This window comes from Hordeum vulgare, chromosome 5H, assembly GCF_904849725.1.
Source record: "Hordeum vulgare subsp. vulgare chromosome 5H, MorexV3_pseudomolecules_assembly, whole genome shotgun sequence".
NCBI lineage: Eukaryota > Viridiplantae > Streptophyta > Magnoliopsida > Poales > Poaceae > Hordeum > Hordeum vulgare.
Genome location: NC_058522.1, coordinates 335,703,397 through 335,775,191, shown reverse-complemented (window position 1 = coordinate 335,775,191; position 71,795 = coordinate 335,703,397). Strand labels below are relative to the sequence as shown.

The window sequence follows — 71,795 nt, the reverse complement described above, 5'->3', positions numbered from 1 at the left end:
TGGCCAATATTTTTTGTGTTGGATATGTCATTATCACGATGAGTGTTTATTCACTTGTCATTGCATGAGAGTGTGGCGGTAAAAGGGATGCCCACTCCCAAATATAAATGGAATGTGATGGTATGGAAGGCACCCGTGAATTATGTTAGCCATGGATTGTGAAAAGTAATAGTGGAAACAAAAAAAATTATTCTCTTGGATGTGACCGTAGAAAGACCAAAGTCTTGATGACACTCAAACGATGATGAGGGAATAGAGATACCAAAAATATTTACTTTCTATTTGGGAACCGCCTATTATGTATCCAATGTGAGAAGTGTTGGGAACCTTAAGTCGATATCGTAGATGAGAAAAGCATGCCACCCAAAATAAAATTTTCATCTCTTTTAAAACTTGAGCTCTAGCACCTCTCTAAATCAATGCTTCCCTCTGCGAAGGACCTTTCTATTTAATTTTTTTATGTTAAGTCTCATCCTTCTCTTTAAAAGCACCAACTAGGGGGTCATGTGGTCATGTGTGTGCATGGAGTAGATTGGTATTCGAGTGTGCATCATGAATAGGTCAATGATTGATCATAATGGGCTAGGGATAATTTACTTTAGCATTGTTATTTTAAAAGGCGTGGTTGCTTGTTAGCATCACTTGAGTATCTATGTCTTCATGTCAAATATAGACTATTGCTTTGAATCATCTAAGTCCTCATGTCCATGCTATGAAAATAACTTGAAGTATGTTGGGTAGCATTCCACAATCAAAAATATGTTTTATCACTTTCCTACTCGAGGACGAGCATGAGTTAAGCTTGGGGATGCTTGATACGTCTCCATCGTATCTATTATTTTTGCTTGTTCCATGCTATGATATTATTATTCTTGGATGTATTTATTATCATTTTATACCTTTTTATATCATTTTTGGGGACTAGCCTATTAGCTTAGTGCCAAGTGCAAGTTCCTGCTTTCTGCCCTATTTTTGTTTCGCGGGAAATCAATATCGGATAAGATCAAATCATCCCGAAACTTTTTGAGGATTTTTATTGAAGATAAGGATCACTTGGAACTTGGAGGCCAAGGAAGATCTTGCTGGAGGGCCCCACACAACACGAGGGCACGCCCTAGGGGGGCGCCGTGATGTTGTGTGGGCCCCTCCACGCTCCATTTGCCCTACCTCCTCCACTATAAATTCAGCAATATTCCAAAACCCTCAAAGGAGTCCACGAAATACTTATTCCACCACCGCAAGCCTCTGTTCTCGCTAGATCCCATATGGATGCCTTTTTCGGTACTCCGCTGGAGAGGTAACTCATCACGGAGGGGCTCTACATAAACCTTGTCGCCTCTCCGATGATGCATGAGTAGTTCACCACATACCTACGGGTCTGTAGCTAGTAGCTAAATGGCTCTCTATCTCTCTTTGTATCTCAATACAACGGTCTCCATGATCTTCATGGATATCCATTTGATGTAATGACTTTGTGTGGTGTGTTTGTTGGGATCCGATGAATTGTGAGTTTATTATCAGATCTATCCTTGTTTTATTTGAGTTCTTTGCCGATCTCTTTTTTGCATGATTTAGTATAGCCTTGTATTTCCTCTCCGAAGTTTTGGTTTGGTTTGGCCAACTAGATTAGATCTTCTTGCAATGGGAAGAGGTGCTCGGTAATGGGTTCAATCTTGAGGTGTTCATTCCTAGTGACAGAAGGGGAGTTGATATGCATGTGTTGTTGCCATTAAGGATAACAAGTTGGTATGAATTCTTATATGCTTTTGTCCTGACTACATCATGTCATCGTTCTTAATGCATTACTTTGTTCTTATGAACTTAATACACTAGATGCATGTTGGATAGCGGTCGATGTGTGAAGTAATAGTAGTAGATGCACGTAGGAGTCGGTCTACTTGATTTGGATGTGATGGATATATCATGATCATTGCCTGGGATAGTGTCATAATTATTTGCGTTTCTATCAATTTCCCAACAGTAATTTGTTTACCCACCGTATGCTATTTTGTTAAGAGAGATGCTACTAGTGATTCCTACGACCCTGGGATCTACTTTTATTATAAGATCAATCTTGTTTACTTATACAAAAATACCAAAAATACTTGGTGCACTTTTTTATCTTTTATTTATTTATCAATCTATGATATATCATTTAATCTTGCTTCTTGACCGCCGAGAGATTGACAACCTCTTGTTTGCGTTGGGTGCGAAGGTTTGCGTTGTGTGTGCAGGTGTCGGTGTTGCTTGGTTCTCCTACTGGATTGATAACCTTGGTTTCTTAACTAGGGAAATACTTACTCTACTGTGTTGGATCAAAATATAATGTAGTTTACAAGTTGCATCCACCAGATAGCCATGAATCTCATCTTAATTCCCAACTTTGGGCAGAAGCACATTATGGAAGACCTAGTGCATGATATCATAAATTTGAAGTGTATCCTTGGACTCACCAATGATACCCCGCCCCGGAATGTACATAGGGGAGAGATCCTCCTTCTCCATGGCACAGGCATGGTCGGGGGACAGATTCCACCATTGTCGGAGCAACCGGTATCATCATAACCCAAAGCATTGTAGAACGCCCTCCAAGGAACACTGAAGAACTCATCACGATAAATGGATGATAAGGTGCGGGCATCGTCAGTGCCAAAATGAATAATGGCATATAATTGACGAACTAGCTGTATATGAAAGTCATAGTTGATGGGCATGAGCTTAATCAAGCCAAACTCCTCGCACATTCTTAAGGCCTCACCAAAGTAATTTGTGTTCGCCCTCCAGTGATCAAGGTCAATCGTCCATTGCTTGGCGAACTTGTTCTTGTTCTTCTCAAACAGCTCGTGCATAATCCTAATCTACATCTCATTTCTAAACTCAGTAGAGGACCAACGGGGAGCAGAAGAGACCACATATGGATTCTGGATACGAAACCTCTCCCAGTCTAGTAGCTTCCATATCATCAAGGGAATAGCAGTCTTTTGCTTCACAGCCATAGAATTCTCACGACGAGTTAGCTGGGTGGGAATGACAACTTCCTCTTCTGAGTGATCCTCAGTGTGCTTGGTCCGACGGGCTCGCTTCTTGGTCTTCCATTGAGAAGCAGAGCAAGAACATGAACCTCCTACACACACACGAGCAGCAAACAAGAAACACATAAAAAAGAGGATTGCATGCAAACAGAGGAATATATTATGTGTGCAGTGGAGAAGATAAAACAGTGGTGAGTGATTCAGAGAAGTCGGTTGGACCGGTCAACCAAGCGGAGGTACTGCTGCGGTGGTTGTACCGCTATAGTAAGAGGTTGTACCGCTTGTACAAACAGCACCACATCAATGGGGAACCGACACATTTGGATTTGAACCACGCACCAATATTTGGAATTCTAAGCAGCACAAATAATAGGAGGTATAGTAGTGATCTCTTCCTTCCAATAGTTTGATTAAAAACATGGGAGGAATTACCAACAATGTCCTAATGATAGAGGGTCCAAGGAGAGGACCCAAATGTGGAGAGGAACGAGGCATTACGGGCATCCATTGGAAGAGACCGCAGAGGAGGAGGTCTCCATGGAGCAGATCCGAGAGAACTCCGCAGACCTGGAGTGCGGGAGGGCACACCGGAATGATGGTGATGGCAGCCGGCGGCTAGGGCAACAGAAGAGGTAGGGCACGAAGGGGGGGCTGAATACCCCTTCGGACCGACTCCTTTAAATACCCGTACCATCACGGGCGGTTGTACCGCCCGACCGAGCGGTTGTAGCACGCCAGGCAGATAGCGGTACAACCGCCTGGGCACGCCGGTTGTACTGCTGGGATGGTACAACCGGTGGTCTTAGCGATTGAAATGCCAGAGCCACACTGATTGTATCGTTGGGATGGTACAACTGGTGGACTTAGTGGTTGAACCGCTAGAGCACCTAGCCACAGTCACCAATGACATGATCAATATGCGTACAATTGGAGAAGAGGTTTTCTGGGAGGAGGATGGCTTGGGATGGAATAGTGGCACTAATATATGGTGAGGTATACCCCAAGTGTGTAAAAGAATCAACAAAGAAAGGACCCACCCTTGAGGGATATACACACCTAGGATCTCAAAAATAAGAATAAGATCCAGGAAACATGCAAACAGATCATGAATGCAAGGGTCGGTGGCCGCAGCCACCTATGTTTGAGTCAATTGGTATAGCACCGCGAATATTTTAATCTTTGGCCCATGACCAAAACTCGTGTTTGAAGCACAAGTGTCATCAAGGATGACTAATGTGAAAGACTTGATCAATTTATGCATAATAGGGGGAGGGAGAGTTCATTGAGAGAACAACACTCCCCCTAAATCCATGCCTACACCTAAACAAGATAGTATGATGAGAGTGGAGGGGTGTGCCTATTTTCAATCCACATTGCTCGAATCAGTGATATTTAGCTCATGCCTTAACTCACGAAATCTTGCTTCATCCAATGGCTTCATGAAAATATCTGCAAGTTGTTCATTAGTGTTGAGGTGAATAAGATCAATCTCCCCACGCTTGATATGATCCCAGATGAAATGGTGACGAATATCAATGTGCTTCGTCTTGCAGTGTTGAACCGGGTTGTTGGAGATCGAGATTGCACTTTCATTATCACAATAAAGAGGCATTTTTTCACAAGTGACACGGTAATCCTTTAAAGATTCTCTCATCCAAAGCAACTGAGCGCAGCAACTTGCAGCAACTATATACTCGGCCTCGATGGACGAGACAGAAACATTGTTTTGTTTCTTTGAAGACCAACTTACCAGAGAGCAACCAAGGAATTGGCAACCTCCGAAAGTTGACTTCCTCTCCACACTGTCTCCCGCCCAATCCGAGTTGGAATATCCTATGAGATAAATGAAGTACCTTAGGGATACCATAAGCCAAAGTTTAGGGAATGAGCCAAATATTGAAAGATTCGCTTGACAACCACCAGGTGACTTTCCTTAGGCGCAGATTGAAATCCTGCACAAATTCCCACACTCAACAAAATATCCGGTCTAGATGCACAAAGGTAAAGCAAGGAGACAATCATAGAGCGATATACCTTTTGATTCACAGCTTTACCATTGGGATCTAAGTCAAGTTGGCATTTGAGAGGCATGGGAGTGTTTGCCTTGGCCGATTTGAGATCATCCATCTTGAACCTCTTGAGCATGTCTTGAGTATATTTTGCTTGATCGATGAAGTTTCCTTGACTTCGTTGCTTGACTTCGAATCCAAGGAAGAAATTCAACTCTCCCATCATAGACATCTCAAACTCTTTGGTCATTAGTGTGGCAAACTCTTCATCCAAAGCTTTGTTAGGAGAACCAAAGATAATATCATCAATATATAGTTGGAATATGAACACGCTCCCTTTGACTTTCTTTGTGAAAAGAGTGGGGTCAATTTTCCCAAATTCTAACCCACGATCTCGTAACATCTCGGTAAGGTGCTCATACCATGCACGTGGGGCTTGTTTAAGGCCATAGAGTGCCTTATTGAGAATGTACACATGATTGGGGAACTTGGGATCCTTGAACCCTGGGGGTGGCTTGACATATACCAACTCCTTAAGGGGGCCATTAAGAAATGCACTCTTCGCATCCATTTGATATAATTTGAAGTTATGATGAGAAGCAAATGCAAGAACATGCAAATATATTCAAGGCGAGCAACGAGATCAAAGGTTTCACCGTAGTCGATACCCTCGACTTGGGAGTAGCCTTGTGCTACCAATGTTACCTTGTTGAGAATGACGACACCGTTTGCATCTTGCTTGTTCTTAGAGATCCATTTAGTTCCAATGATATTGTGGTTCTCCTTTGGTATTGGCACCAACCGACACACTTTGTTGCGCTCGAAGTTGTTGAGCTCATCATGCATGGATTCAAACCACTCCATGTCCTCGAGCGCTTCTTGTACCTTTAGGGGTTCAATGCAAGAAACAAACACATGATGCGCACTAAAGTTTGCTAATTGTCTATGAGTGGTTACCCCTCTCTGGAAGCTGCCGTAGACATTCTCCAACACATGTTGTCTTTTTTGAAGCTTGACAGCACTCTTGTCGGCACGTCTTTCTCCAATCTCCTCCATGGAAAGTTGAGGAGGAACCTTTTTGTGACCTTGACCGCCATCGTGAGCTTGCTTTTTATATTGAGCTTGCTCTTGAACTTGAGCTTTCTCGAAGGTGTGAGCTTGATCAAAGACATCACTTGGTGAACTACCATCATGAGGTTGATCTTGTCCTTGATCTTGATCACAAGGTTGAGGACCTTCACTTTGTTCTTCGGAGGCGTGTGGGTCTTGTGTTGGTGATGGTTCCACTTGTGTGGAACATTGTCCTTCTCCTTCAGCCACAAGGGGTTCCTCAACGGGTAGGAAGTGTCTCACACCCATTCTTCTTATGGCTTGGGGAGGAATTTCATCACCTACATCACAAAGACCACTTTGTTCCACTTGGGAGCCATTATTTTCATCAAAATCCACATTACACGTCTCCCCAATGAGTCCATTAGACTTGTTGAGGACACGATAAGCACGAGAGTTTGTAGCATAACCAACAAATATGCCCTCTTGATCTCTAGGTTCAAATTTATATAAACGAGCACCTTTATGAGAATGAAACACTTACAACCGAACACCCGGAAGTACTTGAGGTTGGGCTTGTTACCGGTAAGAATTTCATAAGTAATCATGTTCAAGCCTCTGCGGAGGTAGAGCCGATTAGATGCATGACATGTGGTGTTGATGGCTTCGGTCCAAAATTTATACGGAGATTTGAATTCCGCCATCATGGTCCTTGTTGCACCCATCAACGTCAGGTTCTTCCTTTCCGCTACACCATTTTGTTGAGGGTTATATGGTGCGGAGTATTAGTGCTTGATACCCTCATCACTAAGAAACTCATTCAAGGTGTAGAATTCGGTGCCATTGTCACTTCTAATCATCAATATCTTTTCCTCGTGTTGACGTTGAGCTTCATTGGCAAACTCGATGATGGTTTGTTGGGTCCCGCACTTCCTATTTAAGAAGTATACCCAAGTGTACCTTGAGTACTCATACACTATCACCAAGCAATACTTTCTTCCCCCAATACTATCGAAAGATGGAGGACCAAAGAGATCCATGTGAAGGAGCTCCAAGGTCCTTTTTGAGTAGATGGCAGTTGTGGGTTGGTGGGCCGTCTCATGTAGCTTTCCTTCCAATCCAAGAATGTGATCCCCTTTGAGGAGGCTTTGCAAAGATCTCATATTGACATGGGCTAGCCCGTGATGGCAAAGCCATCCCACGTCAACTTTAGCCATTAGGCAAGTAGCGGTCTTAGTGGGTCGCTCCGAGAAGTTAACCACATAGAGACCGTTCTCGACTTGCCCAATAAAGGCTACTTTAAGAGTCTTTCTCCACAAAAGGTCCACGGAGTCAACACTAAAGAACGTATTAAAACCCACGAGTGCAAGTTGATGAACGGAAAGTAAATTGTAGGCAAGGGTCTCAACAAGCATGACATTCTCAATGGTAAGTTCCAAAGAGATTACCACCTTGCCAAGACCCAATACCTTTGGAATCACATCATCACCAAAGGAGACTTGGGTGGTCACGGATGGGACGATATGAATGTCCACCACCAAGTCCTTGCTTACAGTCATATGATTTGTTGCTCCACTATGAAGCAACCATGACACTCCTCCGGAAGCAAAATCCTACATAAGATCAATGCTTGGATTTAGGCACCCATTCTTTAATGGACCCTTTCAACTTAGTAACAAGGATCTTATGAACCCAAATAGACCATTCAATGTACTCATAAGGATAACCAACAAATTTAGCAAAGAAATTTCCATCACTAGCACGACATAAAACATAATAGGGGTTAAAGTCGTCGACGTTGTTGGAAGGGAGGGTTTTGCCCTTCTTGGCATTATCACCCTTAGCTTTGTCCTTCTTCTTCTCATGAGTACCCTACCTGGCTTTAACAAAGGTTTCCTTAACCGGGGAGGTTGCTTGGTCTTGGTCTTCTTGTTCTTCTTGGACTTGGGGGTGTAAACCCAAAATCTTCCTTTGCAACTACTTCCTTTTGATTGCTCAAAATGTCATTAAGATTCTTTTCGCCTTGGATGCATGTCACAAGGCCTTTATCAAGTTTCTCTTTTAACTTGGCATTATCTTCCACAAGATGCATATGCTCACAACACGGGTTAGTAGCATGGGAATTATCAATTAATACAAAAGGAGAACATGTGGTTATTTACTTAGTAAGTTTTACTTGGAGTTGAGCATGAGACTCTTTAAGAGAAGCATGAACACTCTTCAAAGCCTTGTCAGCCTTGTCAAGTGTGACAAACTCTTCCTTGACTCCACCAAGGTCAACTCCAAGTGCAGCCTTTTCGGATTTGAGCACACGAGTAAGAACAAGAGCATGAATGTGATCTTTTTGTAATTTGGCAAGGTCATTGTTGTGTGACTCCTCAAGAGCCAAACGAAGACATCGCTCTTCCTCAAGAGAAATGAAAAGATCTGCTATCTTGTCGGCATAGTCACGACTATGTCCCTGTAAAGTAGAGATAATCTCTTCATGAGATTCGATGAGGTCACTAGACTCACCTAGTTGTTCCAAGAGAGCAAAAAAATGCTTCTTGGTGTTACCCTTGAACTATCTTATGAAACTATCAAAGGAATTTTCCTCAACCTTTACCTCCTCTTTTTCATCTCCAATATCCATAGGAGAAGGGGTAGTGGAAATGGTAGTTTTGATGTTGGGGGTTACCTTGTTGCATGCCTTGGCGATAAGGCACTTGGCAATGTGGTTCTCATTGGGGGCGTCGAAGAGGGAAACCTTGCTTGGAGAAGAGGATGCAATGGCCACCGTGGCCATTCCCATTACTTCACCGCTTGTATCATCGTCCTCATCCTCATCGGAGAGGTACTCTTCTTGAGCCACCAACACCTTTTAGGGCATCTTCTTGGAGAAGTTGTTCTTGTTGGGGAAGGGCTCGGCCTTGTCTTTGTGAATAAGCTTGCCACCATTGTCTTCCCTCTCCTCATAAGGACAATCTGCCACAAAGTGACTCACATTGCCACAATTGTAGCAAGCCCTCACGCGTTGCTTGCCATTGGACCCACTTGAGTTGTTCTTGGAGAAGTTGGGGCTTGAGTTTCTCTTGTTCCCCCAAAATTTCCTTGACGCAAGAGCCATGTGCTCGCGATAAGCATATTTGGTGTCTTCGGGATAACTTTCTTCTTATTCTTCTTCATCTTCCTCCAAAACAACATTAGCCTTCAAAGTAAGGTTGGAGGAGTCTTTTCTTGACCGTTGGACATGAGCTAGAGCATTGTCGATGGTCTTGTTCAGTATGTTCATGGCTATGAACTCATCCAACACATTGCTTGAGGACAATGAGTGAAAGTCTGGCCTTTGACGAATGATGGAGTATGTGGCCTTGTTGAAAGGCATGATAACCTTGATAAACTTCCGCTTGATCCAAATGTCATCCACATCCTTGATTCCATGATCTTGAAGAGCAACGAAAACAGTTTTCACTCTCTGGTAGAGCTCACGAGGGTCCTCGTCATCAAGCATCACAAATTCATCGGCCGCATCAAGAATCACTTCACAGTTGGACCATTGAATACTTGAGCTTCCCTTGTACATGGAAATAATGTGTTCCCAACAATCTTTCGCATGAGTGAAGGGGCGCAAGTGATCAAGATCTTCACTGGGAATAACTGCTTGAAGGATGAATAAGGCGGAATGATTGAGTTGATTGTCAACCTCTTCTCTTGGAGTGAGGTTGCTTGGATCATGTGGGTAGTACCCTTGCTCAATGATTCTCCAAAGTTGTGTTGATCTGTGATTCAAATGAGCCTTGATACGAAAAACCCAATTAGTAAAATTATTCTTAGCAAGTTTAGGAGGGGGGAAAGGTTAATAATATGTGGTGGGTGAACCGGTCCTCCATAGACCGAGGGAGGAGGAACCGAGGCATAGGTATCCGCCCCGCTCATTCCTTGAGGCAACTTATTCTTATCACTATTGTCCTTCTCCTTCTCGGAGTTGGCATCCGACTCCGAAGCAGTAGGATTAACCACATGCATTAGACCAATAGGAAGTTTTACGCCTTAAAGAAAATCTTTAAGCATGGGTTTGACCTCTGTAGCCACTGAGGATCTAAGAGAGGAAATAGCCTCATTTAGATCCTATCTGGAGACCGAGTTCACATCCACGGCCTCGGGTGACCCCACAACCTGAACCCCTTCGTCAACCATACTATTTGGGTGGGGAAAGTCTTAACAAATAGATATAGCTCTGATACCAATTGAAAGGATCGATATGGTTGACTAGAGGGGGTGAATAGGCAACTACTGATTTTAAGCTTTTCTTTAACAAATTAAGTTTAGCAACAAATAGGTTGTCTAGATATGAAACTATGTGAGCAACCTATATGATGCTAACAACAACAATAACAAGCAAGTAACAAATGCAAGTAAAGGTAAGAATTTACCACAAGTGGAACCTATGAAGACGAGGATGTGTCTCCGAAGTCCCTTCCTTTTGAGGGGAAGTACATCTCTGTTAGAGCGGTGTGGGGTCACAATGCTCCCCAAGATGCCACTAAGGTCACCGTATTCTCCTCATGCCCTCACATAATGCGAGATGTCGTGATTCCACTAGTGGTATCCTTGAAGGTGGCAACCGAACCTTTATGAACAAGGTTGGGGCAATCTCCACAACTGAATTGGAGGCTCCCAACAAAACCACAAAGCTTCACCTCAATGGACTATGGCTTCGAGGTGACATCTTCCGTCTAGGGTGCTCAAACACTCAAGAGTAACAAAATACACACAAGAAAGTATGGGGGATCAAGTTTCCTTTGGTGGAAGTGTAGATCTAGATCTCCTCCTTCAATCCCTAGCAAAACAACAAGTTTGAGTGGCTATAGAGAGAGATCGGGCAAGAAAGCTTGGAGGGCATTAATGATGGAGAGAGAGAGGTAAGAGGTAGGTTGGAGGTGGAAGAAGCACCTCTTTATATAGTTTGCCTTATTTCCAACCGTTACAGATAGTTTCTCACACGGGCGGTACAACCGTTGTGTGCAACGGTACAACCGGTGCACACAGATAATTCGCACCACCCCTAACCCCCGGTACAACCGGTGGCATGGGAGGTAGTAGCAGTCATTGAAGGGGGCACGAACAACCGCCCCACCACTGCCCATGAACCGCTTGGAAACAAAGAAGAATCACCCTCGAGCGGTGTTGGGCGGTGGTTTCCACCGTGCAACCACAATGAGGGATACGACGATGCGGCTAAGTTCTGGGCGCTACAACCGCCCTGGACACCGGTAGTACCGGTTAGGAGGTATGACTGGAACTACTGGCCCGCAACCGCCCAAATACAACACAAAACCAGAAACAAGTCCGGTGGTGGAGTGGTACTGGGCTGGTACAACCGCCAGAGGCGCTTCGACGGTACAACCGTTGGGCAACACCCTGAGAGCCCTTGAGTGGGAGTTTTACTTGATGTACTCATCCGAGTGGTACAACCACTGGAACTAATGGTACAACCACTAGGAGAGAAACTTGCTCATAGGAGAAGAAATGAGGACCTCTCTCAGGATCGAAAGGAATCTGGGTGGGAGATAAAAGATGTGTATGTGCATTGATTTACCCACTACCTTCCGATGTGAATTCCCTCTTAATAGTACGGGTTCCCTACAACCAAAAGGAATAAACACATAGAGCACACCGTCTTCGTTCGTTTCCATTTGGAGTGAAACCCCAATCATCTTGTGTCCAAAGTGGGGTACCTGAAGAACTTGACACACAATTATATCAGATAATGAGTTGTCGTCATCACCAAAATACTAAGGCGGGAAAATGCCCTAACAAATATACATACACGTAATTTTTATTTGCAATTATGAGAACATCATTAATCCTACCTAAGGGTTTCTTAGTGGTAGAATCCGCAAGATGCAAGTTTAGGGAACACTCTTGGATATTAGTGAGACCAAGCACATCACATAGAGATTTAGGTATTGTTGAAACAGTAGCACCATGGTGACATAAAGCATTGCATTCATAATTATTTATATTTATTTTTATAGTAGGTTCCCACTCTTCATGCAATTTTCTAGGAATAGAAACTTCAAGTTCAAGTTTCTCATCATATGCTTTTATCATTGCTTCCACTATATGATTAGTGGAAGCCTTATTTTGTTCATAAGCATTGGGTGAGCTAAGCGACAAGGAAATACATTCTACTATATAGCAGCTTTCATAATTAAAGTCCTTGTAATCCAAAATAGTGGGCACATCACTAGTTAAAGTTTTGACCTCTCCAAACCCATTTTTTTAGTTTTATCATTAGAATCATCACCCTCCAAGAAGATGATACGCTCACTAGCTAAAGTTGACTCATCTGCAGTCCCTTTATCATTAACATTCACAGAAGTAAATAAAGATTCAATAGGATAAGTGCCAATCATTTTAAGATCTTCATCATTGTTTTGGTAAAAACCGAGGGGGAGCTTTTTCGAGGAATTCCCACTTAGATTTCAACTTAGTGGTCCTCTCCCTACTTTAATTCATAGATATTTGGATATATTTAATAGTCTCGTTGAAACTATGCTTGGGTGGCAAAGCTTTACTTTTAAGAGTTCCTACATCAAGAGCAATTATATCCATGTTCTTAGCCAAAGTATCAAGCGTATGCATCTTTTCCTCTACCATAGTATTGAAAACCTTTTGAGAATAAATAAATTCTTTCATAGTATTTTCAAGATCGTAGGAGAATTTGTTATTGTTGGTAGAAGGGTTTCCATTACCATAAGAATTGCCATAACCACTAGAAACATTACCGAGATATGGTCTAACATTAAAATTACCCCTATAGGCATTGTTATTGAAATTATTTCGCGAGATAAAATTCACATCAATGGCATTATCTTTTTGCTCAATAAAAGTGGACAAGGGAATGTCATTAGGATCAACATGAGTATTTTTATTACCAACCAAATTCATGAGAGAATCCACTTTTTCACTCAAGGTAGCGATTTCCTCAACAGAATTTACCTTCTTACCACTTGGAGCTCTTTCGATATGCCATTGAGAATAGTTTTCCATGATGTTGTCCAGAAGTTTTGTGGCCTCTCATAAGGTCACCTCCATGAAGGTACCACCTACGGCAGAATCTAGAAGATTTCTGGATACAAAGTTTAGTCTCATATATAAATTTTGGATGATCATCCACAAGTTTAAACCATGCAGGGGGCAATTTCTAATCATTAATTTCATACTATGCCAAGCTTGTGCAACATGTTTATGATCTTTCTGTTCAAAATTCATTATTTGATTTCTAAGGGATATGATCTTAGCAGGAGGAAAATACTTGGCAATAAAAGCATCTTTCACTTATCCCATGTTCCAATACTATTACGTGGTAAAGATGAAAACAAAGCCTTAGATTTATCTCTCAGCGAAAAAGGAAATAATTTTAATTTTACAATATCGTTATCCAAATACTTTTTGTTTTGCATATCATAAAGTTCAACAATGGTATTAAGATGAGAAGCGAGATCCTCAATACGACTTCCCGAAAATTGTCCTTTCATGATAAGATTTAGCAATGCAACATTAACATCAAAGGCATTTGCACTAGTGGTGGGCGGTATAGGAGTACTAATAAAATCATTACTATTAGTAATTGTGAAGTCACACAACTTAGTAGTATATTGAGACATGGTGACCGAGAAAGCAAAGTAAGAAGTAGGACAAGTAAATTAGAGAGCGAAGATGCAAACTAGTGACTAGGTAAGCAAGCAAACGCAAACTTTGTATTTTTGATTTTTTTTTAAACAAGCAAGATATAACAACAAATAATAATAAGAACAAGTGAATGATAATTTATGTGAAGTTACTTGATAGTTGGTGTTGATATTCCTCGGCAACGGTGCCAGAAATCCTTCCTCATGCTTGTGATCTGCATTATGTTTTCCGTGAAGAGGAACTGGTTATCGCAGCACAATGCGGGTAAGTATTTTCCTTGATTAAGAAAGCAATAATTATCGAACAAATAGGAATATCAATCCCCATCCGTCTTCAGCAGCTGCACGCAAAAGAGCAAACAACTTGCACCCAACGCGTGCAAGATGGTTGTCAATTCCCTTGGTCTCGTTATTTCCAATCGGATAAGGTGTATAGATAATAGTAGATAGTTGTGACTTGCAAAATAAAATGAAAGAAAAATAATAACAATGAGTAAATTATAAGTTTTCTGAATATATAAGTGAATAAAATCGGGGGGCCATAGTGTTCTCTAGTGGCATCTCTCATGAAAGCAACCTACGGTGGGTAAACAAATTACTGTTGAGCAATTGATAGAACATCGGATAGTTATGTGTTTTTCACGGCAATTGTCATGTGTATATAGGCATCACGTCCATAAGAAAATACGTCGACTCCTACCTGCGCCTACTATTACTCTACCCATCGATCGCTATCCAACATGCATCTAGAGTAGTAAGTAAAACAGAGTAATGCTTGGAAAACGATGACATGATGTGGACAAAGTAAACTCAATCAATACGAATAAAACCCCATTTTTTATCCTTAGCGGCAGAAACACAAAGACGCATCGTGTCCCCTTTTTGCCACTCGGATATAGAAACTCGCCAGGTTGAACCCACTACAACGCACATCTATCGCTGGAGAAAGATCAAACTACTTCGCCAAAGCAATTCAATAGATTAGACGGATTTACGAAGCTATGATGGTCATGCAAATAAGAATCACAAAACTGAGATAAGATTCAAATACTTTTCATGAATAATCTGAACATAAACCCATAATTCATTGGATTCCAACAAACGCACCGCACAAAGAATTACATCGGATATATCAAAGTGAAGATGCGATGATCATTGTATTGAAGATCAAGATCGAGAGAGAGAGATAGATAGAGAAATTCATCTAGATACTAACTACGGACCCGTAGGTTTGTGGTGAATTACTCACACATCATCACGAGGGCACCAAGGTTGATGAAGAGGCCCTTCGTGATCGATCCCCCTCCGACAGAGTGCCGAAACGGAGCTCCAAATGGGGTCGCCGTGAAACAGAGACTTGCGATAGCATAAAAAGTGTTTCATCAATATATTTAGGGTTTCTGAAATATATGGGAATTTATAGGCCGGTGAACGAGGCAAGAGGAACCAGAGGGAGGCGACAAGGTATTAGGGCATGACCACCCCCTGGCCGCACCATGTTGCCTTGTGGGCATCTCATGCGGCTTCAGGTCTCCTCCGAAGCTTCAAGGTCTTCTTTTGGTCTAGAAAAAATCCTCAAAAAATTTCGTGGCAATTGGACTTCATTTGGTACAAAACCTGAAAACAAAAAACACGCAGAAAACAACAACTAACACTAGGCACTGGGTTAACATATTAGTACTAAAAAATAATATAATTTGTGCATGATGACCCAAAAAGTATCTTAAGATGATAATATAACAACATGGAACAATTAAAAATTATAGATACGTCAAGCATCCCCAAGCTTAATTCATGCTCGTCCTCGAGTAGGTAAATGATAAAAACAGAATTTTTGATGTGACATGCTATCCATATGTAATCTTTTGCATGTATGCTCATTAAGAAACGTTGAATTAACAAACATCAACATAGTAATAATTATAAGCACAAGCAGCAAAATCATCAATCTTCAAAAGTATACGATCTCAAAAGAATGTTTACCCCCCCCCCCCAATTAATCTTTCATATTAGCAAAGCATGGCTCCATATTCACCACATTAATACAAATGTTAAGCACCAAGGTATCCAAGCCAGGCAATTGGATCATACTTTTTCAAAGTGAATCAACTTTTTATTCTTCACGCAATGCATGAGCGTGAGCCATGGACATAGCATATGGTGGAATAGAATATGGTGGTAGATATCAACGTTGTAAAAGTGGAGAAGATAGTCTCACATCAACTAGGCGTACCAACGGGCTATGGAGATGCCCATTGGTAGATGTCAATGCAAGGAGTGGGGATTGCCATGCAAATGATGCACTAGAGCTATAAGTGTATGAAAGCTCGAATGAAGCTAAGTTGTGTGTGCATCCTACTTGCTTGCTCATGAAGACCTTAGGAATTTAAGGAAGCCCGTCATCGGAATATACAAGCCAAGTTTATAGTAATGATAATATGATTCCCACTAGCATATGAAAACAACATACCGTGAAACTTTCTACATGAGGAACATGTTGCCACTTTGAGGCACAAGTGTGGTAAAGGATAGTAGCAAAGTCCCTTCTCTCTTTTCTCTCATTCATTTTCTTAAGGTGGGCTCATTTGGCCTCCCCCATTTTTTATTTTTCGTCTGGAGCCTCTTCCCGACTTGTGGGGGAATCATAGTCTCCATCATCCTTTCCTCACTCGGACAATGCTCAAATAGTGATGATCATCACACTTTTTTTACTTGCAACTCATGAAAGCTCGATATGACTCAATATGAATGCCTCTGACAGTGTACCAGGATGTGCAATGATCTAGCGTGACATTAATACAACAATGTAATGAATGGTGGCTTTGCTACAAATGCTATGTCACCTCTATATGATCATGCAAAGCAATATGATGATAAATGAACTAGTCATATGATGTAACGGTGAAATTTGCATGGCAATATATCTCAGGAAATAAACTCGAAAATATTATGACAATTTCTAGGGTGCAAACATGAAAAACTTGTCTTGGAATGATCGTCACTCTTGATTTTGAGCTCCTCTTTTTTTCTAAGGACGACGACAAAAGAAATGTAATAGAAGCACCGTTTATCAACTCCCAAGGTTGCATTTCAATGGTGTGATGCCACATAGTGGTACTATTCACATCATGAAAGCCTGAAATAGATTCAAGTCATTGGTGCTTTACCAACATGGTTAAATTTATTTCCATAATATACTTGATCTTCTTCCTGGGCAAAGGAAAGTCTCGAGGAGAAGTAGAATTGATGGAGCTACACAACGAGGATCAGAAGGGTGACCATGATGGGGGAACAAAAGATGGTTTTCACCACGGGACAAGATGACCATGACAAACCCATGTGATGTGCATGAGGATCCTAAGGTATATGTTAGACGTGATAAATGTTGAAGTACTAGAATATGTATGCCCCCGTTGCAATGTAAATGATTATCACATTTTAGTTTTCATCTTCCAAAACCAGTATGTTTTTGCTATGCTTGGTTTGACCCACGAATGGAATTATGTCCAGCTCAAAAAAATCATAAGAAGCATTTATTTGAATGGTCTGATAGTCCAAAATCCAATAGTTGATAAACACACACCTACATATGGGTGTTTCCAATCCATAAAAATAACAATTGACAAGCATAGTAAGCGCTAGCTTATCATGCCACAGTAAAACTCCAGAGCAAGTATAGAGTGATGTCACGAAAGCTAGAGCAAGTAGTAGACGAGATAAAAGAGGGTGAAGGAACATCAGGTTATTTCTTGTTGGTGGGGTGATAGAAATAAGATGTATGTATTGAAAAACTTTAAAACCAATGGACGAAGAGATAAAGCAGTCGAGATAAATATAACATGTCAATATTGTTATGTTATTCCGCGGCTATCTTTTCTATACATGTGAAATTTTACATGCATTTTGTTTATACTCCCTCCGTCCTAAATATAAGTTTTTAAAAGATTTCACTAGGTGACTACATACGAAGCAAAATGAATGAATCTACACTCTAAAATATGTCTATATACATCTATATGTAGTCCTCTAGTAGAATTCCTAAAAAGACTTATATTTAGGAACGGAGGGAGTATATGTGATCATATTTTTTTTTTGAAAGTGGCAACTTACGGGTATTTTACTAGTGTTTCGTCACAGATTTAACGATACTAATTTTATATTGGACTGGTTTCTTTTTGTTGACAGAAAATCATTTGTATATATCTTGGTCTCATTCAAAATTCAATGCTCCACACGCCAGGGGTGAGAGCAGGTGTTTTCCGGCGGAAGACATCGAGAATATCGGCGTAAAATACTCCCGTTCTGTTTCCGAACTCTTGTCTCTGTCGCACAGCCGCCGACCGGGTGCCTGCCGATCATGGCCGGCCGCGACGACCTCGCCGCGCTCCGCGAGCAGACCGCCCTCGCCTCCTCCGCCGCCGTCTCCGTCTCCGATCTCGACCTCGCGTACCAGCTCCAGCTCGCCGAGGCCATCCAGGCATCTCTCAGCCTCGATGCCCTCTCCAGTAATCCCTCCTCTTCCAAAGGCAAAGCCCCCATCGCCGCCGCCGCTGCCTCATCCTCCTCGTCCCGGTCCCAGCCCGCGCCGCCGGAGCCCTCGGACGCCTCATACGCCCTGGCGGTCCACGCCACCGACCTCGCGCGCGCCGAGGAGGACCACCGCTACGCCGAGGCCTGCCGCGCCTACCACGCCAGGGCCGCCGCCTCCGCCTCCGTTGCCGCGCACGACGCCATTTTCGCGCGCGAGCTCGCCGCCGTCCCGGAGGACCAGTGGGCCCACGACGGAGACAACATCGAGCGCCCCCTGGACTCGACCAAGCCCCTCTTCCGCGTCATGTTCAAGGGCATGGCCAGCAAGGAGGTCGTGGGGTCGCGGGACTGGGACCCCCGCGTCGCCGTCCTCGCCGTGGCGCTGTGCGACTCCCAGGGAAAGGTGGTGCTCAGTATACAGAAGCCGGTGGAAGGGTTTGTGGGCGGACGCATGATGCTCGAGGCAATGGCGCTCACCGAAGGCCTCCAGGCGGCGCTCGGGTTAGGGATCCAGAGCATCGGGATTGTCAATGATTACAAGGCACTCCACAACCATGTATGCCATGATGCAACCTCTAAATCTCTCTGCATTTATCATCTGTTTTACTACTGCTTAGTTAGTGGTTAGTGGCTACTCGAAGTCCTCAGATTTGTGTATGCAGGTTAATATAGAATCTTCTTGTCACAACGTAGAATCGATCTCCGGCTGTTGACCAGGCGATCTTCTTCCTGCGCAGCCACGCCGTCACCCTGACCGCGGCAGACGGGGTGAACGCCACCTCTCCTATGGCTGTGGGCAGAGCACTGGAGGGGCTGTTGTCGGTGCCGGTGCACTCGCTGCGAGTCACCGCACATCACCCAGAGCATTTCCTAGTGCTCTTCACGCAGCCCGCGCATCAAGTCAACGCACTGCGGAGAGGCTCTATCCGTGTCGAGGGTGCCTCCTTCAACATTGCATCCTGGCACGAGCATGACCATGCCATCTTCGGCTCCCTGCACCTACATGTTCGCATCGTCATTGAGATGGTTCCAATGCAGTTCTGGTCCGTGGAGGGGGCGGAGGAGATACTGGGGAAGCGGGTACGGGTGGATCGTCTCGACAGTCGGACGATCGAGCGAGGTCACACTAAGACCTTTGCTTGCTGGATTTGGACGAGCGACATCGCCAACATCCCCACCTCGCATACCATTGCGGTCCTGCCGCGGGGTGCGGGTCGGGTGGACGAGATGGAGGGTTTCTCCCCTCCCGACAGACGCGTCGCGCCGCCACCAGCAACGGCGGACTACACCATGCTGATACACGTGGATCGCATCGAAGATTGGACGACGCCCTCCCCTCGTTCCTCTCACTCCGGCCAGAGTGGCCTACCCTCGTCTGGATCCGACGACGACTCTGCCCCTTTCCCGTTGGTGGCTCCAGCCACCTGGTCGATGGGGGTCGAGGACGGACGGGGCCCAGGGCGAAACCAGCGCCAGGCTCGCGCACCGGTGGCTGATCTGGGCTGCCGTGGCAGGCCGTCGGGTGGACACGCGCGGGACCAAGACGGCGACGGACGCTCGGGGGGTGGCAACCAGAGGTCCTGGAGAGATGTCCTCCTTCGCCGGGGACGCTCTCAGGCTCCTCCCAAGGCTGCCCCGGCTTCTCGCCACCGAAGCCGCTCCCCGCAGCCCCGCCGTAGGTCTGGGGACTCTTCTGGGCATCGTCAGGGAGCCGGGAGGGCCTCTTCGAGGGCGAGGCCCCAGCCCCATCAGCCACGGGCGCGCCCTTCCCCTCTGCCTCCCTCTGCCGGGAGGTATGCCCCCTTGGCCAGCGATAGTCCAGAGGCAGCAGGCCCTGACGCCGGGCGCACGGGAAAAGACCCAGTGGAAGTTTTTTTCAAGACCGCGCCGAAGCCCTACAGCACCTCCGCCGCCGTCGACAGTTCGGCGGCGGACGTCCACGCCGCCGCAGAAGCATTAGTCAACTCCCCGCTCGAGTTCGACGCATCGAGGCTGCTAACCGACCCATCCGAGACAGTACAACTCGACGCCTTCAGCCCAACTCTGTCCGCCGCGGCGTCGGACATGGGTCAGTACAATAGAACTACTCCGACTACGGCATGCACGATGGAACTGCAGCTAGGTGCAGTCACCGGGCGTGTGAGCAAGATGCAGCTGGGAGCTGCCACTGATCGGCCGGAGGCCCGGGGTCTCTTCCGCGCCAGCAAGCAGGCCCTCATCTCGGCTGCTCCAGCCCCGGCCGCTGCTCGCCGCCAAGCTGCACCTCCCAAGAGCAGGGCTTCCTCGATCCCGACCAGGCACAGCGCCAGACAGGCGGCTAGCGGCTCGACGGTGCCAGTAGCTCAGCGCGCCTCGCTGCGCCTCGTGAAGGAGCTGGGGCTGCTGGGCCCTCGAGATAAGATGACCGAAGAGGTGGCGAGAGCACTGCTGCGGCGTTTCGAGGAACCGTTGTCTGACGGTGACTTAGCAGTGATCGCCAAGCTGACTCGCCTGGATAGCGAGGCTCTGCGTGTGATGGCCGGCATGATCGGCCCTGAAGGAGTTGCCGAGGAGGCAATGGTGTAACCTATGTTAGTTGACTCATGTATCCCGCTTCGTCGGCAACTGAGGATAGCTCGGTTTAGGTTTGATTTAGGTTCGTCGAAAATTAGTTCGGGCAGAGAGGAGGCAACTCGTCGCCGGCGCATCTTGGGGGCTGTTGGTGGGCTCCGGCGCGCCATAGTTAAGTTGGCTGTGTGTGTCATGGGCCTGAGGCCGTTTAGTTATTTCCTTCGGAGCTTTGCTACGTTTCCAAATGAGTGAAAAATTCCCCCCAATTATGTGTTGGAACGTACGCGGTCTTAACAGCCCAGCTAAGAGGGCGGCCGTTGCAGAGATGGCAAACACACTACGGGCGGCCATCCTATGTCTCGAGGAGACTAAGATTTCTGCTTGGTCGCCAGAACTAGTTAGGGATATCGGAGGAGCAAATCTAACCGGATGTATCGCGCTGCCGGCCATAGGCACTTGTGGAGGAGCAGCTATCCTTTGGGATAAAAACCTTGCCACCGTCACCTCCCATGCAATAGGAGTCTTTGCCATCACGGCGAAGGTTACTCTGCTGGGGCACCAGCATAGCTTCTGGCTGTCCTCGGTTTACGGCCCGGCGGACGATGTTAGAAAGGAAAATTTCCTAAGGGAAATCTCCTCCGCCGCACCGCCGGCGACTGAGCCATGGCTCATCAATGGAGATTTTAATCTCATATACGAAGCGCGCGACAAGAATAACCTTATCCTCAACCGTAGGTTAATGGGTAGGTTTAGATCGGCAATCGACTCGGCGGGACTAAAAGAGATTAGATGCACTAACCGCAAATACACATGGAACAATGAGCGTCGGGATCCCACCCTCGTCAGCATCGACAAGTTTTTCTGCAACATCCCCTGGGACAGCTGCTTCCCCTCGGTGTCCCTGCATGCGGCATCAACTGCAACATCGGGCCATTGTCCGTTACTACTTCTGGACACCACGGCCACCCCTAGGCAGGCACAATTCAGATTTGAGAATTTTTGGCCTAGCTTCCCACGCTTCCACGCCACGGTCGAAAAAGCATGGAATAGACCAGTGCAATCTTCTTGTCCTTTCACAAGACTTGGCATTAAGTTGACTAGGACGGCGCGTGATTTGAAGACTTGGAGCAAGGGTTTCTTCAGCCAGGCAAAGCTACAATTTCATCTTGCAGCGGAAGTGCGGAAGTAGTGCTTCTGCTGGACGTAGCGCAGGAGAGGCGTCAACTCTCAGACGCAGAATTCCATCTCCGTAAACTGCTAAAGCTGCGGCTACTAGGGCTAGCGGCACTAGAACGAGCTCGACGACGGCAAGCATCACGCCTAACCTGGATGAGACTAGGTGATGCGGGAACAAAATTCTTTCACGCCAAGGCCACGGCACGTAAGCGAAAAAATTACATCCACTGCTTACAAATAGGCTCCACCGTAGCATCCTCGCACGAGCATAAGGAAGAGGCCATCTTCAGTCATTTCCAGCAAAATTGGGGTACTAGGGCTGATAGACCTTTATCGATCGACTGGTCGATTCTAGACCTTCCGTCAGTGCAAAACAGGGGGTTAGATAACCCTTTCTCTCAGGAAGAGGTTTGGGAGGCGATAAAAGTGTCACCGGCAGAAAAGGCACCAGGCCCGGATGGCTTCACAGGGACATTCCTCAGGTCCTGCTGGTCTATTATTAAGGACGACGTAATGAGTGTGTTTAGCAGCTTCTACAATTTAGCGAGGGGAGATTTCAGCAGGCTAAACAGAGCTACTGTAATTCTGATACCTAAGAAAGAGGGAGCCGAAAGGGTGGAGGACTTTCGACCAATTAGCCTAATCCACTCGGTGGCGAAACTAATCACCAAAGTTCTATCCCGAAGGCTAGCGGCACAGATTAACACCATCATCTCCCCGGCGCAATCAGCTTTCTTGCGCTCCAAGTCTACTCAGGACAGTTTCCTCTATGTGCAAAACGTAGTGAGATCACTACAAAAGAGGAAAGTTCCGGCCCTGCTACTTAAACTAGATATAGCAAAGGCCTTCGACAACGTCTCATGGGAGTATCTGCTAGAGGTACTGCAGCAACTGGGATTCCCAGCTCGTTGGCGTGACTGGATGGCGCTTCTTTTTAGCACTGCATCGTCGTCGGTCATGTTAAACGGCTCGGCCGGCCACTCTTTTTGCCACCAAAGGGGACTTAGACAAGGAGACTCCTTATCGCCGCTTCTTTTCATCATAGCAATAGATTCACTTCATCGCCTGTTGGAAAAAGCAACGGAGCTGCACCTGCTAGACCCATTGCCGGGGAGGGACTTCTCTCACCGGGTCAGCCTATGCGCCGACGATGCGGTCATTTTTGCCAACCCAACCAAAACTGAGATACACACTGATGGTGATTCTCCGTAACTTCGGGCACGCATCGGGTCTCCGCATTAATCCGGCTAAGTCTTCCGCCTCGGCCATCCGTTGCGACGGGATCAACGTCCATGAGATCCTGGCTAGTTTTGGGGGCGAAATAAAGGGCTTCCCGCTGAAATATTTAGGGCTGCCGGTCACCCTGGCACGACTACGGTTAGTCCACATACAATTCATCCTGGATAGGATTAGGGCTAGACTAGCAGGATGGAAGGGTAGACTTCTAAACATCGCGGGAAGGAGAGTCCTAGTTCGCAGCGTTCTGACCGCCCTACCAACCTTCGCATTGTCGGTTCTTAGGACGCCCAAGAAATTCCTTGCCGAGGTAGACAAGGTTAGGCGTCGCTTCCTTTGGGCACAGGACGATGAACCTACCGGTGGAAAATGCAAAGTTAACTGGCCGACAGTATGCTCCCCTGTGGAAAACGGAGGCTTAGGAATCTTGGAACTGAATCGCTTCAGTAGAGCGCTTAGACTGCGATGGCTATGGCTATCATGGACAAGCAATGAGAGGCCGTGGCATGGCATGGCTCTGCCATGCGACGAGGCCGACAGGGCCCTTTTTCATGCGTCCACAACGGTAACCCTAGGAAATGGAGGAACGGCAACATTCTGGCACTGCTCCTGGACGGGATCGGGAAGCCTAAAGACGTCCTTCCCAAATATTTTTAGACACTCCAGGCGGAAAAACAGATCGGTCCGAGATGCACTTGCAAACAACACTTGGCTATCGGACCTCGCCCATGGGAACACGGAGCAACTCTGGGAGGAGGCAATCAGGCTGCACAGATGGGTCCAAGACAGAGACATCCAATTACAAGAAGGAATTCAGGACACAATCTCGTGGAATCTGGAACCTTCAGGAGTATACTCAGCCAGATCGGCATACAAGGCCCAGTTCCAAGGTCACCTGAGATGTGACTACAAGAAGATTATATGGACAACTTGGGTGCCTGCACGGCACAAGATCTTCATCTGGTTGCTGCTGAAGAACAGACTCTGGTGTAACGATCGTCTTCAACGCAGAGGCTGGCCCAATGGCTATTTCTGCCAATTGTGCCACCGAAATCTTGAATCAGCAAAGCACCTGTTCTGGCAATGCCCGCTGTCCATACAAATTTGGACACACGCAGCATCGCATAACGGATGTGCATCGCTGCACCCGGGAGCATGGGTGGATAGTGATAACTCAGCAGAACTTCTAACTTTGATGATCAACTCAGCCTTGCCGAAGTACAAAAAAGCAGTCAAGACAATCATCTTTTTGATCCTCTCGGAGATATGGAAGGAGAGAAACGCATGCACCTTCAGGGACAAGTCTGCAGATTTTCAAAGCTTGAAACACGCTATCAACTGCACCGTAGAACTTTGGAGGCAAGCCGGAGCCACAGTTTTGGAGCCCCCGTTCTGGGATCCTCCATGAGATATCTACCCCTGTAACCACCCTCATTGTGTTGGGGGTGTTTTTTTTTTCCTTTGTTTTTCCTTTTTCTCCTTGATCACTATGATCACCACCCCACACCCCCCCCCCCCCCACCCCCACCTTTGTCACGTTTTTTCCTCCGCGCTGCTTCCTGCTTCAAATCAATATATGCCAGCCTCAGGCTGGATCTTTCAAAAAAAAAAAATTGTAGTATATATTTTGGTAATTTTGTTTTCTCATGTTTACGAACTAACGGATTGCAGACTAGAGATTTTGGAGGTTACATATGTTACAGAAGAAAAGCTAGAGTTACCGTAATCCATAAACTGATGCCTCTATGCCTCTATCATCTCATAACTGGATAATCCCATCTTTAGCTAATTGGTTTGAATAGGGGCTATCACCCATTTCCATTTTACCGTACATCAGATATGTAGTGTTTTTACAACAGGGATATACAGTTAACAAATCTCTTCACTGAAATGAGATCAGCGTCTTAAGCTAAATGTAGCTTAAACATGAACTTACAGCTCTGTGCTGTTTGGATATTCGTTATATTTGCTGTACAGGTTTTGTGTTTCTCTATCTGCTCTGCTTTCTGATTATGCTGTTAGAAAAGCAGAAGAGAATTTTCTGCACTACTTATTCATTTAATGTTATCGGTTTCAGCTGAAAATATTTTTCTGGTCCTGGGTTCATGTTCGATACAGAAAATGTTCTTGAACTCTTTAATCCAAAGGTTCCCAAGGTGAATGTAGTTGGGCTCAGAGCAGCTTTTAGTTAGTTTTAGACATTATATTTAGACATGAATTGTGCTATGTGCTTGACCAATTTAGTAAGCTGTCAATATGGCTAGTATGACAGCAGTATTCATTACTCACAAAAGGTGTAGGTCAAGATTAAGACTAAGATGAGTCATTTATAGCAAGGGAACTTTATTTCTTTTCCTATTTGTCTGGCAGAATGGTAACCTTGAAAGCTGAATAGCAACTACGCATCCAGTTCGGTGCTGGTCTTGCTTTTGAGTTTAGTAGAAGTACTTCCCCTTGCCGAAGCGAAAATTGAGTAAAGAGCAAAATTTCATGTTTTGCTTACATGCATAGATAATTGGTGTGCATGCAAGTTTGGTGGTCACATGATTGAATTATTTACCAATTCTCCTATTGTTATGTTCTTTACTCTTATGCTTATTTCCTAATTTTTGGGATTGTAGATTGTTGGAATTTGGCGTCCGAAACAGATGAAGCTTGCAGAAATGATAAATCAGGTTCTGTCAGTAGCAAAGAAATTCAAGAAATGTGAAACTAAACTTGTGGAACGAGGCAAACTTGATTACGTGATGAAATTAGCAAGAGATTCAATACTCTCTCAGATTACCAAAGCTATTGCTGTTAATGCTAGCAAGGAGAAAAGAGAGACCTGCGCCATCTGCCTGGAAGACACCGATGTATCTAAAATTCATGTTGTTGAAGGCTGCGCACACCGCTTTTGTTTCTGCTGCATGAAGGAGCATGTGAAAGTTAAGCTACTCCATGGAACTCTCCCAGCTTGTCCACAAGATGGTTGCACTACAAAGCTAACCGTGGAGGGTTCAAAGATATTCCTATCGCCTCGACTGTTAGATATCATGGTGCAACGCATCAGGGAAGGACAGATCCCTCCTGGACAAAAGATTTATTGCCCGTATCCCAAGTGTTCGGCCTTGATGTCCTTGAGTGAAATGCAGCACCCGTTGCAAGAATCTTCCTCAAAGCACACCATTGCTGATGCTGTCACCTTGAGGAAGTGTGTCATATGCAGAGGTTCATTCTGCATCAGCTGTAAGGTCCCATGGCATGATAGGATGACTTGTTACAACTACAAGAGAAGATACCCACAAGCCCGTCCAGATGATGCAAAGTTACAGAACCTTGCACGGCAGCAGCTGTGGCGCCAATGTGTCAAATGCAAGCACATGATTGAACTCTCGGAGGGCTGCTACCATATGACTTGTGTGTAAGTATCTAGTTCTGGTTTTGCCGTTTCCATATCTATCTTTACCGATGTTACTATGAGTGGTCTATTATTATGATTTTTCATGCCAATCGATTCCCTGCTGATGTATTTTTCATGTCCTAATGCTCACAGCCTCAGATTTGTTTCCTGTTTGACCTTTTCGTGCATCTTGTTGTTGCTCAACTCTTCCAGATGCGGCTATCAATTCTGCTACACCTGTGGGAAAGAATGGAAGGACAAGAAAGCGACCTGCTCCTGCCCGCTGTGGGATGAAGATAATATTATCCGTGATGGCATGGAGGAGGAGGAGGAGGAGGAGAACGATGACTACGATGACTCTGATGACTCTGATGAGGACGATTACTATGCTAGAGACTATGACCGGCATTACTATGTGAGAGACTATGCTTGAGACTACCCCAACAACAATCGCGGGCATAATCCTCGTCATGGCGTTGGAGGGGCTCAAAATTTCTACAACTACGACTAGTCCATTTGCAGCTACAACTGATATCTCAGTACTTCCAAGTACTGGTAGGCAGCTACAACTGGTATCACTGTTAGTTAAGCAGAATCTCCTACCGTTCTATCCGCGTTTAGTATCTAACCATCCGATGGTACTATGCCGTCAGGCCCACATGAACTTAGGCAAGGCAAATTAGTACGAGTGAACATTGGCTTCTGCTCATGGCCTATATTCTTATCTGATATTTGATGTCTTCTCTTTTATGATGCTCTCTCGGATAAGCTGGCTCTGTTATTTTTTGTAGTTTTTCTTCTCTTCACTTCATCTTAATCCTCAAGTAAGCAATAAATCACAGCTAATTAATCATGACAAGGAAAAGAAAAAGAAAAAAGGATGGGGAACACAAGAATAGCACATGGCAGAAATGATCTGGATTGCGTAACAGTTGAAACATGAAAGTAAGTTCTGCAGGTAGAAAGAGCAGCATGCCAACTCCTGTAGTTCCTGCCGTCTAGTGTGCTATACATACAGAGTGTTGTAAAGGCCTATGGAAATGGAAAATCAAAAAAGTTTTCCGCGAGAGGGGAAAGGATAACCTAACATCATTTGGTAAGAAGGCCGTGTGGAATATCTGTCCTGTCCTTTGCAACAAGGGCACAAAAACTTCTGTTGCATGTCTCCAGTTCTCTCTTTACATCATAGAGGAGGTTTGACTGGTTGAGTGTGCCTGTCATCCTCTAGAACCCGCCATGTTCTTCTTCTCTTGTGAAGGGTCGGCGGCCTCATTCTCAGCTTCGATCATGGCCTTCTTGGCGAGCTCGTAGCCTGCAAAGTTCATTGCTCCCAGAGGAGCGATCCAGAAGAAGCGTGGGATCGCACCCTTGAAGAGCCCTAGGGGGCCCTCGTTTCGGAGGATGGAGAAGACTATCAACTGCATGGAGACTGGCGTGCCTGGAGGGGCAGTCATCATCCGGGTCTTCATCACGTCGAAGGGAGTGGTGACGACTGCTGCAAGCCCTCCAGACAATGCTCCGACTGCTATAGTTTCCCATGGTTCCAACTCTCTGCTCAAGACATGCTGTGCTGCCTACAAAACCATGTGCATGATGATTGGTTAGATACATTTAACTTGGGAAAAATAATGACACATTCCAAATGTAACAGACATGACCAAATTTCAGACTACTAACAGCAAAAGTTACTGAGGTTGATGTAAATTACATTTTGACTTTGGACAACGAACATATATGACTAAATTTGAAGGTATGGTTAAAAATAACAATGAATGTTAGAATTCAGTTTACCTTTTTAGCTTCACCGTAAAGGCACATTCCTGCAACATAGAAAGGAACCTCACGACAAAGAGTGGCCCCAGTTCCACGGAAGAAGCCCTTTAGGCCATCTTTTTGCATGGTACCAACAATGGCCTCCCCTACATTGTCGAAGATTCCAGCCTGCAACCGTTGCTTAAGAACCTCACAAGGAATACGGACCGCGGTTCCAAGGATTGTGCTGCAGAAGGAAGCCAACGATTGCACCTACGAGAGGACCAGATATAAGGCAAAACAGTTATTCACGTACTCTTTCTTTTTGCCAATATCCTAGTTCAGGTGTAAGCCAAGCAGAATAATTTCCTGTTAACTACATCAGAGTGTTATCAAAGAAAAAAAAATGTGGTTCTGTACTTGATTACTTGAGGCAAGTCAGATTCCTAATAGCACGGGAGGTAAGATGCAATCCAAGAATTAATGCTACAGCTACAAAATTTCTGAACTTTCGGTTGTTATGCTGACAAGACGGGTGCAGATTCAATGCCAATGAGACAGTGAGTCGATTATACAGCATTTCAACACTTTGTATTGTAGATAATAGAAAAGGTAAATATGCACCATGAACAGTAAAGAGCGTACCTGAATCTCTGGAAGTGTTGGAGCCACTCTTACTAATATGAGCTTACTTGCTTCAAAGATTCCTGTTCTCAAACCATGGCTGCAAATGATATGAAATATAAATATGCAGCCTCCACAAGAAAGCTTGCAAAATTTTAGAGAAGAACTCACCTTGAAAACTGTCCGAGAATTGCAGGGATAGAACCTCGATACAGTCCTTGAATCCCAATTTGTGGAAGCTTTGAAATTAGCTCTGGAAATGAGAGCGTAGATGCTTGGACACGTGTCTGATAATATGAAAAGACAACTTGCATGAGAAACCTCCATGGGACTGCAAATTCTCTCACCGAGATCATTAAACTTCAGCCAGCCTAGGCTAACACGGGATATGGCGAGTAAGCTTACAGGCTTACAGCAGATAATGAGTTGTCATACTATGCAGTGATAGCTCGTGATAGACCTAACTTTGCTAGATGTGCTGCCTTAACTTTTTAGTTGCATATGGTCAAGAGTCCTAGGATTTGACTTTAAGGCTGTATGGTTAATGAGTTGTCATACTAGTTGCATATGGCGAGTAAGCTTATGACAGACATTATCTGATGTTAATTTATTTGGCTTCAGTCGCTCTGGTCATAGATATATCCATCTCTAAATATGTCTAGTGAAAACATTGCTGAATGAATGCTTTGGAGACCAAACTTGTTTTAACTGAAAGCTAAATGGAAGCATGTTGCCGTACCTTCATTGTATCAATAGGATGCAACATAGAGGTAGAAAGGGCACTAGCAAGACCTCCAGCTAAAGCCGACTTCAATACATTTCCGGTGGATATTTCTACAGGTGGGGGAACAGCAACCAATGTAGCTGCTTCAAACCAAACGTTCCTGAATGCATTTGTCAGTGAAGAAACAAGTCAATGGCAATCTGAGCACGAACGCTGCTAAAAGATAGTCGAGAAAGTGCGACTATTCCCATGCCTAGTTGGTTGTTCACTCAAGTCAACTCAGAAGTAATATTGTGCTAGACATACCGAGGATCATCTTCAAGGCGCTCTGAAGGAAGTAGAAGCATGAAACTGCGAAAATGGCTGTACGAGATTGATCCTTCCGAATCTGCATTTAGATAGCGCAGCATGGCAGCAGCATTATCTTCATTGGCCGGGAGGCCTGCACCTTTTAACGATTCAACAATTTGATTCTTGTGAAGCGTCCCAGACTTGCTCAAACACAATGTGGTGTATGCCCGGAGTATTGTTGCCTCCTTCTGCTCCATCAAGGATAGAAATTGTTTCCACCCAATCGACTTTGAAAACATGTTACTTCTGGTACGCCGTAACAAATCCCGAGCATACCTCCGCGGCAATCGCCTCTTTCTCATTGCAACTTCAAGATCTTCTAGGGTGACTTGGCCATCACCATCTCTATCCAATTCCTCAAAGAAACGCTTCCCTGCAGCAACAATAGGTACACAATATAACTTAGGTGTAACATGCCAATATCTACCCTGAATAGAATAACAAATGAACGTTTTCACTAGTAAGATTTCAGCAGCATTATTTTTTTCTAGAAGATTTCAGCAATATGTGACAGCATCAAACCAATCCCTGGAGCTCTAGATGTATTGACATAGATGGTACAATACCCTCTCAACCATTAGATTACCCTGTGGAACTCTTGCTCTAAAGGATTGTAGTGCATAGTCCAAGTAGCGTTTATCAAAATTGTAAAACAAAATGATGGAACTATCACCTTAGCTGGTGTTCAATGAGGGGGCAAGTAAAGCTCACTACACGATTAGCACAGATCCTCAATCTGCATACTGGAAGGTCATCTATGCTAATAAGGCAACTATGCAGTTACCCTACAGTTGTCCCATCTGGCACCATGTAGATAACATATTTCTTTATTTGACAAGAAACATGATAAGTTTCTGACAATTGCAAAATCATCAGCCTATACACCAAATAAGCAAAGTATAATGCGAGGAATTCCTCCCACTGGAAAACAGTGTTACTATACCTTCGATTTCTGCATACCGGAAGAAGTCTTGCACGGAGAAAAGCTTCTTCTTGTCTGGATGGCTATCCACTGAAGTCGACAATCTGCCAACCAGCTGTGGAACCAACTCAATCAGCTCCGTCAGTGAAACCGTGGACAGAGTTGACCGCAGCCGCTCCACATTCGACAATGGGATGTTGAGCAACCGGCCGGCAAACTTGTGTGGCGGCTGTGCAGCATCACCGCCACTGTCAACCCCTTCCCTCTCCCCGATTACACCATCCTGGCCAGCAGCCGGTGGCGCCGAGGCCCGGGAGTCATCAGCGAAGCTCGCCAGCGGTGCTCCCACCCTGGCGAACCCCAGGTTGGAGAGGAACCCGTCGAAATCAGCCTTCTTACCAACGATGACCTTCCTGACGACCTGAAACTGGTCGATTTGCAGGGCGGCACTGCCGAACTCCTCGCCCTTCTGCTTGCACGCGCCCTCCAGCACCTGCAGGTTGTGCGCCAGGGCGTCGAACGCAATGCAGAGCAGGAGCTCCAGCTGCTGCTGCGGCTGCGGCTGCCTTTTCCCGGCGTCGGGGAGCGGCGGCGGGGCCGGTTTGCTCCGGACTCTCTTGGGCCTGTGTTCGTTCCCAAAGCATCTGGAGAATGACCTGAGGGGCTTGTGGAGGAAGTTGGTGAGGACGACGTGGAGGTGGAGGAGGCAGTCGGGCTGGCGCTGCTGCTCCTGCTGCTTGGAATCGGATCCAGGGAGGTGGAGGTGGGCGAGGGCGCCGCGGGCGGCGGCGAGGAAGGAGTCGAGGGGGTGCTGGTCGGACGCCATCGTGACGAGGCGGGCGGCAGCACTAGGTGGCGCGGTGGATCCCAGCGAGCGGCGGGAAAGGCCGCATGTTGGTCAACCGGAGGCGGGCATCTCTCGCCCGCGGAGGTGGAGGAATGGCGGTCCCCTTCCCTTCCGGCGAGCGGCGGCGGAGGAGATGAACGGCCCGAGCTTGTTTGTTTCGATGAGGAGGGGAGGGGAGGGGTGGCCGGGAGGAGGGGGAGACGGGAGGTGGAGAAGCGGCGAGCCGCGAGCAGGAACCCAAAACGACAGAGAGAGAGAGAAAAAAAAACTTTTTTAAGAGAGAAAAAAGATCCAGTTTTTCCTGGGGAAATGAAATGTGACGGCCTATTTTCCTCTCCATTTTCGGCCTGTTTTTGCTGCACAGCTTTATTCGTGTGATGCTGGTGCTCGTGTCGCCACTGGCCACTCTGAATTGTGCGTGATGCCATTGCCACAGGTGCTGAACATTCACCGCACATCTCATGTTTTTGGACATGGTACAATATAATTACCGCGCGTCACCCATGCACAGAAGCAGTGATCTGGTTCGATCTTCAGGAGGACTTTGCAGCAATATGCATATGGCGTTTGCGCCATGCGGCCAATGAATGGAGACGAAAGGAAAGGAAAGGATAACCAAGATCCAACTGCTCTTCCTGTTCAGTGGGCCCGCTCCTTGGTTCTATCAGCAAAATGGATAAGACCGACGATAAGAAAAAGGAAATCAATAGCAACAATGAACAGCAGCAGCGGCAGCGTCTCACGCGTCACCTCCGAGATTTGCCACCTCAACCAACCAGCCGAGGCAACCCAGATCTCCCAAACCAAGCCGTGCCATCATTAAGAAGTAAATTTACGGACAGTACTATGCGTCGACGCGCAGCGTGACCGTCAGATCTGTAAGTGGATCGTTAGATCTATGCATGCAACTTCTTTTTTCCGATGCAGTAAATTTCGGCGCGATACATCAATTTTCGCCAATGGTTGCAATAACAAAAAATTGTAGCAAAAAAATATCTACGTGATCGTAGCAAAAAACGAAGCTGATGATGCGTCGTAGGCAAGAGTCAAACGCCGGTTGTAACAAATATCTACGTGAACATGTATGCAACTTTTATAGTGAACGGTTGCAGCAAAAAAGATGTCGGTTGTAGCAAAAGTCAAACGCCCGGTTGTAATAAAAATCCAACGAATTCGAGTTGCAACCAACCGTGGATGCAACTTTTTAAATGGATAAAATGTAGCAAAATGACAAACGTGAAGCAAAAATAAACCTGGTTACAGCAAAAATCGGATAAAAAAATGTTGCATGCCTCCCAACGAGGCGCGCGGCCCGCGCGTGACCGGCCAAACGATTCGGCCGGCGCGTCGGGTGAAAGCATTTACCTGAATTTACTCATCCGTGGCGGATTGTAGTAAAATTCTTTTCCGCTCACAAGATGCCCTCGGGCCCCATTACGTCTACATCGTCGCGGCTCAGCCCGAAACTACTGCCTTTGCATGCCACCACGACCCGCCACTCGCTAGCGACCTCGTCAGGGACCATGCCGGTGTACGCCTATGCTTCACCGTTTGGAAGCGCCCAATCAGACCAGGTGTTTGAGGTGGTGGTGCGACGTCTCGTGTGCACAACCTTGCGTGCACACACACACACAATACTCAGAGATATGCGGCGGCTAGCTTTAGGGGGTGTTTGTTTCCAGGGACTTTTTGGTGTAGGAACTAAAAAAAGTCCCTTGTAGTCCCATGTGAAACAAACATGAGGGACTTTTAGGGACTAAAAGGGATATTTGGGACTAAAGGAAGAAGTCCCTATGGAAGGGTCTTTTTGGCACTTTTTGGCACTTTTTCCAACAGTGCCCTTATTTTTAGCATGTCATTTAATAACTTCTAGTACATTACTAGGGGTAACATGGTCTTTTTGCATGTCATTGATGACCCACAAATATAGGGGATCAATCGTAGTCCTTTTGATAAGTAAGAGTGTCGAACCCAACGAGGAGCACAAGGATCTGACAAGTGGTTTTCAACAAGGTAAAATCTGCAAGCACTAAAATTATCGGTAACAAGTGATTGTGTGGTGAGATGATTCGTAGCGAACAACAAGTAGCGAAAGTAGCAACGGTGCAACAAAGTGGCCCAATCCCTTTTGTAGCAAGGGACAAGCCTAGACAAAGTCTTATAGGAGGAAAAACGCTTCCGAGGACACATGGGAATTTCTGTCATGCTAATTTTCATCATGTTCATATGATTCGCGTTCGTTACTTTGATAGTTTGATATGTGGGTGGACCGGCACTTGGGTACTGCCCTTACTTGGACAAGCATCCCACTTATGATTAACCCCTCTCGCAAGCATCCGCAACTACGAAAGAAGAAATAAGACAAAGTCTAACCATAGCATTAAACTAGTGGATCCAAATCAGCCACTTACGAAGCAACGCATAAACTAGGGTTTAAGCTTCTGTCACTCTAGCAACCCATCATCTACTTACTACTTCACAATGTCTTCCTCTAGGCCCAAATAATGGTGAAGTGTTATGTAGTCGACGTTCACATAACACCACTAGAGGAAAAACAACATACAACACATCAAATTACCGAACGAATACCAAATTCACATGACTACTATTAGCATGACTTATCCCATGTCCTCGGGAACAAAAGTAACTACTCACAAAGCATAATTATATTCATGACCAGAGAGGTAATGAGTAGCATCAAGGATCTGAACATAAACTCTTCCACCAAGTAATCCAACTAGCATCAACTACAAAGAGTAATTAACACTACTAGCAACCTTACAAGTACCAATTGGAGTTGCGAGACGGAGATTGGTTACAAGTGATGAACTAGGGTTTGGAGATGAGATGGTGTTGATGAAGATGTTGATGTTGATGAGTCCCCTCCGATGAGAGGAGTGTTGGTGATGACGATGACGACGATTTCCCCCTCCGGGAGGGAAGTTTCCCCGGCAGGATCGTCGTGCCGGAGCTCTAGATTGGTTCTGCTCAAGTTCCGCCTCGTGGCGGCGACGAATCCACGAAAAAGCCTCCCCTTGATTTTTTTTCCGGACAAAACCCTTCTTGTAGCCAAAGGGGGGAGCCAGAGGGCCAGCTGGGTGCCCACAAGCCCCCTAAGCACGGCCAGGGGGGTGGCCGCGCCTAGCAGGCTTGTGACCACCTGCTGGCGCCCCTCTGGCGCTTCTTCGGCCCAGTATTTTTTATAAATCCAGAAAAAAATCATCATTTATTTTTACGGCGTTTGGAGTTGCGCAGAATAGGTATCTCAAACTTGCTCCTCTTTTAGGCCAGAATTCCAGCTATCGGCATTCTCCCTCTTCATGTAAACCTTGCAAAAGAAGAGAGAAAAGGCATAAGTATTGTACCCTGAAGTGAAATAACAGCCCAAAAAGCGATAAATATCAACATGAAAACATGATGCAAAATAGACGTATCAACTCCCCCAAGCTTAGACCTCGCTTGTCCTCAAGCGAAAGCCTAGCTCAATAAATATGTCCACGTGTTTAGGGAGAGAGGTGTCGACAAAACAAGATACGAACATGCAGGCATCATGATCATGATCAGAACAGCAATACCAACATATCATCTCTCTTGCTAAAGTGATAATTCCTTCACAAAGTAAAGCATGGATCAAGAACCTTACCGAGAATTAACAACCGATAGCCTTTAGTCATTGGAGCAATTGCAATTTATCACAACATCAGAAAGAGTCAAATAAGAGCTTGTAAAGCAAATCCACATATTCAATCATCCTTTCGTTCTCTACAATTGCTACAACTCACGTGGTATTCATGAGATCAAAGTTTCAGCTGGACACAGAGAAAGATAGGGGCTTATAGTTTTGCCTCCCAACTGCTTACCTCAAGGGTAATGTCAACAATAATAGTTCATGAATACTTACTTCCAAGTTGACATATGAATATAGATCTTTCCCTAGCATATGACGTTAGCCAAGATAAAGGCGAAACAAGGAATTGGTGAAGATCACCATGACTCTTTCATGCGAAAAAAGTAAAGGTACAAGATAGGCCCTTCGCAAAGGGAAGCAGAGGTTGTCATGCGCTTTTGAGGTTTGGACGCGTGTCCTCTTAGTGCGGAGGAACGTCACTTTATATTGCCTCCTGTGATAAAGAACTTTATTATGCAGTTTGTCGCTTTTATGTCTTCCTCATCACAGGTTCGTATAAAGCTTATTTTCCACACACTAATAGACCATACATATTAGAGAGCAATTTTTATTGCTTGCACCGATGGTAACTTACTTGAGGGATCTTATACAATCCATAGGTAGGTATGGTGGATACTCATGGCAAAACTGGGTTGAAGGTTTACGGATGCACAAGTAGTATCTCTACTTGGCGCGGGAGTTTTGGCTAATATGAGGTGGAAGCAATTGTCACATGCTAAGGGATCTCTAATCATATAACATTGTTCGGAACCAAGCAAACACAATTCATTATGTTGTCTTCCTTGTCCAACATCTACTTCTAGGCATGCAATAGTTTAGTGAGTATTCATAATCATAGATGGTGTCAAAGATGATATATTTATATGTGAACCTCCCCTTCTTTATCACTTCCTATTAATAGCAACAATGACCAAGGTCTACGTTTGTCTAACCTCAACAAGTTTCAATCATCATTCTTTTTATATGTGAAGCCATCACTTCCCATAAGATCACTAGATGATCGTTCATGCTTTTGTTCTTTGTCAATCTTTTGATCATGGCAAGAGGAAAAGCCCTTCAACTAAGACACTCTTTCTTATATGGATCATGAGCTCGAATACATCGGGGGAGACACAAAGCAAAACTCAAGACTAAAACACTAAGACTTGTATTCTACTAGAGAAAAAGAAAACTGAAAAGGAACAAACTGAAACAAAGGTAAAAGCAAAAGATGTGATGGTGATACGATACCGGGGCAACTCCCCCAAGCTTGGCACAAGCCAAGGGGATTGCCCATACCCATGCTCAGTTGTCTTCCTTTGGAGGTGATGGTGATGGAGTTGTTTTGTCCTTTGATTCCAAGAGTGCCATCAATCTTTGATTTATACCTTGGAGATATGTGATATGTTTCTCCAACAAAACAACTTCACGAGTGAGATAAGTATTGCGAGCACGAGTTGTTTCACAAAACCTCAAGAGTTCAATCAAGGATGGAGACAATAGGTGGAGGTAGGGTTGGAGGAAATCCACTTCTTCAACTTCTTCCTTGTTGAGCACACATTGCACTTCATCCCATGCCTCATTCTTCTCCTTAGTTTTGCCCTTGGTTTCTTTAGGTAGCCTTTCCTTAGCCCCCATGACCTCCATCCTTTTCAGATCAGCACTTACTTCTCCATAAACTTGAGGGAGATTGTTCTCCCCCATAGATTCCTGAGACGACATCTTGCTCTAAATCTGCGACAGAAAACAAGCTCGAAACTAAAACAGAGGAAATCTGCGTGATACAAGGGTCAGACCCTACGGGAGAATATATAATGATTTTTCCATACCAGAAGGAGTACTTCGCACGAAAACAGAGTTCGGGAGGCGTACGAGGTGGCCACAAGCCCCCCAGGCGCGGCCAGGGGGTGGGCCCGCGCCTGGCAGGCTTGTCGCCTCCTCGCGCGCTTTCCGGACTACTTCCAATTTTTCTATTTTTTCAAATATTCGAAAACGGAGAAAATTTCCTACTGGAAAAGTTTTGGAGTCTGTTTTCTTACGGAATCACATACCTCTTTGTTTTCGGAGTCTGAAACAGGCTGATAAATATCCCTTAGGACTTCCTCAGGGCGAACAAGGACGCGTTCACCTGGAGCGCCTCCGACCTGGTGGGGGGCCGAGGGACGTCATCGAGCACCACCACATGGTGTGACCAAACGCACGTCCAATGAAGCAGAAGGCAAGGAGGAAAGCCCCGGAAAAGCAGGCGTTCATCGCTCAGGAGGTGCGCAAGCTGAAGGAGGCAGGAATCATTCGAGAGGTGCGCTACCCTGAATGGGTGGCCAACCCGGTGGTTGTCTCGAAGAAGTGCAGGAAGGAGCGCATGTGTGTCGACTTCACCAACCTCAACAAGGCTTTCCCTCAGGACCCTTTCCTGCTATGACGCATCGACCAGATCGTGGACTCCACCGCGGAGTGCGACCTCCTGTGCTTCCTGGATGCCTTCTCGGGCTATCACCAGATCAATATGGTGGCGGAAGACGTCGAGAAGATGGATTTCCTCTCCCCGTGCAGGGTGTACTGCTACGAGTACATGCCCTTCGGGTTGCGAAACGCTGGGGCAACCTTCCAGCGGCTAATGCACATCGCCCTGGGACCGCACCTCGGGAGGAACGCACATGCCTACATTGACGACATCGTGGTAAAGTCAAGACAGGCAAGAACCCTGGTGGAGGACCTAGAGGGGACCTTCGCCAGCCTTCATGAGGTGAACCTGAAACTCAACCCCGAGAAGTGCGTTTTTGGGGTCCCACCGGGGAAGCTGCTCGGCTTCCTGGTATTGCACTGGGGAATCGAGGCGAACCCAGTGAAGGTCAATGCCATAAACAAGATGAGCGCGCCCGCCACCCTCAAGGAGATGCAAAAGTTGGCGGGGTGCGTTACCTCTTTGGGTTGTTTCATCTCCAAGCTTGGCGAGTGGGCCCTGCCCTTCTTCAAGATCATGAAAAGAAAAGGGCCCTTCGAGTGGACCCCGCAGGCCGACGCTGTCTTCGATGAGCTCAAGCGTTACCTCACGAGCCCGCCGGTCATGGTGGCGCCTCGCCCTCGGGAGCCCCTGCTTCTTTACCTCGCTGCCACCCCCCACTCCACCAGCATTGTATTGGTGGCAGTAAGGGACAAACAAACCAACAAGGTCGCTACTCCAGAGAGCCCCGGCGGGCCCCCATCCGTGGCTTCCGTGGGCTCACCCGAGTCACGAGCTCCAAATCCCCCGCAAGTAGAGGAACCAGAGGCCCAGACTGAAGGATCGTTCCATAAGGAGCTCGTCCCTCCTGAGGCCCCGGTTCCCCCTCCGGACGACGAAACATCCCACCCCCCTGAAGTCGCCGGGGAGCATGCCACCCCGGGTGGACGCACCCTCGTCGAGCACCCAGTGTACTTCGTCAGCACGATATTGTGGGACGCGCGCTCACGCTACCCCATGGAGCAGAAGCTCCTTCTAGCACTCCTCAGTGCCTCGCGCAAGCTGCGTCACTACTTTCAAGGGCACCCAATCAAGGTCGTCTCCTCCTACCCCTTAGAGAAGATCTGGCACAACCCAAACGCAGCGGGAAGGGTTGCTGAATGGAACATCGAGCTTCAGGCCTTCAACATTGAATTCAGCACGACCAGGGTCATCAAGGGAGTGGCCCTGGCTGACTTCATGGCGGAGTGGACGGACGCACTGGACCGGGGGCTGGAAGGGAGACAATCCTTGCCCCCGGTGTGGAGGCACCCGAGGGATGGACCATGCACTTCGACGGAGCCTTCACGCGGAGAGGGGCAGGGGTTGGTGTCCTGCTCACTTCCCCGATGGGAGACAAGCTTCACTACGCCGTACAGCTCTGCTTCCAGCATGGGGAGAAGGTCTCCAACAACATCGCGGAGTACGAGGGCCTCATTGCCGGCCTCAAAGCAGTAGCGGCTTTGGGGGTCTGGCGCCTCACCGTGATGGGTGACTCTCAGCTCCTCGTCAACTTCTCCAACAAAGAGTACACACCGAAGGACGAACATATGGAGGCATATCTGCAAGAGGAACTTGGGGCGTATCTGGTCCAAGGCACATTGCGGGAGAAGGAGGAAGACGTGGAGCGTGTGGCACAACGAGCATCGACCTACTTCATACGAGACGGTGCCTTGTACCGCAGGCACCCGAACGATGTCGTGTTGTGGTGCATTTCCGGGGAGCACGGGCGCGAGCTACTGGCCGACATCCACGGAGGGGACTGCGGGCATCACTCCTCTTCGTGCACGCTCACACGTAAAGCTCTCAGGTTAGGGTTCTACTCGCCTACAGCGCTGGACGACGCCATCGAGCTAGTCAGGTCTTGCGAGGCGTGCCAGTTCCACACCAAGCCGATCCACCAGCTCGCGCAGGGCCTCCAGACCATCCCACTTTCCTGGCCCTTTGCGGTCTGGGGGCTGGACATACTGGGGCCCTTCCCGCGGGCGGCCGGGGGCTTCCTCTACCTCTACGTCGCCATCGACAAATTCACCAAGTGGGCAGAGGTAGAGCACGTGCGCACCATCCCCGCCAGGTCGACCCTCAAGTTCATCAAGGGCCTCGTGAGCCGCTTCGGCGTACCCAACCGCATCATCACCGATAATGGTTCGCAGTTCACCAGTCAACTCTTCAAGATTTATTGTGCTAACCTCGGTACGCAGATATGCTATCCATCGGTGACCCATCCGTGGAGCAATGGCCAGGAGGAGCACGCCAACGCGGAGGTCCTGCGAGGTCTCAAAGTGAGGAGCTTCAAGAAGAAGCTCAAATCTTGCGGCCGAGGTTGGGTCGACAGGCTCCAATCGGTGTTGTGGTCCATCCACACCATCGCAACCAAACCCACCGACGAGACCCCGTTCTTCCTCGTCTACGGAGTTGAGGCAGTCCTTCCCCATGAAATCAAGCACCGATCCCCGCGGGTCTTGACGTTCGACGAGGAGTGTCAAGAGGCTACGCGGGGGACGAACCTCGTTCTCGGAGAGGAGGCGCGCCGTCGGGCCTCCATCCGAGCCGCGAGGTACCAACAGGCCTTGCGGCACTACCACTGCCGCAACATCCGCTCGAGGACCCTTGAAGTCCGCGATCATGTCCTGAGGCGGGTCCAATAAAGAGAGGGCTTGCATAAGCTCTCACCCATGTGGGAGGGCCCGTTCAAGGTCGTGCACGTCTCCAGGCCAGGCTCCGTGCGTCTATGTCGTGGGTATAAGTCTGACAGTAGATGTGTAGGGTACGAAAGGATGGGCAGAGCCTTAGCTACGGCGAGGTTGTATGAGTTCAGGCCCCTCTACGGTGGAGGTAAACGCCCTACGTCTTAGTGCTCTTGGGAGCTTAATGTCGAGTGAAATATGGAGTACACTGAAATGCTAACCCTTGCACCAGTGGGGAAGGGCGGCTTATATAGAGTGCGCTGCCCTTCACAACGGTCCGGTGCACATGGGTGGAGTTTTGGCGAATAAATGCCTACATTATAGGTAACGTATGCCTTAAATGCTAATAATGGTGCATGAAAACGTATGACCGTTGCCCTCCAGGGAGGTTACGATATACAGAGTGGAATCCAGTCAGTAAGTTTAATACGCTCCGAATGCTCGTCCCCGACTGGATGATGGGGGAATCGTCACCGACTGGATGATGGGGGAATCGTCACCGACTGGATGATGGGAAGTCCTTAATTCAGTCGGAACTGACTAAGGGACTTGTCCCTTATGAAGGGTAGTCCTTGGGTAGGACCTATAAGGCAGGCCTATGACCCTACCCTCGGACTATAACCCCATCATTAGTCCCCGAATGGATCGGGGTTGGAACGACGAAGTGATGCCTGGAGTACGGATCCGACTGGTATGGATGCGACTTTGGCGTTGTTTGCCTCGATCCATTTTATCCTCTTGACCAGTGATCCGAGTGGATATATCTGTGAAACGAACCGTCAGAGACCGAGTGCTTCCGCAAAATCTTTCGACGTGACCGGTCAAACTGACAGTGGTGGATTTTCCGGGATCCTCAAATTTCGGTTGCCGCGCGCTCAGCGGGGATGTCGACATCGTCATCGAGTAGTTTCTGCCGCCTCGATTACCGCGCCTTTATCTTCTCCACTAATATCGCAGCAACTGGTCGGGGGATAAGATTTCGGGGCCACCTGTTGGTGACTCAGTCGGAACCTTATTTAAACCTCCCCAGCGGGGGTTTCTCGTTGCGCTCCCCTGATTACTCGCACTCGCCCCGCTCCTCCCGTAGCTCCCTGCGCGCTCCAAGCTTCCTCCTTCCTCTCCTCCTCTGCGGATCCGCTGCCTCCACCATTACGAAGGGGCAGACGAGCAAGCTCGAGTCGCAGAAGAAGAAGAAGAAGAAGAAGAAGAAGAAGGCGGCCCCTGCTCAGCGGCGACAGCGGGCACTGCCGGCGGGTTGGATCCAGGGGGATTTCCTCCCCTCCACGGTTACGACGGACGACCTGCTGGAGCTGGTGGAGCAAGGCATGATTGCCAACAAGTCGTGGAGGCTGCCGGCGGAGGGCGAGACGGAGCCGGCGCCGTAGGAGGGAGAGCACGTCTTGCTGCTAGTCACGTGTACCGGGGCTTCTCTCTGCCTCCTCATCCCTTCTTCAGAGGTATCATGAACCACTTCGGGGCGCAGCTCCATCATTTTCCTCCCAACGCGATAGCTCATCTTTCTGCATTCGTCGTGCTTTGCGAGTGCTTTATCGGTTGTCCTCCCCATTGGGGGCTCTTTAAGTACATCTTCTCCGCTAGATCCCAGACTGTCAAAAAACTTAGCCAGTCGGACGACAAAACTCATATCCTCCAGCTCTGCGGGGGGCTTAGGCTTCCAGAAGAAAAACAAAAGTAGCTACCCCACTCTTCAGCTGTCCGAGTCCGTTAGGAACTGGCAGTCGACTTGGTTCTATTGCCAGGACGTCGCTTGTCCGAATGCTGCAACTGGGCTGCCACCTTTTAGCCTAGACCGACCGGCTCCTCCCAGGCAGCTTGCACTCTCGAAGGTGGAAAAGATCCAGATCCAACCTCTAGTCGAAGCGCTGATAGATGTCGTCCGCAAGGGATTCACCGGCACGGATTTGCTGGAGACTTTTCTGGGTCGGCGTATCCAGCCGCTGCAAGCTCAACACCACGCCATGTGGCACTACGCGGGGCCTGGGGACTCCACTCAGACTCATCCCGAATGCGTGACCGGGGAGGTTGTGACGGCGTGGGTCCGCAGCATCACAGGCGCCTGTGATAACCCCAGAGGAGCCCGGCGAGTGAAGCCCTTCCGCGCTGACAATCCTCCTCCGAATGAGGTGAGCACATCTTGTCGAGTGCTTTCAATCCTCTTAGATTTATCGCTTTTTCTTGCATCACCGCCTGACGTCCGATGTTGTCGACTGTATTTTGTGCAGGCGTGGACCAACTGGTATTCTCCCGTCTCAAACGGGAATCCGGCTGAGGAAGAGGAAGACAACCAGGAGGGCAGTGTGGAAAGCATCGAGTACGTCTCCGATAGTGGGGAGACGGAGGAGGAGACCGAAGAGGAGGAGGGGGGAGTTGGGGAGCAGAGCTCGCCACCCCCACCACCAGAGCCTCGAACTAAGCGCCGTCACGAACCCGTGACTCCGTCGGCTCCTCCAGCGGCCCCGAGTGCCTCACCAGCTCCTCCCGCGGCTCCGAGTGCCTCGCCAGCTCCTCCCGTGGCTCCGAGTGCTTGGAGCATGAAGAGGACCAGGGACACTGCTGCCGAGCCCATGGACCAACCTTCCAAGGTGGCCAAACCGAGTGGATCCAAGCCTCGGAAAGCTCTGCCTCGGATGAGGATTGCTATTCCCGTTGCCTCAGCGTAAGTGTCTTGTTCTCCTATCTTCTTTCAGTATTTGATTGAACTCATGCTTATTGGTCGAGTGGATTTTACTCGACAGAGCTGCTACCTCCGCCACCTCTCTGCCACGCCAGGAAGACGATCCCATGGATACGGATACCGTTGCCACATCCCAGCAAGGTACGTTGTGACGACTCCGAGAGTTTGCATTATTGTTTCGCGAATTCTGTCTTTAATCTTGCCCTTTTTTTTGTAATCTCATGTTGTTCAGTTGGGCTTCCTTCAGAGGTGATTCATCTGGAGGAGGATGACCAGAAGAGGTCAGGGCAAGCTTTGGCGCCTGTCCTTGAGGCTGTTCCATCTGCTGCTGCTCCCGCCACGGACGCGCCGTCGACCGAGACGATGCTGTCGACTGAGACGGTGCCCCTCGCGGCTGAACCGACTGGAGCGGGACTTGGGATGCCCAAGGAGTCTCCTGTCGTGTCGGGTCCGTCGACCGCCCAGTACGACGCCCGACACCTCCCGGAAGATCAAGTGGGAGCCGCCAAGGAGGCCATGGTGCAGGTGGAGTTGATGGCGGGTGATGCCAAGGGAGCGTACGACTCCATCGCATCTTTGTACAAGAGAAGCTTGGAGTTCCGGGATGATATCCGAGTAAGTGCGCTAGTAAGTATTTACTTTCCTCTTGTAACCCACTGGGGGTTTAAGCGATATACTCGGATACAGTAGGATTATTTTGCAGTGGGTTCACTCCGAGTGAACCCAGTGGGTGTAGTCCCCGAGACTTCTGTCGAGTGCTTGCACCGGCAGTTGTCTTTATATACATTTTCTGTGACTTGATCGGATCAGAACTGATCTGCCCGAATGGTACCAGTGGGGGCACTCCGAGTGCACCCACTGGAAGTAGTCCCCGAGAGTAATTTTACTCAGGTCGGGTAGTAGTAGCCTCATAGGCTTGTTTTTGTTATGTAGCTCAATAGGGCGGACCTGTTCGAGCTTCATGCCAGTGGGGTCACTCTCAGTGAACCCACTGGGTGTAGTCCCCGAGACCGCTGTCGACTGCTTCCGTCGGCAGGGGTCTGAAGAACTTTGAGCTTTTATTGTTATCCTTGTTGAATGTGTCCGATCTTCTCTTCGCGCTGATTTGCAGAAGACTTGCGAAATGGGATCAGCGTACAATGCTCTGAAGGCTGAAAAGATTCAGCTTGCTGCAGAATTGGAGGCAACTGTGAATGACTTAGCTGGTGTGAAGGGGGCTCTTGCTGACCGAGAGAAGTCTTTGGAGGAGTCCCGTGAAGCGAACAAGGCATTGGTGGACGAAATTGAGAAAATGGGCAAGCAAAGAACTGAACTGATGGGTCAGATGAAGTTGATGAACAGTCGGTGCATATCACAGGAGAAGTACGTCAGCGACTGGGCAAGGAAGATGATTGCACTACTCGGTGGTAAGTGTTTTCCGAGTGTTTGTTGACTTTGTATGTCATTCTGCGCTTACTTTCTACTCGTCTTGTCTTTGCAGATTTTTGTATGGACGCTGAGGCTGAAGCAGCTGACATTGAGCGGTCGGTTATTCGAACGTTCCACTCGGCGACGAAGCCAATCGAGACATGCTCCGAGCGCACATTCGCCTTGGCAGAGTGGGACCTTTCATCGGCCGCCTGAGAGAAGTCGTCGGCCAAATCGACAAGGAGCTCTGGCCCGAAGACGATTCCTGGCGGGAGATAGAAGGGTTGATGACTCGGCTGAAGGACGTCCCAAACCGAGTGCACGCTTGGAAGAAGTCTGTCGCTCGTTGTGGTGCGGACGTGGCGCTATCGCTGGTCCGAGTGCACTGCAAGGAAGCTCACGAAGAGAAGCTGAAGGCGTTGCAGGTCGCCAACACCAAGAAGCTTCGATTCGAAGATTTCATGGAGACCTTCCTTGAGACCGCCACTCGCATCGCAGACGGGATCGACCTGGACACTTTTGTGGAGCCTGCCAGCCCCGGTGCCAGTCCTGACGACGCTTGAAAAACTTTACCTCGGTATGCCGAGTGGTATCTGTATCAAACTTTGGCCACTGCTGTTGGCCGTCACATTCGTGGTTCGGTGTGGATAAGCTTGATCTACACCGAGCCGACTATCGTTGAACCAACTTTGAATTCGAATCGAATATTTTGCGCTTCTTTCGCCAAAAAAAATTTTGACAGGATTTTGGCTCGTGGTTTTTGTTTGGCGTTTCTTGGTGAAGCCAATGGCAAACATGCGGAGCATGTAGTTGTCAGTTGTCTTCACATCCACATGAGCCTCAATGAGGGCCTGCTAAGCCTCCGAGTGGATCTGTAGGATACACTCGAAGGAAGCTTTTTTACTTAGGCGACTCTTGATCGTAGCTAAGTCCCCGAGCGCGACTGTAAGGTCGCACTCGGAGCGAGTTGCTACTCATGTAATTGTCAGTTGTCTTCACATCTACATGAGCCTCAATGAGGGTCTGCTAAGCCTCCGAGTGGATCTGTAGGATACACTCGAAGGGAGCTTTTTACTTAGGCGATTCTTGATCGCAGCTAAGTCCCCGAGTGTGACGTTTAGTGCACACTCGGAGGTAATTTTGCACTTAGGCGATTCTGGATCGCAGCTAAGTCTCCGAGTGCGACTTTTAGTGCACACTCGGAGAGGGTTTGTACTTAGGCGATTCTGGATCGTGGCTAAGTCCCCGAGTGTGACGTTTAGTGCACACTCGGAGAAAGTTTGTACTTAGGCGATTCTGGATCGCAGCTAAGTCCCCAAGTGCGACGTTTAGTGCACGCTCGGAGAAAGTTTGTACTTAGGCGATTCTGGATCGCAGCTAAGTCCCCGAGTGCGACGTTTAGTGCACACTCGGAGAAAGTTTGTACTTAGGCTATTCTGGATCACAGCTAAGTCCCCGAGTGCGACGTTTAGTGCACACTCGGAGAAAGTTTGTACTTAGGCGATTCTGGATCGCACCTAAGTCCCCGAGTGCGACGTTTAGTGCACGCTCGAAGATAGTTTGTACTTAGGCGATTCTGGATCGCAGCTAAGTCCTCGAGTGCGACATTTAGTGCACCCTCAGAGAGAGTTTGTACTTAGACGATTCTGGATTGCAGCTAAGTCTCCGAGTGTGACATTAAGTGCACGCTCGGAGAAAGTTTGTACTTAGGCGATTCTGGATCGCAGCTAAGTCCCTGAGTGTGACGTTTAGTGCACACTCGGAGAAAGTTTGTACTTAGGCGATTCTGGATCGCAGCTAAGTCCCCGAGTGCGATGTTTAGTGCACGCTCGGAGAAAGTTTGTACTTAGGCGATTCTGGATCGCAGCTAAGTCCTCGAGTGCGACGTTTAGTGCACACTCGGAGAGAGTTTGTACTTAGGCGATTCTGGATCGCAGCTAAGTCTCCGAGTGTGACGTTAAGTGCACGCTCGGAGAAAGTTTGTACTTAGGCGATTCTGGATCGCAGCTAAGTCCCCGAGTGCGACGTTTAGTGCGCACTCGGAGCGAATTTTCATTTTTTAGACCGGAGTCTGCCAACGCGGAAGAATTTTGAATTTGCAAAAAATCAATCTGCTTTGTATTACTTCAATGATACTTGTTCTTTACATTGCCCCAGTCGGCGGTCACGTGTAGAAGCGCTTCAGGAGATCTCCGTTCCATGCTCGCGGCTCGTCCGTTTCCCTGTCGAGGTCGTAGAGTCGATATGCTCCATTGTTCAACACCTTGGAGATGATGAAGGGTCCTTCCCAGGCGGGAGCCAACTTGTGAGGTCTCTGCTGATCCACTCGGAGCACCAGGTCACCTGCTTGGAATGTACGACTCCTGATGTGCCGCGCATGAAAACGCCGCAGATCTTGTTGATAAATGGTTGAGCGAGTCAGTGCCATCTCGCGCTCCTCTTCTAGAAGATCCACTCCGTCTTGCCTGGCTTGCTCTGGTTCGGCCTCGGAGAAGAGTTCGACTCGTGGAGAGTTGTGAAGCAAGTCACTCGAAAGGACTGTCTATGCTCCATAAACGAGGAAGAACGAGGATCGCCGTGTAGATATATTTGGAGTTGTGCGGAGGCCCCACAACACCGAAGGCAGCTCGGTGACCCATGCGCCGGCAACATGTCCAACTTCCCGCAGGAGTCGAGGTTTCAACCCTTGAAGAATAAGTCCATTCGCCCGCTCTGCTTGCCCGTTTGTTTGGGGATGCGCCACAGATGCAAAATCCACTCGGATACCTTGGCCTGTACAGAAACCTTTGAATCTGTCCGAGTCAAAGTTTGTGCCATTGTCAGTGATTATGCTATGCGGTACCCCGAATCTGGAGATGATGTCCCTAACAAACTTGATGGCCGTAAGGGCGTCGAGCTTCTTGACGGGCTTGGCTTCAATACACTTGGTGAACTTGTCAACTGCCACCAACAGATGTGTGAATCCCCCTTGGCCTGTCCTGAATGGTTCGACTGTATCTAATCCCCACACTGCAAACTGCCAAACAAGAGGGATTGTCTTCAGCGCTGATGTTGGCTTGTGGGATTTGTTCGAGTAGAACTGACAGCCTTCGCATCGGTCGACCATATCCTTCGCCATTTCATTCACCTGCAACCAAAAGAAACCAGCTCTGAATGCTTTGGCGACGATTGCTCTTGAGGAGGCATGATGGCCACAGGTTCCCGAGTGAATTTCTTCCAGGATTAACTGTCCCTCCTCAGGGGAGATGCATCGTTGAAGGACGCTTGAAACACTTTCCTTGTACAACTGGCCATCAATGACAGTGAAAGATTTCGACCTGCGGACGATATGCCTTGCTTGGACTTCGTCCTCCGGTAACTCTTGCCTCAGGATGTATGCAATGAACGGCACTGTCCAATCGGGGATGAGAGCAAGAATCTCCATGATCAAATCAACCACAGCGGGGACCTCGACTTTGGTCGGATCTGTCGAGCTCTTTGGTTGTATTGGTTCCTCTGTGAAAGGATCTTCTTTAACTGAGGGAAGGTGTAGGTGCTCGAGGCAGACATCACTCGGGACTGGTCTCCGAGTGGATCCAAGTTTCGCCAATTCATCGGCTGCTTGGTTTTTCAGTCACAGAACATGGTGGAGTTCCAGACCTTCAAACTTCTTCTCGAGCTTCCTCACTGCGTTGCAGTATGAAGTCATGGTGGGGTTCCTTACATCCCACTCCTTCATCACTTGATTAACCACCAAATCTGAATCGCCATAAACCATCAGGCGATGGACGCCGAGTGTGATGGCCATGCGCAATCCATAAAGGAGAGCTTCATACTCTGCCTCGTTGTTGGAGGAATCGAAATGTATCTGCAACACATACTTGAGTTTATCACCTTTTGGCGATATGATCACTACGCCAGTGCCGGAGCCATTCAACATCTTGGACCCATCGAAGAACATTGTCCAATGAGCCGAGTAGATGTGAGTCGGTTGTTGTTGTTCTACCCATTCTGCTATGAAGTCAGCCAGAGCTTGAGACTTTATAGCCTTCTTGGCTTCGAACTTGATGTCGCAGTATAAAATCTCCATTGCCCACTTCGCCACTCGGCCTGATGCGTCCCGATTGTGGAGGATTTCCGACAACGGAGCATCAGAAACGACAGACACCGAGTGGTCTTGGAAATAATGAGCCACCTTCTTCGCAGTCATGTAGATCCCGTAAATAAGCTTTTGATAATGGGGATACCTCTGCTTGGAAGGAGTCAGGACTTCGGAGACATAATACACTGGCCGCTGAACCTTGTATGCTTTGCCTTCTTCTTCGCGTTCGACTGTGAGAACAGTGCTGACGACTTGATTTGTAGCCGCGATGTACAGAAGAAGGGGTTCTTTACTCAGCGGGGCAGTAAGAATCGGCTGGGTGGAAAGCAGGGCTTTGAGGTCGTCGAATGCAATTTGGGCTTCGTCTGTCCACTCGAAAGTATCTGATTTCTTCATGAGTCGATACAGAGGTAGCGCCTTCTCACCGAGTCGACTGATAAACCTGCTCAAAGCCACTAGGCAACCTGTGAGCCTTTTAACATCATGTATTCTGACTGGCCGCTCCATTCGGACGATGGTCCCGATCTTTTCGGGGTTGACATCGATCCCTCGTTCGGAAACGAAGAAACCGAGTAACTTTCCGCTGGGAACACCGAATGAACACTTGGCAGGGTTGATCTTGATATCGTACCTATGAAGGTTGGCGAATGTTTCTGCCAAGTCAGTCAGCAGGTCGGAACCTTTGCGTGACTTGACTACGATATCATCCATATACGCCTCCACATTCCGACCGATCTGGTCAAGGAGGCATTTTTGGATCATGCGCATAAAAGTTGCTCCTGCATTCTTCAAACCGAATGGCATAGTGATGTAGCAGAAGCACCCGAATGGGGTGATGAAGGCTGTTTTTAATTCATCGGGGCCATACAGACGGATCTGATGATAGCCCGAGTAGGCATCAAGGAATGACAAACGCTCGCAACCTATATTCGAATCGACAATTTGATCAATGCGGGGGAGCGGGAGAATGGTCTTTTGGGCAGACCTTATTGAGATGCTTGAAGTCGATGCACATTCGGAGAGACTTGTCCTTCTTGGGCACCATGACAACATTGGCGAGCCACTCGGAGTGGTGTACCTCGCGAATGAAGTTGGCTGCCAAAAGTTTAGCCACCTCCTCTCCGATTGCTTTCCTCTTGTGCGCGGCGGACCGACGCAGGCGTTCTCGGACAGGCCGAGAAGCGGGATCCACATGCATTCGGTGCTCAGCCAACTCCCTGGGTACACCTGGCATGTCAGCGGGCTTCCATGCGAAAATGTCCCAGTTCTCACGGAGTTGGATGAGCTCGGCTTCCTATTTTGGATCGAGGGTGGTGGAGATGTTCGTCGGGGCAGCGGTGTCGTCCGTCGGGTGGATGCTGACCTTCTTCGTGTCTCCTGCCGACTGGAATGCGGACTCCGAAGCTGGCTTCTTCGAACGCATCAAGTCAGCGGGGTCGGCTGTCTTCTTGTACTCGTCCAGCTCGAGGATAGCCATTTTTTGATCGGCGATCCTCGACCCCTGCTGCAGACACTCCTCGGCCCGCTGCCGATTGCCCGTGACAGTGATCACACCTTTGGGACCCGACATCTTCAGCTTCAGATACACGTAACATGGACGGGCCATGAAACACGCCTATGCCGGACGACCCAGAATCGCATGGTATGCACTCTGGAAGTCTACCACCTCGAATGTCAGCTTTTCCTTGCGGAAGTTCTTGTCGGAGCCGAAAACGACGTCCAACGCGATGTGGCCGAGTGACTTGGCCTTTCGTCCAGGGACGACTCCGTGGAACTGCATGCTGCTCTCGCTAAGTTTGGACATCGGAATGCCCATCCCCTTGAGTGTGTCGGCGTACATGATGTTGAAGCCGCTGCTGCCGTCCATGAGGACTTTGCGCAGTCGGACTCCTTCCACCACCGGGTCGACGAACAGAGCCTGCCTCCCTCGGGTGGGCACGTGTGTTGGATGATCCGACTGGTCAAAGGTGATCGTAGTCTGAGACCATTTGAGGAACGTGGGGTTGGTTGGGGTGGCCATGTTCACCTCCCTGTTCACCAGCTTCAGTCGAATCTTGCTTTCCACGTCAGCAAAAATCATCAGTGTTGCATGGACTTGGGGGAACGGATCCTCCTTGTCCTCATCATCCTGTTCATTGTCCTTTTCACTCGGCTGCCCTTCGTCGAACCCTTGGATCAGGAGGCGACATTGCCGAGTGGTGTGCTTCGGGAATATGGCGTTGCCTTCTTCGTCCATCTTCGTGTGGATTGGACATGGATGATCCAGGATGGAGTTTCCGAACTGCTTCTTCTTGGGGGTGAACTGCGTCTTCCCCTTGCCCTTCAACTTGGCATTGGTAACGGCTGCGGCCTCTGCCCGCAGAGTGGACGGAGCTTTCTGCTTCTACTTCCGAGTGCTGTTCCCATCTCCATCGGCGACCGCTTTATGCTTGCCGCTACGAATGCGGTCCTATTCTTCGCCATTTGCATAGCGTGCCGCTATCTCCATCATCTTGCTCATGGAGATGTCGCCTGTCCGACCGAACTTCAGGTACAGATCTCTGTACTGCACGCCTGCCTTGAAGGCGCAGACTGCTTGGTGCTCTGTGACGTTCTCCACCGTGTGGTAGAGGGTTGTCCAACGCTGGATGAAATCGCGCAGGCGCTCATTCTGCTTCTGGACACAGTGCTGAAGCTCCACGAGACCAGCAGGGCGTTTGCACGTGCCCTTGAAGGTCCTGATGAAAACTCGGGCCAGATCTGCCCAACTGTAGATGCTTGAAGGAGCCAACTGGTTCAGCCACGCTCGTGCCGAGCCGTCGAGCATCAGGGGGAGATGTTTCATGGCGACCTGGTCATCTCCACCACCGATCTGGACCGCCACTCGGTAGTCGTCCAGCCACGTTTCTGGCTTGGATTCTCCTGTAAACTTGCTGATCCCCGTCGCCAATCGGAAGTTGGGAGGGATGTCAGCCGAACGGATGGCCCGACTGAAACACTCGGGGCCAGAGACGATGGTCCTGCTTCCACTCGGACGGTCTCTATCGTGACCATCACGGTGGGCTCGACTCCTGTCGACCTTCCTTTGGGCGATGTACCCTTTTGCGTCGGGCCTTGGATCATACGTGTCACCGACTGAACACCGATCATCATGATGTCGGGGCCCGTAAGGCCCACCCCGCGGAGGGGTGCGCGAATGGCGACGATCTTGGGATTCATGGAACGGTTGCCTCCTCTGTGTCGCTGATGAGAATCGGGGCTGAAAACCGACCGATGCGTGTTCGCGTGAACAGAACTGTTGTGGATCCTGTTGTGCGACTGGGAGACCGCCGAATTCTGCTGCTACGCCGTGTGCAACAGGGCACAGATCTGCTCGATCCCTCTGCCAGCCTCTAAATCAGTCGGTTGGAGGGAATCGGTATCTTGGCAGCGGCAACCAGGTTGAGGACGGGTGTGCGGAACACCTCCACATTGCTCTGACGAGTGCGTCGACTGGCAGAACGGCGGGGCTGACGGCGAGCGCCGGAAGACTCGCCGACCTCGTGCTCGTTCCGACCAGTTTGGCACGGACTTTCATGGGAATTGGCCATGAGAACTTCGGCTGCAGGCCCGCGACCCAAGTACTCGGAAGGCAACTCAGTCGGAACTTAGTCCAAGCGCTGGGACGGCGGCGCGACCACAACCAACTCGAGGACCGCCACTTGAGAGGACGCGTTCTGGCGCGCCTGGGCGTGTCGCACCCAACGCTGGAGCCGCAGACGGTGAGACCGCTTGTTGGGGCGCGTGACGGGGGCGAGGATCGACACCGGAGCCGACTGCTGGAGAAGAAGGACGCTGCGGGCGCCGGCACGGAAGTGCGTAGCCCCGCGACTGGGGAGCGCCTCGATGTCGAGAGGCGCATCCCGAAGCCATGCCGAATCGTCGACGATGAAGGAGAGTGCGCTGAAGAGGATCTCATGACCCATGCACAAATCTCCACCGGACGACATGATGAAAAGATGTAGTCGCAAACTCGCCGGAAGTCGCTTAGACGCCTGCCCCACGGTGGGCGCCAACTGTCGTGGGTATAAGTCTGACAGTAGATGTGTAGGGTACGAAAGGATGGGCAGAGCCTTAGCTACGGCGAGGTTGTATGAGTTCAGGCCCCTCTACAGTGGAGGTAAAAGCCCTACGTCTCAGTGCTCTTGGGAGCTTAATGTCGAGTGAAATATGGAGTACAGTGAAATGCTAACCCTTGCACCAGTGGGGAAGGGCGGCTTATATAGAGTGCGCTGCCCTTCACAACGGTCCGGTGCACAGGGGTGGACTAGTGTCGAATAAATGCCTACGTTACAGGTAACGTATGCCTTAAATGCTAATAATGGTGCATGAAAACGTATGACCGTTGCCCTCCAGGGAGGTTACGATATACAGAGTGGAATCCAGTCGTTAAGTTTAATACGCTCCGAATGCTCGTCCCCGGCTTGATGATGGGGGAATCGTCACCGACTGGATGATGGGAAGTCCTTAATTCAGTCGGAACTGACTAAGGGCCTTGTCCCTTATGAAGGATAGTCCTTGGGTAGGACCTATAAGGCAGGCCTATGACCCTACCCTGGGACTATAGCCCCATCAGTCTAGATACTCAAGAAGGAGTCCCCATCCAGAACGCCTAGAACATCCAACACCTCCGCAAGTTCTACCCGTAACGACTATGCATCGCCTCTGCATCGACCCTGCTTCGTCCTTCAGTTCTTCTGGAACCTACTTCATCATGTGACACTCTCACATAATAACGAGCCGAGCCTGTATACACCCAGGGGCCCCCAAGGACGCGGAAGGGGTCCATCCCATGCCTAGTGGGGGAAGACGGAGGAAATCAACATAGTCCACCAATGCCTCCACAAGCTCAGGCCCCAATGCCTCGGCGGTAGGGACACTCGCGAGGCCAATGCGTCCTCGCGACCTCCCATATACACCCCCATCGTGACACTCTCACGTAATAATGATCCGAGGCTGTATACGCCCAGGGCCCCTCGAGAACGCGGAAGGGGTCCACCCCACGCCTAGTGGAAGCCCTATGCTCAGCGCTAGGGGCAATAGAGGCAGAGAACACATTAGGCGCAGGACGTGGCTTGCATTTGCCTTTTTCTGATTTGGATTTGTTGATGTTTATGAAACCAAACTCGGGGCCTTTCCAAATGAAGCTTTTGCGCAAACTCGTCTTACTTGCCACTATTTGAAGCGCTCTCTTTCGCTAAGTCGAGCATTTTCCTGTCCCCACCCGCTCGTACCCCACGAGCGGGGGCTGGGGGGCACGATGCCGGCACCTCGCCAAGGCCTTGGCACCCGGACCCTCGCATGACACTCACGGACGAGTCGGCACACTCATGCCATCTAATACTCGCTCAAGAGTCCCATTCACGGCTCGACACACCACCCTAGAGAGGAAACACAGTTGGCCTTTTCTTAAAATAGCTGCTTCTCTTGGGACAACTTGAGCGGCTAAGGGGGCTCCTGAGCACCGCGCGTCAAGAGCCTTACCGGTCACAAGCCACTTGGCACCCTGGTGCCAGGGCCTTGCCCCGTGAGGAATGACCTTGGTTACGGGTCACGCCTCACGACAGCAGGGAAATGAGCTGGACTAGGACCTGCCGACGCAGAGCTTCCTGAATGCAAATTAGGGATCTCCAGAAAACAGAATTCATGAGGGCCTCTTGGACGTCTAAGGGGGCTCCTGAGCATTGCGCCTCGGGAGCCTTATCGGTCACAAAGCCACCTGGTACCTGGGTACCGGGGCCTTGTTCCGCAGGGGATGACCTTAACGGGTCGTACCTCATGGCAGAGAAATGTGCGGGACTGGGACCTGTCTTAGAGCCGCTTGAATGTCTAAGGGGGTTCCTGAGCATCGTGCCTCAGGATCCTCACCGGCCGCAAAGCCACTTGACCACCCAGGTGCCGTCCAGGCAATCCGGTCGGTATCAGGGGGTCAGGGTCTTGCCCCGTGAGGAGCGACCTTGGTAACGGGTCACGCCTCATGGCGGCAGGAAAATGTGCGGGATTGGGACCTGCTGACATAGAGCATCGACCCACTTCACCCACAACAAGGAGAAACCAACCGAACAACAAGCTCCCCGAGCGCCACAATCACGCATCACAACACAGAAGTTCACTGCAAGCATGCCAAGCTAAGTATCTGAACCAACAGAGAAGCAATAGTACTAACAAAAGAGACGGTTGCCCAAATCCATTACATGCCCGAAGGGCCTATTCTAGTTTTCATGGACGCAGGACCAAAAGCAAGGAGGAGACAGATAGAGATGGAGATCCTGGAGGAGGGCTGTCGCCGCAGACGTCCGACACCCACACAACGACCCTCAGTCTGTGTCCTCCTCCTCCTTCATAGGCTCTGCAGGAGCGGACGGGCAGCACCGCACTTGGGGGCTCATCCTCGAGGTCCGGGCACGGCGGCGGGGTGGCTCGTCGTACCTGCTATCGCGGTTGTCATCCGGTCTCCTTCCTGAGGGGGTGTCGCTGCTGCTGGAGGTGCGGCGCCCATCACCGGAGACGGGCTCATCCAGGGGATCGCCGCGCCCGGTGTCCTCTGGGCAGCAACCCACATGCTCGCCCTCGTCCCCGAAGATCTTGACGAAGTGTGTCGCCTCTTCGTCGTACTTGAAGTGGAGGTAGAGCCTCCCCTTCAAGCCTCGGGCACAGGCAAACGCCTGCCACCCGCGGTTCAGATACACGTAGCCGCGGGGGGTGACCTCGACCTCCACCCAGGACGCCCTGCCGCAGCAGCCGTCGGCCTGCAGCCAGAGGCCCGAGAGCCCGCCGGTCGGCAGCGCCTTCGCGAAGAAGCTTGGGAGCTAGAACCAGGCGATCTTCGACATGTCCACCCACGTCACAAACTCCATCGCCGTGTCGGCTGAATGGAGCCGCGGGCGTGGTGGCCGGGTGGCCACCACCGACCTTCCACCTCGGCCACCGCGCGCGCTCGCGCTCGCTCGCGCACCACCGGCTCTGCCGATAGTGATTTCCGTGAAGGGGGGAGCCATAGCCGCGCCTGCCGGAAGCCTGCACCGACACTGCCGCGCACTTTCGGGGGCGGCCTCGGCCCCTCTTGGTAGGTGGGGTAGCAAGACCCTCACCGGATGTCTTCGCCTTCTCGGCGGCGGAGAACCTCCTCACCGGCGCCATGCTGAGAAAGTGGAGGGCTCAAGGTGGAAGACGAAGAAGACTGAGACGATGTGAGCCTTATCGCCCTCACCGGGTTAGATAAGAAGCCGAGACTGAGCTGGCGTCCCTTCGCGTCCCCAGGCCCGCGCGGTTCGTGAGGGGACGCACGCGCATGGCGTGTGTACAAACGCCGCCACCAAGGAGCAATGATGGTTGGAGTAGCATTCAGGCGTCACATCAGTTTGATGAGGCGCACCTCCGGGCGCCTCGGGAACTGGAGTGTTGCCACTAGGCTACGAGGCGCTCATGTGCAGCCTGGTCCGTAGACCTTTAGGGCCCGAGACGCTTCAGACTGCCCCCAAGGCTTCGCCATGAAGCCAGCCCAGGCGCGCCTTGGGCCCGGGGGCTACTGTCGGCGTTCTGGGAATGGGGGTACCCAGACCTGCCTGCTTGAGGCCCAGGGCTAGCCTACTTCATCAACCAAGCATCAGCAGGCTCGACGTCACTCAAGGCAAGGCCCTCATGAGGGGCCAAGCCTCACGAGGTGGAAAGGCATCAAGACCTGTAGGGGGCCTTCTCAGGACCCCTTCGGAGCGGGGGACATTCCGAGGTAAGGTCTGGGCTTCGGAGTCAAGGATGACGTAGAGGAAGTACAAGCGAACCACATATGACAGGGCCGTGCCGTTGCCCCCTTGGTGCAAATGAGGCAAATACGTACGCGGGACCCGAAGGCATCTTCCAAAGGCTACACTTTGGTGTAACCAAGCAACCGCTGCCCGCCAGCAGGGCGGACGTCACCCGTGCAACGCGGGCAGCCACTTTGCACGCGAAGACCACCTTTAGGCATGGGAGCACGTTCCTTTGTCCCCCTTTAAAATTGTCCACTGTGGGATCCCTTCCCACCGAAACGATAAGGGAAGAGGACCGGGTCCACCACTACAAATAAGGGAGGGGTTGCTTCGTAGAGGGGGATCCGACCCTGAACCATTCACTCACCCACCATCGCACCGCTGAGGCCACGTAGCCTCAGGAGGCTGAAGAACATTGTACTAGTTCATTCCTCAACCTCTACAAGAGGCAATCCACAAAAGCAGGAGTAGGGTTTTACGCTTCCCATCATCCTGAACCTGGGTAAACTACCGTGTCCTGTGTGTTCCTCATCATCGAGTGAGTTCTTTGCTTTCCCCATCGAGTAGTGATCTGAGGGATCAAATCTGCTACAGGTCTCTACACGCGCCCCTGAGTTCGAATCCTTTGGATTTTGCGGAGCCTGAAATCCGACACCTGCGGTCAACAGCAGAGAGAGGAGAGAGGGGGAGAGACGGGCCACTGACGGGTGGGGCTTGCCTGTCGGGGTCGTCACCCTCCTCTCGACAGAGGGAGGGAGGCACGTCGATGGTGATACCGACGCCCTCGTGTCCCAACGACGGAAGGAATGTAACCAGCGCATCACTGCCTACCTGCTGGTGGTCAAAGCAACGACGGGGAGGCCCTAGGTCACCGGTGACGAGGTGGCTGCGGTGGAGGTGCTATGGGATGTGGTGGAGTTGGCTGCTACGGGTAGGGAAAAGCTCGGGGAAGTGGTGGAGAAGCTCCCTGAGTTCATTACAGTCACAGAGGAGGTGAGAGGATCGCGAGAGCTGGCCTATAGCCTGAGATTGACGGAGCTCCCAAGCGGCGGGGCCTTGGTTGGTATCGAGAACTGGAGCTCTCTCTGCTCAAATGGGGTGGTTGGGGGCCTCGATTGAGGTTCTCGAGGAGAGGTGTGGGGGTGCTGGAGCGAGAGGGGACTATTTATAGGCCAGGAACGGTGCACCACGCGGGAGCGTGCTGGTGGTTTCACCGCGGCTATTGGAGAGGGAGAGAGAGCTCGGGGTCGATACCACGGTTTTGCGGACGTGGTTTGAGACCCCAGAGACTCAACGAGAGATAGGGGGACGTGGTGCGCGCGTGCTGCATGGCCGCAATCTTCTAGCCGAATCTGGAGCGCGTGGGCACGCGTCGCCTTGGTCAGCAGAGAGGGGGAGGAAGGGCCCTGAGGCTGCCCTGATTCAGGTGGGTTGTCAGAGACGCGGAGAGACACCGAGGGGAGCTGAGAACTGACCGGGGCTGGCTTCCTTTGCCTCGGGTGCGCCCTGTAGCGCGCCCTTAATGTAGTTTGGAATGCCACGGCATGTTGGCGCGCTCTGGGGTGCTTTGGCTGTGTCTGGCATGTCTGGGTGTTTGGTTAGATGCTCCTTAGCCGTTTGAGAGTCGAGGGTCTCACTGCTGGTCAAAGGAGGAGCTTGGTGAGGAGATACCAATCTTGAGCCAGAAACTAGAATGGAGATTTTGGCTCATCTGCTTGGAACCAGAGAGGGGCCACTCGTGTGCACTTGAGGAGTTGTGCTGGCAGCTTGCCCTCAGAGTTTAATGGAAATGGTGTGGGTGTAGAGGGTGTTAAGTGATGTTTGACCATATCGGCAAAAGGTGTTCGAAAGGTGTTTGGGGTAGTTAACCTCCCCCACTGGTGCTGAGAGTTAACATGATTAGGTTCGATGCAGAAATAGGATGCTCCACCAAATTTGAGCCCCATTGGACAAGTTTGGCAGTGCAAACTTGAAATCACCCCCAAATGGGCAGTACTGTCCTTTCAAAAGGGAATGGGGGTAAATTAATCCCCACAAATCCAAATGTTGGCAGGGTCTCCTCATTTGGTGTGTTGAGCACTCTTGCAAAGTTTCAAGTCATCTGGACAAACTTTGCTATGTAGAGTTGCTACAACTTGATTCTGGACACAGAGGGTTTTAGGATTATTTGGTGAACCAAACCACCTTGAAATGAGGTGAAACTTGGCATGAACACCAAATATAGCTTGGGAAGCATGCTGAAATTTTCTGGGAATTTATTGGAAATATTTCAAAAGGTCAAAACAGACAGAATAGGTTTTCAAGGATTTTCTCAAATAATTTGAACATAAATAGGGGTTGAAAATCTTATGTATGGAAAATATATGTCCTCTGAGTATCTCCAAATTTTCTCAGATTTTTCTAAGGCAGAAAAGTAATTTTCCAGAAATATCATTTGTGGCCTCATAAAAGTACATGCAAATAAAATGGAGAAATATTTTATAAAATAATTATTTTATGATTTGGGAGAGTTAAAATAGTGTTAAAACCATAATACAATCCTTGGGTGAAGGCACTCCCTTGAAGTTAGGGACTTGTAGTGCAAACCCAAATCAAGGTTTTGAAATAGTCAAAAATAAGAAAAAGGTTTTTTGCGAAATATCATGTTATAAAAATGTTGTTTTCGGATCCACTCATTCAATCATACACACAAACAATGGCAATCACAACACTCATAGCATCTTCTTAAAAAGTTTTAATAAACTCAGGTTTTTGAAGAGGTTAAAGTTGAAGTAAGGTAAAAACAGGGTGTGACAGACCTATCCCACTTACAAGAATCTCGTCCCCGAGATTTCTAAGCTAGGCACTAAAAAGGTACGGAAATTCGGATCAGAGATAGTCTTCACGCTCCCATGTTGATTCTGCTTTGGTGTGGTTGTTCCACTGAATCTTGAAGTACTTGATGGTGCGGCTTCGGTACAATGCTCGGCTTCGTCTAGGATGCGAATTGGCCTCTCGCGATAAGTGAGGTCTGGCTGAAGGTCAATGGCTTGATGGTCAATGTCCTTATAAAGATCTGGACGGTTTGGCGCTTGCAGGCACTTCCGAAGTTGTGACACTTGGAAGACGTTGTGGACATCCGAAAGTTCCCGAGGTAGCTCCAACTGGTAAGCAAGTTCTCCACACCTTGTCGTGATCTTAAAAGGTCCAATGAACCTTGGAGCAAGTTTCCCCTTCACATGGAAACGCTTGGTTCCCTTGAGAAGTGTGACGCGAAGGTACACCTGGTCTCCGGGATTGAACTCCACTTCTCTGCGGTGAGAGTCCACATAGCTCTTCTGTCGCGACTTGGCTGCTTTCAGGTGTTCCCTGACAAGTTGTACGTTGTCTTCTACTTCACGAAGAACGTCTGGCCCGAAAATCAATCCTTCACCAGTTTCGGACCAGTTGAGCGGGGTGCGGCACTTCCGTCCATATAACACTTCAAATGGGGCCATTTGGAGACTGGACTTATAGTTGTTGTTGTATGAGAACTCATCGAATGGCAAACGGTCTTCCCATTTGGTCCCATGTGTTAAGACACAAGCACGAAGCATATCCTCAAGTATCTGATTCACACATTTCTGTCCGCCCATCTGTAGTAGAAGGCAGTGCTGAAAGAGAGCTTGGTTCCCAGAGCTTCTTGGAACTTCTTCTAGAATCTTGAGGTGAACTGCGTGCCTCGGTCAGATACAATCTCCTTGGGAACTCCATGGAGGCTCACAATACGATGGATATACAGGCTGTCCAATTGGCCACCTTGGTTAGGTGGTCAACAATGACCCATATGGAGTTGTGTCCTTTGATCGACTTGGGGAGACCGGTGATGAAGTCCATGCCGACTCTGTCCCACTTCCATTCGGGCACCTGGAGAGGTTGTAGCAGTTTAGCAGGTCGCTGGTGCTCAGCATTGACACGCTGGCACACATCACACTTGGCGATATAGGAAGTTATTTCCCTCTTCGTGCCATGCCACCAGAACCTTTCTCGGAGGTCTTGATACATCTTGGTCCCACCAGGGTGAATCGAGTAGGACGTGTCGTGGGCTTCTTGCAAGATTAAATTCTTGAGTTCAGCCTTGTTGGGTACGCATATACGTTTCCCAAACCACACGACTCCTTGCTCATCTGCTAAGAATTCTAGGGCCTTGCCTTCCTGGATCTTCTTCTTGATGCCTTCGATGCTCTTGTGCCTCTTCTGGGCCTCTTTGATGTCGTTTGCCAGAGTGAGTTTGACTTCGTGGTTAGCTAGGAATCCTGGTTCAACTAGCTCTAGCCCTAAGCTCTCTAGATAGTCATATAAGGCGGGTGGCCTTTCCTTGAGCGTAGCATTCAAGGTGCAGGCCTTCCGGCTTAAGGCATCGGACACCACATTGGCCTTACCGGGGTGGTATTGAATGATGAGGTCATAGTCTTTGATTAGCTCCAACCATCTTCGCTGGCTCATATTCAACTCTCCTTGAGTAAAAATATACTTCAGGCTCTTGTGGTCGGTGTATATTTCACATCACTTCCCCAGAAGGTAATGTCGCCATGTCTTCAGAGCATGCACTACTGCTGCCAACTCGAGGTCATGAGTGGCGTATTTCTACTCATGTGGGCGCAGTTGCCGTGACAGGTAAGCCACGACCCTACCGTCTTGCATTAGGACGCCGCCGAGTCCGGTCCTTGAGGCATCATAGTATATCACAAACTCCTTGTTGATATCTGGAGTAGCCAGTACTGGGGCGGTTGTCAATCTCTTCTTCGGCTCTTGGAAGCTTTCTTCGCACTCCGGCGTCCATTCGAACTTCTTGTCCTTCTTCAAGAGCCGAGTCATTGGTCGGGCGATGCGGAAGAATCCTTCCACGAACTTGGGCTAGTATCCCGTGAGTCTGAGGAAGCTTCTGACTTCCTTAACATCGATTGGTGACTCCCAATTGGTTACCATGGTAATCTTGGAAGGCTCGACTGCCAATCCGTTTGCCGTCATGGTATGACCCAAGAATCCAACTTCGTGCAGCCAAAATTTTCATTTGCTAAACTTGGCATAAAGTTGGTGCTCTCGAAGCTTTTCCAACACTAGCCTCAAGTGTTTCTCATGTTCTTCTTCAGACTTGGAGAAGATTAATATGTCATCGATGAAGACGCCGACAAACTTATCCAGGTATTCCATGAAGACTTTGTTCATGAGGTACATGAAATCTGCTGGGGCATTGGTCAACCCAAATGACATGACTGTGCACTCGTATAGACCGTATCGGATCATGAATGTTGTCTTAGGTATGTCCTCGGGTCGGATCTTCAGTTGGTAATATCCAGATCTGAAGTCGATCTTGGAAAATACCTTGGCACAATTTAACTGGTCAAATAGGTCTTCAATCTTGGGGAGTGGGTACTTCTTCTTGATCGTTACTTCATTGAGGGAATGGTAATTGATGCAGAGTCTGATAGACCCATCCTTCTTGGACACGAATAGAATAGGTGATGCACTCGGACGGATGAATCCCTTCCTGAGTTGCTCATCCAACTGCTTCTTCAACTCTGCTAGCTCTTCGGATCCCATCCTATAGGGCTTATTATAGATAGGCCTTGATCTAGGCATGAGCTCAATGATGAACTTGATGTCTCGGTCAGGTGGCATCCTAGGCAGCTCATCAAGAAAGACGTCCGGGTACTCACACACTATTGGTACTCGGTCCAACTCTTCTTCCGATAGGCAATTAACGTAAGGAACTTGAGTGAAGGTAGGCTCAGGGACATATTTGACTTTGACCCCTTGGTCACTTGTCATGGTAATAGCCCTTTTGGCGCAGTCCAGTATGCTTTGGTGCCTGGCCAACCAATCCATACCAAGGATCACGTCCAAGCCTTGCGACTTAATGACGATGAGATCTGCTATGAAGCTTATCCCATTAGTGTTGATCCCGACTCCTCTACATCCTAGGTTGGTCCTTAGCACTACTCCTGGGGTATGTACTGCCATTTGTCCATTAAGGAGGGTAGGCTTCAAACCACATTTTTCCGTAAACTTTCGGGTGACAAAAGAATGCGAAGCATCACAATCAAACAATACTATTGCCGGGGTGGAGTTGACGAGGAACGTACCCAGAATGCAGTCCGGTTCTTCCTGGGCTTCTTCTACAGAGATGTGATTCATGCATCCCCTATTGTAATACTACTGGTTGTGGGGAGCCTGGTTCCTACCTGGTGCTCCATGACCTTGTCCTAGATTATGCGCATTGGGGCGCGGTGTATCGGGCTTCTTGTTGGGGCACTGCTTTGAGTAGTGCCCAGTCTGACCACATCCAAAGCAGGTAACGTGCCCTGGAATGTTGGGCTTGACCCCACTGTTGTTGGGTGGATTGATTGTTGGCTTGGGGTTGGCATGCTGCTGGAGCTGGTAGTTCTGGCGGAATGTTGGTGCCTTATATTGCTGCCGCTGATAGTTGGGTTTTGCCGAGGAGGATTGCCACGGACGTGCCTTCTAGTTACTCGAACCTCCATTACCCATTAGCTTACGCTTGTGGGTGTCATCCATCGCACGATGTGTATCCTCCAGCATGAGGGCCTTGTTTACCAAATCGTAGAAGGTCCGGCATTCACACACAACCAGCTGATACTGAAGCGACTGATGAAGTCCTTCCATGAAGTGTTCCACCTTCGCAGCTTCAGTGCTGACGTCTTCTGGTGCATACCTTGACAAAAGGTTAAACTTCTGTAGGTACTCCTTGACTGTCCCGCTACCTTGCCTCCAAGCTCGGAATTCCCGTTTCTAATGGTCATCATTCCAGGGGGAATGTGAGCGGCGCGGAGTCCTTCCTTGAAGTCAGTCCAAGAGATAGCATGTCCTTACCGCATGATCTAGAAGCCATCCCACCAAGCTTTGGTCGTGCCTCCGAGACAGTGAGAAGCATAAAGGACTTTCTCGCGGTCGTTGGTGCATTTAACCAGCGCAAGGAGGTCTCCGACGGTGCGGATCCAGTCATCGGCATCCAGGGGTTCAGTTGTCTTCGTGAATATGGGAGGCGTAGTTGTCATAAACTCAGACAGAGTGGAGCGACTGTTGCCATTTCCGTTCTACGACGAATTGTTCACTAAGACTTGAGACAACTGCTGGATGGCGGCATTATTGGCTTGACGTTCCTCTTGGAGAGCCTGGAGGAACTGATCCACGGCCATGCTCTCCGTAGGAGGCGGTGGCGGGGGAATGTCGCCTTGCTGCTGCTCGGGGTTTTCTCCAGCTTGGGCAGACCCACCGGTTCCTGGCTACTGGCTAGAAGTGCCAGTGTTAGGGTTGCCGAAGGTGCTGGTGCGGGTAGAAATCACCATCCTGTTTGGGAGCAGACAGGTCAATATTCTGAAGTGGTCGGGGAATCATAAGGGGTGACGCTCCTAGATAAGGGGGTTCGGTACTATGCAAGTGTGTGAGACAACAAAAAGGTTTGAGGAAACCAATGCAATTACTTAATTAAAACAAGTGATTTAGTCGCTTACAAGCTACTTAAGGAGGAAATGCGGCTTGCATCCAAACATGAACAGGAAGCACACAACTCTCCTGGTTCTCATGTACCGATACATGGACTCGACTTCGCTGGGGAGACCCCTAACTTGCCTAAGACGTTCCTCTAAGCGACAGACTGCTCGGTCTCGTATGCAGGCTCTACAGGGTCTCCGTCTTCATCCTCGTTGGTGTCTTGTTCCTTCAGAGGTGTGGGAGAAGAAGAGGTCCATCACGACATCGCTTTGTTGGTGAAGCGGTGAGGAGCTCAGTGTATTCTTCTGCGGTCAAACGGCGACTCTGTATAGGAGTGGCCTGGACGGTGGTATCCCTCCTCGGAAGGCAATAGAAGGCTGCCCTCTGGGTGCTCCTTCCTTCTTGACCTTGTGGGTCTTCATCTTTTCCACGCGAAGTAGGTCCTTGACTTGGTGTAGTTCTTGGCGAAGCGTCACGGATTCCTTGATCAGAAGGTGAGTCAAGGTGTCGGCGGAGAGGCTACAGTAGGTCTGAAACCTGAGTGGCGCCCCATCTTCTGGGGATGGGTTGAGTGTCCATCTCCCATCAATCCCGTCCTTAACAAAAGGCAGGTGACGAATAGCCGGCTCGTTGGCCATCTCGTGAAGGATATCGTGGAGATGCACGAGCCCCTCTCGTGTTGTTGTCTCCACTGCCAACATCAGATTCTCCATATGTGGTCCTTCAAAGAACCAACTAGTTGGGGAGTCATTTGCCTTCATTATCACATCCACGTGATATTCCTTCGTGTCGGCGTAGACCCAGTGCTCGTGGTAGAGAAAAATGGGTGTGCGGCGTACTTGACACTTCTCCAGGCTGTCTCCCAAAAGTAGGGGAAAACCAGTTTCCAGAAGCATCTTAGGTACGACGGCCATCTACAAGGTTTTTTCGGAGAGGGTTAGAAATTTGTGGGTGGTATGAAATGGTAGTAGGGTGTAGAAAATCTCAAGTGTAAGGGATGAGTGTGCTAATCGTCTCGGCTATCTTCCATGCTACCTAAGGCTTCCTACACTCAGCATAGCTCTGATACCAGCTGTGTGGGGACCCTGACTTACGAGTCGAGATCGTCGAATGTACGTGCTCAGTGATCCCATAGATCAATGCTCACCGAACACACACATATTGAATATTAAGAGTCTTACATCCAACATACTGTTAGATACAACAAATGACCATCATGCTCAATTCTCACATAGGTAGGGCCTATAAGGCCAATCACACTAATACAACTACTAGCGGAAATTTTGGTAGTAAACGGGAGCCCATGCCATCAGCCTTCACCAATAGGCATTTTGAGTAGGAAGCGTCCTAGCTCGTGTGTCCGTCTCCGATGACAAATTCTTGTCCATACTCCGGTCCCTCCATCTCTGGTCAATAACATAACTAGTGGCAAGCCAGTGAGTACTTTGAATGTACTCGCAAACATCCCATGATGTGGATATGCAATTGGTACGATAATAAAGTAATATGCAGACTTTGCGGAAAGAAAGTTTTAATTAAAAATGAACTTGGTCAAGTACTTGCATGGGTATGCATCATGAACTAGATGGTAAACATAAGAATAGGTTACAGATATCAACATATCGGCTGAGGGCTGAACACTTCGCGTTCACCTGATATGCCAAGTCACCAAACTTGACCATATCATCTTTCTCAGATAACACCTTTGAACACACACACACAGTTGGTTTGTGTGGAAACGACTGGACGTAGTTTAAGGAGCACCACCCAACTGTCCATGACCGTGGACACGGCTATTGGAATAGTTTTACACTCTCCAGAGGTTGTACGCTGTACCCACGAGATCCGGGAAACTTCCGTGTCCTCCACGACTCGCGGTATATAACATACCCGAGGTATGTACCCGATCATTGTCTTTCCCCTGACGACACTAGACAAAGAATTCCACTCGATTGGTACCCAGCCCACATGATGTACGTCTTACGAGTACTAACTCTGGACCGTATCATCCATGCGGGACCAATGGTGTGCCCGGAACACGTAAAAATGGCATAGTCGACCTACCTGGTGTGACTCCGTCATGAGAGTGACCACATATCACTCCCGCCGCTAGTAGTGTGGCCTCTTTGCTAGCACCGACCAAAGTAGTCAAAAAAGCCACGTCCCATAAAGGGGTGTCGTGGTTGCACATCTAAGGTTGGGATGATCGACACATCATAAATCTAATCCCATTTTCGAAATCACTCACACCAAAATATTACCCGGTGCACCACTTCTTCACAAGTGGTCACCTATCTCAACATCATCACCCTCGGGCATTAGTGGCACCCGACGGGGTTTTCATAAAACCTTTGATATCAATTTTGTGTTACCATCATCATGCACATGCTCTTCCTATGCGTAGCACTACTGTCTACTTGTCAACATATTATCAGCGTGACCCTCATAGATGGTAAGGTCATGATCAATGCAACTGCTCCAGAGGAGCTATCAGATACACCATGTCGGGGTGTGCCGATTAATCTTAACTATATGCACCGGAAATAAGTAATCAATATGCCATGCATAAAACATTTTCTCAGACATGGTCAAAGGGCTGCTTTCCTTGATCAACTAGGTATCCGGGGTCTTAGGGGTCTTCGAGTCCAACTCCTTCATCGAACACGTAATCTATTGTCGTAATAATAGTAATAAAATAAATAGATCACTCAAAAACAGAGCACAAACTCACTTTAAAATGTTACCCTATTCTGATAAATCTATAATATAATTTTAAATATATTTGTCTCTGGTTTTTATGCAAAAAGGTAAATATTCAAACTAGGCATTTAAATCAAAGTTATGTGTAAAAGTCTTTACAAAAATTAGTGCAACAACACTAATAAATTCTACACATTTTTAGAAGATTTGTGGTGGAAAAATATTTAAATATGATTGAATATTTAAATCAACAAAAATCATTTAGAATTAGAAAAAAAGAAAAAGAAAGAGGGGCTAACCCCTGGCCTGGCTCGGCCGGCCCAACTAGTCGACCGACCAGTTAGCCAGCCAACAGCCCAGGCGCGCGCACGTCGTTAGGTTCAAACCTGACGCGTGGGCCCCTGCGGTCAGTGGTAGAGTGAGGAGAGAGGGGTAGAGACGAGCCACCGACAGATGGGGCTTGCCTGTCGAGGTCGTCTTCCTCCTATGGACAGAGGTAGGGGAGGCACGCCGGCGGCGATACCGACGCCCTCGTGTCCCAATGACGGTAGGAATGGACCTGGCGCATCGCCGTCTATGTGCTGGTGGTCAAAGGAACGACGGGGAGGCCGTGGGTCATCGGCGACGAGGTGGCCGCGGCAGAGGTGCTACGGGAGGTGGTGGAGTTGGGTGCTACGGGCAGGGAAAAGCTCGGGGAAGTGGTGGAGAAGCTCCCTCAGCTCACTACCATCACAGAGGAGGTGAGAGGAGAGTGAGAGCTAGCCTGTAGCCTGATATCGACGGAGCTCCAAAGCGGCGGGGCCTCGGTCGATATCGATCACTGGAGCTCTCTTTGCTCGAATTGGGTAGTTGGGGACTCGATTGAGGTTCTGGAGGAGAGGTGTGGAGGTGCTGGAACGAGGGGGCCTATTTATAGGCCAACAACGGTGCACCGCGCGGGAGCGCGCTGGTGGTTTCACAGCGGCTGCTGGAGAGGGAGAGAGAGCTTGGGGTCGATACCACAGTTTTGCGGATGTGGTTTGAGACTCGAGAGACTCAACGAGAGAGAGAGGGGACGTCGTGCGCGCATCCTGCATGGTCGCATTCTTCTGGCCGAATCTGGCACGCGCGGGTACGCGTCGCCCTGGTCAGCAGAGAGGGGGAGAAGGGGCCCTGAGGTTGCCCTGATTCAGGTGGGTTGTCGGAGACGCGGAGAGACACCGAGGGGAGGGGAGAACCATCCGGGCCTGGCCTCCTTTGCCTCGGTTGCGCACTGTAGCAAGCCCGGAGCGCAGTTTGGCATGCCAAGGCATGCTGGCGCGCTCTGGGGTGCTTTGGCTATGTCTGGCGTGTCCGGGGGTTGGGTTTGATGCTCCTTAGCCGTTTGAGAGCCGAGGGTCTCATTGCTGGTCAAAGGAGGAGCTTGGAGAGGAGATGCCAGTCTTCTGCCAGAAACTAGAATGGAGATTTTGGCTCATCTGCTTGGAATGAGAGAGGGGCAACTCGTCTGCAGTTGAGGGGTGGTGCTGGCAGCTTGCTCTGAGAGTTTAATGGAAAGGGTGTGGGTGTAGAGGGGGTTAAGTGTTGTTTGACCATATTGGCAGAAGGTGTTCGACAGGTGTTTGGGGTAGTTAACCTCCACCACCGGTGCTGAGAGTTAACAGGATTGGGTTTGACGCAAAAATAGGATGCTCCACCAAATTTGAGCCCCATTGGACAAGTTTGGTAGTGCAAACTTGAAGTCACCCCCGAATCGGCAGTACTGTCCTTTCAAAAGGGAATGGGGGTAAATTAATCCCCACAAATCCAATTTTTGGCACGGTCTCCTTGGGGTGTTGAGCACTCGTGCAAAGTTTCAAGTCATTTGGACAAACTTTGCTATGTTGAGTTGCTACAACTTGATTTTGGACAGAGAGGGTTTCAGGATTATTTGGTGAACCAAACCACCTTGAAATAAGGTGAAACTTGGCATGAACACCAAGTATAGCTTGGGAAGCATGCTGAAATATTCTGGGAATTTATTGGAAATATTTCCTTTGGAAATATTTCAAAAGGTCAAAACAAACAAAATAGGTTTTCAAGGATTTTCTCAAATAATTTGAACACAAATGGGGGTTGAAAATCTTATGTATGGAAAATATATGTCCTTTGAGTATCTCCTAACTTTCTCAGATTTTTCTAAGGCAGAAAAGTAATTTTCCATCCAGAAATATCAATTGTGGCCTCAAAAAAGGACATGAAAATAAAATAGGGAAATATTTTAGAAATTAATTATTTTATGATTTTGGATATTTAAAATAGTGCTAAAACCAGAATAGAATCCTTGGGTGAAGGCACTCACTTGAAATCAGTGACTTGTAGTGCAAACCCAAAGCAAGGTTTTGAAATAGTCAAAAATGAGAGAAAGGTTTTTAAGAAAATATCATATTATAAAAATGTTGTTTTTGGGTCCACTCATTCAAGCATACACACAAATAATGGCAATAACAACACTCATAGCATATGCTTAAAAAGTTTTAATAAACTCAGGTTTTTGAAGAGGCTACAGTTCAAGTAAGGTAAAAACAGGGTGTGACAAGGTTGAAGCTCTTCAAAATTATTAAGCAAGACCTGGCTCATCTTCAAGAAGATGACCCGACCCTTGGGGCTACATGTTGAAGCTCTTCAAAATAATTCAACAAGTCCCGGCTCATCTTCAAGAAGATGACCCGACCCTTGGGGGCTACAGGTTGAAGCTCTTCAAAATTATTCAACAAGACCCGGCTCAACTTCAAGAAGATGACCCACCCTTGGGGGCTACACGTTGGAGTATTTTAAAGGTTATTAAGCAAGACCCGGCTCATTTTCAAGAAGATGACCCGTCCCTTGGGGGCTATAGAGGGGTATATGGGGTAATTCATTCCATAAATACCTCGTATATTTTCTTCATCATGTTCACCAAGCCAGCTTCAGAGTCCCGGCTCACGGAAAGGCGGGTTAAATATCCTGCATGCAGCTCCTCAAAATTCAGCTTCTCGATATTGGGGAGTTCAAGTGCAGTTTTCCTTTTACCATCTTAGTAGATACATCCTCGGTAGTATGCTTCGCCAACACATTGCGCACGTGTGTCGTATGACCCGTCCCAATAATAACGACGACATCTTCTTCAGGCGTGGCGTCTTTGGATGACTTCACGAGACTTGGCGGGTTGAGGTTTTCTTTATGACCCGAATCCACGGGCATATCATCAGTTTTTGGCGAGGTGACTTGAGCGTCAGGGATATTACCCATAGCGGCGCTTTTTGGAGGATCATCATAAGCTCCAGCAGGTTCATCTGGAATATCGTGGATAGAGGCATATATTTCTTCCACTTCAGGATTTTCAATATTTGGGGTTGACCTGCCGGTTTTCCGTTTCTTGGCTTGAGCTCTACAAAAATGAAAGGTTAAGACATACATAATGACATGTGAATAACAAGTGAAGTATTCAAACAAGGGTTCGTAAAACAAATAGTAACATACCCTACGAGACGAACAAGAGGTGGCAATTTTGAGGATGCTGAGTTGCCAGATGAAGGAGGAGACACCTATTACAGTAGAAAAATCTGGTGAGTTTAAACAAGTTGACAATATACTTGATAAGGAAAGAGAAGGTACCTCAGTGCGGCGCTTGCGGCCGGATGTCTTTTCAGGCAGACCCGCCATAAGATCACCTGAAGAGTTATGGGTGTGGTGCTTTGGAGTATACAGATCCTTCTTCAAAAGGAAGTTTGGATCCAAATGTGCATCTGGGTGATTCGTAGGGACTTTCCTACAAACCCGCCTTTGAGGTCTTTCCAGGGAAATATTTGAGTCATAAGATATTGAAATTACCTCAGCATCTTCAGCATCACTTTAAACGTCATCCCCCTGAGAATAAGATAAATGGTTAGCACAAGTATGAGATACAACAAAGGGACGGTCCAGACATTTACCTTAGACAATTCATCAATATGTTGTGACTCGCCCACAACAGATGACTCGCCCACAACAAATTACTCGCCCGCACCTGATTTGGCCTTTTTCTTATTGGCGAGAGTCTTGTCCCTTTTAACAGGCGGCTTTACCAGCCTACGTTTCCAGAAGGGTGGATTTTTCTATAACAGGGGGAGTTAGTTCTACAAGAGAGCAAAGGAGAATACCAAATAAGACGGGTAAGAGATGAATTTATTTACCTCAGGAGCCGGATTTGCGACGCAGAATGGTTTCAAACCAATTTTGGAACAAGCCTCTGTGGGTTCACCACATAATTTCTTCACAAGACTGTTGACCTCTTTAGAGTCAAGCATTACGTTGGTAAAATGTTGGGCATTGTTTAAATCACCGTCATATTGACACATCAGTCCATCATGGCAACTTAGGGGCAGGATGCGCTATTCTACCCAACATCGGATTAAATCAATCCCAGTCAAACCATTAGCATTCAAAGCTCGTAGTTGTGACCAAATAGATTTGTGGGTGGCTCGTTCTTGAGTTAGAGACCCTCGGAGTTGGAAGTCCATTGGAAGACCATCTTCTCTGAAACCCGGCAAAGGATTTTCCTGATCCGGTGCAGTATTTTTGCAATAAAACCAGGTTTTCCCCCAGCCTTTGGGATGACTGGGTAAGGCGGCAGCAGGGAAGCCAATTTCACGCCGCCTATGGATGGTGACTCCGCCGAGTTCTAAGCTGGGGCCGTCAGCCCATTCTGTTTGGTGGTTTAAATAGAAGAATTCCCTAAATAATGGAACACTGGGCTCTATTCCTAAGTATGCTTCACAAAAATACTTGGAACTGACATAAGTTGTTGATGGAATTGAGACCTAAGTCTTGGGGGTGAAGGTTGAAGAAGCTGATGGAGTCCCAAAACAATTTTGAACCAGGAGGGATGAAGCCTCTTTCTAAATGGACTGCGAAAACCACCACTTCCCCTTCAGCGGGTTGGGGGCGCACCTGTCTAGCAGGGGCTCTCCATCCAATCACTTCTTTAGGATACAAGG

The 71,795-nt window shown here is 48.6% G+C and overlaps 2 protein-coding genes across 2 annotated transcripts; one reads left to right on the top strand and one right to left on the bottom strand.

The window, feature by feature from the left end:
- The first annotated feature begins 18,063 nt into the window (after positions 1 to 18,063).
- LOC123399745 lies at positions 18,064 to 27,391 on the top strand. The gene is made up of 3 exons (XM_045094132.1): positions 18,064 to 18,853; positions 25,881 to 26,662; positions 26,855 to 27,391. Exons 1-3 carry the CDS (start codon positions 18,125 to 18,127, stop codon positions 27,072 to 27,074), a joined length of 1,731 nt encoding a protein of 576 aa, XP_044950067.1. The 5' UTR covers positions 18,064 to 18,124; the 3' UTR covers positions 27,075 to 27,391.
- A 153-nt stretch (positions 27,392 to 27,544) lies between these two features.
- Positions 27,545 to 32,156, bottom strand: LOC123399744 (calcium-dependent mitochondrial ATP-magnesium/phosphate carrier protein 1-like). Its single transcript, XM_045094131.1, has 7 exons — positions 31,036 to 32,156; positions 30,048 to 30,465; positions 29,757 to 29,901; positions 29,189 to 29,304; positions 29,039 to 29,117; positions 28,433 to 28,666; positions 27,545 to 28,215 (listed from the first exon to the last, which is right to left on the bottom strand). The coding sequence occupies exons 1-7, from the start codon at positions 31,838 to 31,840 to the stop codon at positions 27,859 to 27,861; spliced, it is 2,154 nt and encodes a 717-aa protein (XP_044950066.1). The 5' UTR covers positions 31,841 to 32,156; the 3' UTR covers positions 27,545 to 27,858.
- Positions 32,157 to 71,795: the final 39,639 nt, after the last annotated feature.

What these genes read in the sequence shown, in the direction of transcription:
- LOC123399744 (XM_045094131.1), bottom strand. Translation starts at nt 31,840, where the DNA reads ATGGCGTCCGACCAGCACCCCCTCGACTCCTTCCTCGCCGCCGCCCGC. An exon ending in CCGGTATGCAGAAATCGAAG is followed by an intron (nt 30,466 to 31,035) that starts GTATAGTAACAC and finishes TTGTTGCTGCAG; the next exon opens with GGAAGCGTTTCTTTGAGGAA. An exon ending in CAACACTTCCAGAGATTCAG is followed by an intron (nt 28,667 to 29,038) that starts GTACGCTCTTTA and finishes GTCCTCTCGTAG; the next exon opens with GTGCAATCGTTGGCTTCCTT.
- LOC123399745 (XM_045094132.1), top strand. Translation starts at nt 18,125, where the DNA reads ATGGCCGGCCGCGACGACCTCGCCGCGCTCCGCGAGCAGACCGCCCTC. An exon ending in ACAAGGCACTCCACAACCAT is followed by an intron (nt 18,854 to 25,880) that starts GTATGCCATGAT and finishes TTGGGATTGTAG; the next exon opens with ATTGTTGGAATTTGGCGTCC. An exon ending in TGCTACCATATGACTTGTGT is followed by an intron (nt 26,663 to 26,854) that starts GTAAGTATCTAG and finishes CAACTCTTCCAG; the next exon opens with ATGCGGCTATCAATTCTGCT.